This window comes from Pleurodeles waltl, chromosome 2_2 (genome assembly GCF_031143425.1).
Source record: "Pleurodeles waltl isolate 20211129_DDA chromosome 2_2, aPleWal1.hap1.20221129, whole genome shotgun sequence".
In the NCBI taxonomy this organism is placed as follows: Eukaryota; Metazoa; Chordata; class Amphibia; order Caudata; family Salamandridae; genus Pleurodeles; species Pleurodeles waltl.
In genome coordinates this window covers 1,153,401,460-1,153,473,548 of record NC_090439.1, presented here as the reverse complement: position 1 = coordinate 1,153,473,548, position 72,089 = coordinate 1,153,401,460, and positions in this window count along the sequence as shown.

Below are 72,089 nucleotides of genomic sequence, written 5' to 3'. Positions count from 1 at the left end.
ATTGTCAGTTAATAAATAGTTATTTCCTGTGTATTTATATAAAATCCAACTACTGAAATTAATTGGAAATGTTTACATCTCCGTCGTTTGAATTATAGCAACCTGAAATATAGTCTAAAACGCACATGTAGCGCGACTGAATATATCAAAGCAGACCTCTTCCTGTCAAAAAAGTTGATTTTGACTGATTCACCAGCAGGTTTAAATGCAGCACCAGTCAACCTACCCATGTAGGCCTGAACCCATATTCTGCTTATCAGCCTAGTGAATGACAATGTGTGTGCTTTCGTTCACCAGTCATTAATAACGTCCATGTCACTGGTATATCTCCTGCACCATATAATAAGACCTTACTGGTAAGTCAAATGGGCAAATTGGTTGTTAGCCAATTTTGTCATATTTAAGGGTCAAAGCACATACATTGAGACATGACCAGCAGTGCCTGCGTGCGCAGAGAAGAAGAATCAGAAATAGCAGTCAGCAGATGAACAGGTGACCACACAAAAAATGGATTTTCAAACAGTGTTGGAAAAGTGGCATAATGCTACAAATTTCTTAGTAGCACAGGATTCATACTGAGTACTTTAGAAAAAAGGAACTGCAGGAAAGGATAACTCCTTTCCTATGTTCCACTTTTAAGTAATATTTGGTACTGCCATTAGGACATCCATGCAATACCATTGTTTTGTGCAAGGTTGGATCGAATGTTAAGATACACACAGCCACCTGCTGTGCTTGCTCACATAATGCTGTTTTGTTATCCTCAAAACTTGTTCTATAATCACTGTTTTTACCAAGTACAGGAAAACAACTTCATGCCACAGTGCTGTTGGCAATTACCATTATGTTTTCCCATTAAAGAGGTCAAATCCAAAAATGTCAGCAGGCTCTTTGTGGCATAGAGAACTACATGCATATGAAAGCTGGTACACTTTCATAAAACACTTGCTCTGTTTTCCAAGAATGTACCCATGCAATTTCATGTGTGAATTCTACCCGCTCCCTTGCCTAACATCCCACGTCAAAGTTTACACATTCACCATGAAGAACATACTACAAATTTAAAAGTTTCAAAGTAGTAATTTTAAATACAGTTCAGCAGATAATTTGTGCAAATTGGTCAATTGAGGTAAAAGTTTATGAAATTTAAAGTTTAGCTTTCCTATGAAGTGTTGTGCCCACCTTAATACAGAGAGACAGAGGCTCTATTTGTAAAAAGTCTATACTGTATAGTAGTATTCCTGTGTATATACAAATAGATGTATAAATGTATGCCTATAACTACATGTACATATTTCATGCTTTCCTGCTCTCTTTATTAGTAGATTGCATTTTTGATGATTTATATGCATTGTAGACATTACAAAGATTGCCTCCAACAAAATTAAAGAGTGTCCAAAGATTGTCCAAAAACTTTGTAAAGTTCCACATTCTCTGTTGCTCTATGATCTTTGCCACATTCATTTCAAAGGAATAACAGCATTAAGCATTCTTTTATCATCAGTTCTGATTATAGACGGAGCATCTTGGAACCATCTATCTTTTTCTACAAAACCCAAAATCCATTATAGATTGGCCTGGAAATAGTTGAAAAATATAAAGTATTTTCATCTAAATACATTGCTTGGAATCTCAACATCTGGCATTCATTTTCGGTTTTCCTCTTTGGTGGTGATCTAGTTGTTCCAACTACCAGAAAAGTGTCAACAGTGCAGAAAGCAGGTAACTACTGCATCTCAGTGTAAATAAAGGGATGAATGTTTTATATTATACACCGATATAGAATCATATGGCATGTAATGTCTCTGTTTGTCCTGAAGAAGTTTACAGCTAGCCTTTTCCAGATGTCCTTTGCACAATTGTGCATCTAGTCCCCTCTATTGTTTGATTACCGATATCCTGATGGGACCGCTCAGAAGGTATCTAGAGTAAATTAGAAATAACTACTTAACAGTATTCAAATAAAATATTGTGTTTATTGTATATGTATCACCAGTTGCTACTTTGTATAGTTTTTTGATATCAAACACTACAACATTCAGACTTAGAGTATGTACTTTTTAGAAAAAAAACAAATTCTTGTTCTGCCCTTAGTGTGTTTCTTTCTCAGGCAAAGAATTAAAGTACCTGAGCAAATACTGCAAAGTCTTCCAGAGACCAGAATATCATACTGGATTGCTGTGGTAGTTTTAGGTGTGGAGGGACAGCTATTTTTGATATCTCCAAGCTAGGACACAAACATGCAGGGATTTTCTTGAATTTTGACACTCTACGTATATAAAAATCTTAATATGATGACTCCAAGAAAATACAACCTGTCTGATGTTAGGGATCCTCTTTGATTCTGTTTTTTCCTTGTATGGGATATGGTTGAATGTCAGCAAACTATCAACTTAGCCTCTAAGATGACCTTCAATATGAAAAGTAATGGTCCAGTTTTGTCTACAGTGCACGACTGCTGAACCCCACCTTAGAAGAAAGGAACTTTAAGTCAACTAACATCCTATCCATTTTTTTTTGTTTTCAAGAGGTCCTTGAAATTATCTTTATGTCATAAGTGTATCTATATTGTTTAGTGCAAATCAGTGTCTCTGTCCCTATGCCCTCCACAGTCTGCTGTCTAAGCTCTAATGATGTTGTATCATGTTCCTCGAAGACTTATTAATAACTTGTGTTGTCACCAAATGCAGGACTTTAACTAAAAGTCACTACAGTCTTGAGGTCATCAGACTTCCGTTCCTTTCGATTCATATTTTAAATGTCTTTAAAGTTGAGGATTCAGTGGGCAGTATGTGGCAGTGCAAAGTGCATGCAAATGACATTGGGTGCTTTTTTATTTGCAGTAGATTAGCTCATGCCATTAAAAGCCTATTAAGATACATTTTAAGTTTAATAACTACTTGCTTGACATCCAATTGCAACCTTTCCTATTACTTCTTGGAAATACTCAACCCAATTTGGCTATTTCAAACTTTCAAATGTGTACGCCTTCATTCTGAGGTTTTGTGCAAAGTGCTCAGCTGGTCACTTGCGGAAAAGATCACTTGCAACTTTTGAGGGATGTCCCTCCAACCATACAAGAGGTTAGACGTCTGAGAAATGCAATCTACTTCTTACTGTTGCGTGTAAAGGAAAACAAGTAGAGTCATTCAGTGGTCCTGGCAGGTCACAAATACGAGGTGCAGTCTGATTTTCTACTTGCACAGGTCTAAAAAAATTCTCATTTGCAGTCAGTCAAGAGCCACCTTGTTGAAACTAAGAGACAGTGGGTAGGTTGACTTATCAAGAGTCCATGACCAGTGGGTAATAAGTTCCAAAGGCAAACATTCGCTATTTTTCAGCACATCTTGTTTGCGCTATCCCACAGTGTACTATTCTTATTTAATTACAGCATGGCAGAATTACTCTGTCACAGGAATAGGCTCCTGAGCCATCAGTGTGTATAGGAAAATAGGTGGTTGGCTCTTTCTCAACCAAACAAAATTGGATCTGGGACCATCTCTTCACCTCACTGGATTGGAACCAGGTTGGCTATATTGGTTTCGGGATCCAAGGACACCTTTTCCTCCGGTGCCAGTGGACATGTTACTTTCAACTTGTAAGCTTCACCCTGATCCTTTACAAGTTATTGAAGATCCTGAACCTTCCCCAGCTCTCCTTTATGGAAGAACATGAGTAACATACCTTATAAGAGGCTTTCCTACCAAAAGACTCAAACCATTCTTTCTGTTCTAAGAGCAGTTTCACTTCTCATCAAGAATACAGCGCTGAGTGGAAAGGAAACAACAGGCCGGCTAATGATAATTAGCGTATTTAAGCTTCAAGCAGACAAATTGTCAGTTAATAAATGGTACTTACCTGTGTATTTATATAAAATCCAACTACTGAAATTAATTGGAAATGTTTACATCTCCGTCCTTTGAATTATAGCAACCTAAAATATAGTCTAAAACGCACATGTAGCGTGACTGAATATATCAAAGCAGACCTCTTTCTGTCAAAAAAGTTTATTTTGACAGATTCACCAGCAGGTTTAAATGCAGCACCAGTCAACCTACCCATGTAGGCCTGAACCCATATTCTGCTTATCAGCCTAGTGAATGACAATGTGTGTGCTTTCGTTCACCAGTCATTAATAACGTCCATGCCACTGTTATATCTCCTGCTCCATATAATAATACCTTACTGGTAAGTCAAAGAGGCAAATTGGTTGTTAGCCAATTTTGTCATATTTAAGGGTCAAAGCACATACATTGAGACATGACCAGCAGTGCCAGCGTGTGCAGAGAAGAAGAATCAGAAATACCAGTCAGCAGATGAACAGGTGACCACACAAAAAATGGATTTTCAAACAGTGTTGGAAAAGTGGCATACTGTTAAAAATTTCTAAGTAGCACAGGATTCATACTGAGTACTTTAGAAAAAAGGAACTGTAGGAAAGGATAACTCCTTTCCTATGTTCCACTTTTAAGTAATATTTGGCATTGCCATTTGGACATCCATGCGGTACCATTGTTTTGTGCAAGGTTGGATCCAATGTTACGATACACACAGCCACCTGCTGTGCTTGCTCACATAATGCTGTTTTGTTATCCTCAAAACTTGTTCTGTAATCACTGTTTTTACCAAGTACAGGAAAACAACTTCAGGCCACAATGCTGTGGGCAGTTACCATCATGTTCTCTCATTACAGAGGTAAAATCCAAAAATGTTAGCAGGCTCTTTGTGGCATAGAGAACTACATGCATATGAAAGCTGGTACACTTTCATAAAACACTTGCTATCTTTTCCAAGAATGTACCCATGCAATTTCACGTGTGAATTCTACCAGCTCCCTTGCCTAACATCCTCGTCAAAGTTTACACATTCACCATGTAGAACATACTACAAATTTACCAGTTTCAAAGTAGAAATTTTAAATACATTTCAGCAGATAATTTGTGCAAATTGGTCAATTGAGGTAAAAGTTTATGAAATTTCAAGTTTAGCTTTCCTATGAAGTGTTGTGTCCACCTTAATACAGAGAGACAGAGGCTCTATTTGTAATAAGTCTATATAGTAGTATGCATGTGTATATACAAATAGATATATAAATGTATGCCCATACCTACATGTGCATATTTCATGCTTTCCTGCTCTCTTTATTAGTAGATTGCATTTTTGATGATTTATATGCATTGTAGAGATTACAAAGATTGTCTCCAACAAAATTAAACAGTGTCCAAAGGTTGTCCAAAAACTTTGTAAAGTTCCACATTCTCTGTTGCTCTATGATCTTTGCCACATTCGTTTCAAACTAATAACAACATTAATCATTGTATTATCATCAGTTGTGATTATAGACGGAGCATCTTAGAACAATCTATGTTTTTCTACAAAACCCAAAATCCATTCTAGACTGGCCTGGAAATAGTTGAAAAAAATAAAATATTTTCATCTAAATACATTGCTTGGAATCTCAACATCTGGCATTAATTTTCTGTTTTCCTCTTTGCGGGTGATCTAGTTATTCCAACTACCAGAAAAGTGGCAACAGTGCAGAAAGCAGGTAACTACTGCATCTCAGTGTAAATAAAGGGATGAATGTTTTATATTATACAGCGATATAGAATCATATGGCATGTAATGTCTTTGATTGTCCTGAAGAAGTTTACAGCTAGCCTTTTCCAGATGTCCTTTGCACAATTGTGCATCTAGTCCCCTCTATTGTTTGCTTACCGATATCCTGATGGGACTGCTCAGAAGGTATCTAGAGTAAATTAGAAATAACTACTTAACAGTATTCATATAAAATATTGTGTTTATTGTATATGTATCACCAGTTGCTACTTTGTAAGTTTTTTTATATCAAACACAACAACATTCAGACTTAGGGTATGGACTTTTTAGAAAAAAAAACAAATTCTTCCTCTGCCCTTAGTGTGTTTCTTTCTCAGGCAAAGAATGAAAGTACCTGAGCAAATACTGCAAAGTCTACCAGAGACCAGAATATCAGATTGGATTGGTGCAGTAGTTTTAGGTGTGGAGGGACAGCTATTTTTGATATCGCCCTGCTAGGACAAAAACATGCAGGGATTTTCTTGAATTTTGACACACTACGTATATAAAAATCTTAATATGATGACTCCAAGAAAATACAACCTGTCTGATGTTAGGGATCCTCTTTGATTCTGTTTTTTCCTTGTATGGGATATGGTTGAATGCCAGCAAACTATCAACTTAGCCTCTAAGATGACCTTCAATATGAAAAGCAATGGTCCAGTTTTGTCTACAGTGCACGACTGCTGAACCCCACCTTGGAAGAAAGGAACTTTAGGTCAACTAACATCCTATCCATTTTTTTTTGTTTTCAAGAGGTCCTTGAAATTATCTTTATATCATAAGTGTATCTATATTGTTTAGTGCAAATCAGTGTCTCTGTCCCTATGCATTCCACAGTCTGCTGTCTAAGCTCTAATGATGTTGAATCATGTTCCTCGAAGGCTTATTAATGACATATGTTGTCACTGAATGCAGGACTTTAAAAGTCACTACAGTCTTGAGGTCATCGGACTTCCGTTCCTCTACATTCATATTTTAAATGTCTTTAAACTTAAGGTATCAGTGGGCAGTATGTGGCAGTGCAAACTGCATGCAAATGACATCGGTTGCTTTTTTATTTGCAGTAGATTAGCTCATGCCATTATAAGCCTATTAAGTTACATTTTAAGTTTAATAACTACTTGCTTGACATCCAATTGCAACCTTTCCTATTACTTCTTGGAAATACTCAACCCAATTTGGCCATTTCAAACTTTCAAATGTGTACGCCGTTATTCTGAGGTTTTGTGCAAAGTGCTCAGCTGGTCACTTGAGGAGAAGATCACTTGCAACTTTTGATGTCCCTCCAGGCATACAAGAGGTCAGACATCTGAGAAATGTAATCTACTTATTAGTCTTGCGTGTAAGGGAAAACAAGTAGAGTCATTCAGTGGTCCTGGCAGGTCACAAATACGAGGTGCAGTCTGATTTTCTACTTGCACAGGTCTAAATAAATTCTCATTTGCAGTCAGTCAAGAGCCACCTCGTTGAAACTAGGAGACAGTGGGTAGGTTGACTCATCAATAGTCCCTGACCAGTGGGTAATAAGTTCCAAGGGCAAACATTCCCTATTTTTCAGCACATCTTGTTTGCGCTATCCCACAGTGTACTATTCTTAGTTAATTCCATCATGGCAGAATTACTGTGTCACAGGAATATGCTCCTGAGCCAGGAGTGTGTATAGGAAAATGGGCGGTTGGCTCTTTCTCAACCAAACAAAATTGGATCTGGGACCATCTCTTCACCTCACCGGATTGGAACCAGGTTGGCTATATTGGTTTCGGGATCCAAGGACACCTTTTCCTCCGGTGCCAGTTGACATGTTACTTTCAACTTGTAAGCTTCACCCTGATCCTTTACAAGTTATTGAAGATCCTGAGCCCTCCCCAGCTCTCCTTTCCTGAAGAGTATGAGTAACATACCTTATAACAGGTTTTTCTACCAAAATGCTCAAACCATTCTTTCTGTTCTAGAGCAGTTTCACTTCTCATCAAGAATACAGCACTGAATAGAAGGGAAACAATAGGCCGGCTAATGATAATTAGCGTATTTAAGCTTCAAGCAGACAAATTGTCAGTTAATAAATGGTACTTTCCTGTGTATTTATATAAAATCCAACTACTGCAATTAATTGGAAATGTTTACATCTCTGTCGTTTGAATTATAGCAACCTAAAATATAGTCTAAAACGCACATGTAGCGTTACTGAATATATCAAAGCAGACCTCTTTCTGTCAAAAAAGTTTATTTTGACAGATTCACCAGCAGGTTTAAATGCAGCACCAGCCAACCTACCCATGTAGGCCTGAACCCATATTCTGCTTATCAGCCTAGTGAATGACAATGTGTGTACGTTCGTTCACCAGTCATTAATAACTTCCATGTCACTGGTATATCTCCTGCACCATATAATAAGACCCTACTGTAAGTCAAGTGGGCAAATTGGTTATTAGCCAGTTTTGTCATATTTAAGGGTCAAAGCACATACATTGAGACATGACCAGCAGTGCCTGCGTGTGCAGAGAAGAAGAATCAGAAATACCAGTCAGCAGATGAACAGGTGACCACACAAAAAATGGATTTTCAAACAGTGTTGGAAAAGTGGCATAATGTTACAAATTTCTTAGTAGCACAGGATTCATACTGAGTACTTTAGAAAAAAGGAACTACAGGAAAGGATAACTCCTTTCCTATGTTCCACTTTTAAGTAGTATTTGGTATTGCCATTAGGACATCCATGCAGTACCATTGGTTTGAGCAAGGTTGGATCCAATGTTAAGATACAAACAGCCACCTGCTGTGCTTGCTCACATAATGCTGTTTTGTTATCCTCAAAAGGTGTTCTATAATCACTGTTTTGACCAAGTACAGGAAAACAACTTCAGGCCACAGTGCTGTGGGCAATTACCATCATGTTCTCTCGTTACAGACGTCAAATCCAAAAATGTCAGTAGGCACTTTGTGGCATAGAGAATTACATGGATATGAAAGCTGGTACACTTTCATAAAACACTTGCTATGTTTTCCAAAAATGTATGCATGCAATTTCACTTGTGAATCCTTCCCGCTCTCTTGCCTAACATCCCACGTCAAAGTTTACACTTTCACAATGTAGAACATACTACAAATTTAACGGTTTCAAAGTAGTAATTTTAAATAAAATATTTTAATCTAAATACATTGCTTGGAATCTCAACATCTGGTATTAATTTTCTGTTTTCCTCTTTGCGGGCGATCTAGTTGTTCCAACTACCAGTAAAGTGGCAACAGTGCAGAAAGCAGGTAACTACTGCATCTCAGTGTAAATAAAGGGATGAATGTTTTATGTTATACAGAGACATAGAATCATATGGCATGTAATGCTCTCTGATTGTCCTGAAGAATTTTACAGCTAGCTTTTACTAGATGTCCTTTGCACAATTGTGCATCTAGTCCCATCTATTGTTTGCTTACCGATATCCTGATGGGACCGCTCAGAAGGTATCTAGAGTAAATTAGAAATAACTACTTAACAGTATTCATATAAAATATTGTGTTTATTGTATATGTATCACCAGTTGCTACTTTGTAAGTTTTTTTATATCAAACACTACAACATTCAGACTTAGAGTATGTACTTTTTAGAAAAAAAACTAATTCTGGCTCTGCCCTTAGTGTGTTTCTTTCTCAGGCAAAGAATTAAAGTACCTGAGCAAATACTGCAAAGTCTGCCAGAGACCAGAATATCATACTGGATTGCTGTGGTCGTTTTAGGTGTGGAGGGACAGCTATTTTTGATATCTCCCTGCTAGGACCCAAACATGCAGGGATGTTCTTGAATTTTGACACTCTACGTATATAAAAATCTTAATATGATGACTCCAAGAAAATACAACTTGTCTGATGTTAGGGATCCTCTTTGATTCTGTTTTTTCCTTGTATGGGATATGGTTGAATGCCAGCAAATTATCAACTTAGCCTCTAAGATGACCTTCAATATGAAAAGCAATGGTCCAGTTTTGTCTACAGTGCACGACTGCTGAACCCCACCTTGGAAGAAAGGAACTTTAGGTCAACTAACATCCTATCCATTTTTTTTGTTTTCAAGAGGTCCTTGAAATTATCTTTATTTCATATGTGTATCTATATTGTTTAGTGCAAATCAGTGTCTCTGTACCTATGCACTCCACAGTCTGCTGTCTAAGCTCTAATGATGTTGCATCATGTTCCTCGAAGGCTTATTAATGACATATGTTGTCACCGAATGCAGGACTTTAACTAGAAGTCACTACAGCCTTGAGGTCATCGGACTTCCGTTCCTTTCCATTCATATTTTAAATGTCTTTAAACTTAAGGTATCAGTGGGCAGTATGTGGCAGTGCAAACTGCATGCAAATGACATCGGGTGCTTTTTTATTTGCAGTAGATTAGCTCATGCCATTATAAGCCTATTAAGATACATTTTAAGTTTAATAACTACTTGTTTGACATCCAATTGCAACCTTTCCTATTACTTCTTGGAAATACTCAACCCAATTCGGCCATTTCAAACTTTCAAATGTGCACGCCGTTATTCTGAGGTTTTCTGCAAAGTGCTCAGCTGGTCACTTGAGGAAAAGATCACTTCCAACTTTTGATGTCCCGCCAGGCATACAAGAGGTCAGACATCTGAGAAATGCAATCTACTTCTTGGTCTTGCGTGTAAGGGAAAACAAGTAGAGTCATTCAGTGGTCCTGGCAGGTCACAAATACGAGGTGCAGTCTGATTTTCTACTTGCACAGGTCTAAATAAATTCTCATTTGCAGTCAGTCAAGAGCCACCTTGTTGAAACTAAGAGACAGTGGGTAGGTTGACTCATCAATAGTCCCTGACCAGTGGGTAATAATTTCCAAGGGCAAACATTCCCTATTTTTCAGCACATCTTGTTTGCGCTATCCCACAGTGTACTATTCTTAGTTAATTCCAGCATGGCAGAATTACTGTGTCACAGGAATATGCTCCTGAGCCAGGAGTGTGTATAGGAAAATGGGTGGTTGGCTCTTTCTCAACCAAACAAAATTGGATCTGGGACCATCTCTTCACCTCACCGGATTGGAATCAGGTTGGCTATATTGGTTTCGGGATCCAAGGACACCTTTTCCTTCGGTGCCAGTTGACATGTTACTTTCAACTTGTAACCTTCACCCTGATCCTTTACAAGTTATTGAAAATCCTGTGCCCTCCCCAGCTCTCCTTTCTTTAAAAACATGAGTAACATACCTTATAACAGGTTTTTCTACGAAAATGCTCAAACCATTTTTCTGTTCTAAGAGCAGTTTTACTTCTCATCAAGAATACAGCGCTGAATGGAAAGGAAACAACAGGCCGGCTAATGATAATTAGCGTATTTAAACTTCAAGCAGACAAATTGTCAGTTAATAAATGGTACTTTCCTGTGTATTTATATAAAATCCAACTACTGCAATTAATTGGAAATGTTTACATCTTCGTCGTTTGAATTATAGCAACCTAAAATATAGTCTAAAACGCACATGTAGCGTGACTGAATATATCAAAGCAGACCTCTTTCTGTCAAAAAAGTTTATTTTGACAGATTCACCAGCAGGTTTAAATGCAGCATCAGCCAACCTACCCATGTAGGCCTGAACCCATATTCTGCTTATCAGCCTAGTGAATGACAATGTGTGTGCGTTCGTTCACCAGTCATTAATAACTTCCATGTTACTGGTATATCTCCTGCACCATATAATAAGACCTGACTGGTAAGTCAAGTGGGCAAATTGGTTATTAGCCAGTTTTGTCATATTTAAGGGTCAAAGCACATACATTGAGACATGACCAGCAGTGCCTGCGTGTGCAGAGAAGAAGAATCAGAAATACCAGTCAGCAGATGAACAGGTGACCACACAAAAAATGGATTTTCAAACAGTGTTGGAAAAGTTTCATAATGTTACAAATTTCTTAGTAGCACAGGATTCATACTGAGTACTTTAGAAAAAAGGAACTACAGGAAAGGATAACTCCTTTCCTATATTCCACTTTTAAGTAGTATTTGGTATTGCCATTAGGACATCCATGCAGTACCATTGTTTTGTGCAAGGTTGGATCCAATGTTAACCTTTTTGGTGCGGGTGTCGGCCAGTGGCCGACGCCCACATACCCCCCCTGGTGCCAGTTACGACCAGTGGGTGACACCAGGAAGGGTATTAATAAATCCTCGAGTGCAGCACAGCTGTGATCGTGGGCCAGGAAACAGTTTCAGAAGGCCTCGTAAGAAAGGGGAGAGGTAGGTAGGGTAGGGGAAAGGTAGGTGCCCTCACCCCCCCCCCCCCCCGGTCAAATTGGATTTTTTTTTTTAAATAAAAATGAATAAAATAAAAAGACAGGGGGTCGCCTGTGGCCATTTTGGCTCCCAAAGAACCATACAACAACTAAAAAAAAAATAGAACTATATGTAGATCTATATATATAGATATATCTATGTAGATATATCTATGTACATGGATATATCTATAGATATATCTATGTAGATATATATATAGATAGATCTATATACATCAATCAAAGAGATTTATAAAGCGCGTTACTCACCCGTGAGGGTCCCAAGGCGCTTTGGGGGGGGGAGGGAAAGGGGCTGGGAGGTTCACTGTTCGAAAAGTCATGTTTTGAGGCCCTTCCTGAAAAGAAGTAGGTTTTGGGTCTTGCGAAGGTGGGTTGGGAGGGCGTTCCAGGTTTTGGGTGCAAGGTAGGAGAAGGATCTGCCCCCGGTGGTGGTGTGTTTGATGCGGGGGACAGAGGCGAGAGAGAGGTCAGCTGAGCGGAGGTTTCCTGTAGGGGTGTGGAAGGTGACTCTCGTTGATGTAGGCACGGCCTGTGTTGTGGAGTGATTTGTGTGCGAGGATGAGGATCTTGAAGGTGATCCTTTTGTCAATGGGGAGCCAGTGGAGGGATTTGAGGTGTGGAGAGATGTGTCCGGGGAGGTCGAGGATGAGTCGTGCTGCTGAGTTCTGGATGCGTGTAGTTTGCGCTTGAGTTTTAGAGTGGTGCCGGCATAGACGGCGTTTCCGTAATCAAGTCTGCTGCTGATGAGTGCATGAGTGACAGTTTTTCTTGTCTCTGTGGGGATCCATTTGAATGTTTTTTTCAGTATATGGAGTGTGTTAAAGCATGAGGAGGTGAGAGCATTGATTTGTTGGGTCATCGAGAGGGAGGAGTCTAGGATGATGACGAGGTTGCGTGCCTGGTTGGCGGGGGTGGGTGCAGGGCCTAGCGTGGTGGGCCACCATGAGGGGTACCAGGTGTTTTTGTGTGGGCCAAAGAGGATTATTTCGGTTTTGCTTGAGTTGAGTTTCAGGTGGTTGGCTGTCATATATATATCACTTTTGTCAATATGTGTGTGGTTTCCCTGGGGGGAAAAGGGTCAGACTTGTCTAGTGGCAGTTTTAGTGCCATAAAGAAGCGCAGAAGGTTTATATGCCTACTGCAAAGAGCAAATCTGTATTTTATGTAAATAGCTGAGTACATTAATAAAGTCAGCCATTACCTGCGCTATAATACCAATGAAATGTATGTGCAGGGTGGAGGGCGGCTATGGAGAGATGAAGGGCACTTTTGCTGGGTGGTAATAAGGGAATCCTAGGAGGAGGGAGTGGGAGCAACAATAATGATTGTTGGACTGGGTGCAGGAGGTGCTAAAGACTGTGACGAATGGTATGTGACAAGGTGTTTTTTGAGTGTCTTGAAAGAACGTGCTGATTGAGGGAAGAAGCGCAGGTAAGGTGGCCTCTACTGTTGCACGTATCTCACACACACCACCGATTTTGTGACTGTCTACGTAGGCTGGTGTTTTAGAGCAACAGTTTAGCCAATAGCAGAGATGGCATCTTGATGGATGACTGCTGCCTGCACTCGGGTTATAGAGGACCGCTCTGACATAGGATCAGAGACTGAGATATCAGATACTGAGACAGCATCTGAGGGATAGGACAATGGCGCAGACTCTGGGAGTGATTTTTCAGTCGAAGGAGTCCCATTCGATAACTCCTCTTCCAGTACATTATGAGGAAGGTGATGAGGACAGTCCTCCTGTCCCTTCGCAAGCTGTTTGTGCAACTGGGTAATAGTGGGTTAGCCCAACCCAGAGAGCAGGTGAATGCGGCGGCAAGCAGAGAGAGAGAGAGTGCTCTCTTGGGAGCTCCCCAATTTAGTTCAGCCACAAATTCCACCGCCCAAATCGTATTGTGGAGACATCAAAATTATCTATCGCAAAACAAACTGGTTTTGTAAGGCAGGCACCTGTGTTTTTGGTCCTGGATTCGGCGGCCATATAGAGAAACACACTAAACCCAAACATTTCTGGAAACTAGACATTCGGGGGAGTCCACAGAGGTGTGACTTGTGTGGATTCCCCAAAGTTTTCTTACCCAGAATACCCTGCAAAGCTGAAATGTTGAAAAAAAACTCTTTATTAGTAGAGTGCATTTTTGATGATTTATATGCATTGTAGACGTTACAAAGATTGTCTCCAACAAAATTAAACAGTGTCCAAAGGTTGTCCAAAAACTTTGTAAAGTTCCACATTCTATGTTGCTCTATGATCTTTGCCACATTTGTTTCAAAGTAATAACAGCATTAATCATTGTATTATCATCAGTTCTGATTATAGACGGCGCATTTTAGAACCATCTTTGTTTTTCTACAAAACCCAAAATCCATTCTAGACTGGCCAGGAAATAAGTAAAATATTTTTATCTAAATGCATTGCTTGGAATCTCTACATCTGGCATTCATTTTCTGTTTTCCTCTTTGCGGGTGATCTAGTTGTTCCAACTACCAGAAAAGTGTCAACAGTGCAGAAAGCAGGTAACTACTGCATCTCAGTGTAAATAAAGGGATGAATGTTTTATATTATACAGCGACATAGAATAATATGGCATGTAATGTCTCTGATTGTCCTGAAGAAGTTTACAGCTAGCCTTTCCCAGATGTCCTTTGCACAATTGTGCATCTAGTCCCCTGTAGTGTTTGCTTACCGATATCCTGATGGGACCGCTCAGAAGGTATCTAGAGTAAATTAGAAATAACAGTATTCATATAAAATATTGTGTTTATTGTATATGTATCAGCAGTTGCTACTTTGTAAGTCTTTTGATATCAAACACTACAACATTCAGACTTAGAGTATGGACTTTTTAGAAAAAAAAACAAATTATTGCTCTGTCCTTAGTGTGTTTCTTTCTCAGGCAAAGAATTAAAGTACCTGAGCAAATACTGCAAAGTCATCCCGAGACCAGAATATCATACTGGATTGCTGCGGTAGTTTTAGGTGTGGATGGACAGCTATTTTATATATATCCCTGCCAGGACACAAACATGCAGGGATTTTCTTGAATTTTGACACACTACGTATATAAAAATCTTAATATGATGACTCCAAGAAAATACAACCTGTCTGATGTTAGGGATCCTCTTTGATTCTGTTTTTTCCTTGTGTGGGATATGGTTGAATGCCAGCAAACTATCAAACCATCAACTTAGGGGCATATTTATGCTCCGTTTGCACCACAATCAGTGCAAACGTTGCCCCATATTTAAACTCTGACGCCTGGGCCCGCGGACGACAAAATTCCGCCGTGTGCGTCATTTCTTGGATGCGGCAACCCGCCCTGCATTAATGATTTGCAGGGTAGGCGTTCCCGTCCAAAAAACAACGTAAACTGCTGTGCGTCTTATTTATGCTTCCGGGCAAAAATGACTCTCGGCAGGGAGGCGGAGCAAAATAATGACGCACAGCCCGATGTGCGTCAAAATTTAACGCCTGGGTCAGAGCAGGCGTTTAAATGGGGCAAACACACCTGTATTTAATCAGAACACACAGAACAAACAGCAGAGCAGCAACAGGGAGAAATGGAGGTGATTCTTATCCAGCGTGCACGTAGACGCAGAGCCCAGCAGCAACAACAGCAGCTACCACAACACCAGCAGGGACCCCAAAGGCAGCGTAGAAGGCAGGAGAGGATATTCCGCCCAAGAACAACCCTGCATGGCCTCAGGGAACACGACATCATACAGAGGTACCCGTTGAACTGGCAGGCCATTCAGCAGCTGCTGCGCAACATTGAACCGCAGTTGGCCCCCACTTTAGTGACACCCCACACCATCCCAACAGAAACAAAGCTGCTTGCCGTACTTCACCTGCTGGCAAGTGGCTCATTTCAAACAACTGGTGCCCTGGTTGGCGGAATATCACAACCATCATTCTCTTCATTTCTGCCAAAAGTACTGGATGCCATCATTCGCCTGACACCCCTTCCCATCTGCTTCCCTAACACACTGCAGAAGCAGCAGGAAACAAAACAGGGGTTCTACCTCATCAGTTTCTTCCCACACGTCCTTGGTGCAATCGACTGCACACACGTACGCCTTGTGCCACCTGCTGCAACAGAACACCTCCACCGCAACAGGAAGCACACACATTCAATCAACGTGCAGGCCATAGTCGATCACCAGGGATTGATCACCAACATCGTGGCAAAATATCCTGGGAGTGTACATGACTCATTCATCTTCCGTCACTGCACCATCAACCAACACTTCCAGGATGGACGGTATGGCAATGGGCTACTTGTTGGTAAGTACAGAAACCTACTTATATACACACTGCACATCAACCCTCTAGGACACACAACACATACACCACAACAGCAACATCTAGACAGGAACACACTGAGGTCCTGACATCACTAGCCATGTTTCTTAACTCACCATTGAACCTGTCACACATCGGAATTTACTGTACAGGCTAATGTGAAGACATTAATGAGTGTGGTTGCCTATATGTCACCTTGCAAATTGTAAGTGTCCCAATGACCTTTACATTAATACTTTGCATACGTTTCAAGGTATGGGATGTACAGGGTACTTTGATATGAACGTGTTAACAACACTTACAATTTTAAATGTGCATGGAACTTTCATCTCACCCTCAGTGAAGACACACGGACACCTGTATCACAAGTCACAATGCTAGGGAGGGCACACTGTACTGCAAATCCCAAAACATACTGCTGACAAACGGTTAGCAGACAAACACTTGCTCAGCCAAGGAAACAAAACAATGCAGATGGTATAGCCTACAAGTATAGGATGTCACATTAGTACACAGAAGAGTCAGAGACAACACAAGACAACTACTGCCATTAAAGGTCTTTTCAATAGTGCCAGCTACATCTACATGATCCCATTCTGTGTTATTCTTTCAGCTTATCAGGGTTATGGCATCCAGCCATGGCTAATAACACCATTTGGGAACCCGAGTACTGCTGCAGAGCGGGCATACAACGAGGCCCATAAGAGGACACGCAGCATTGTCGAGCGGACCTTTGGGATCCTCAAGTCAAGGTTCCGCTGCCTTGACATCACTGGCAGTAGCCTACTATATTTCCCTGAGATGGTCTGTAGGATCATACTCACATGTGCAATATTGCACAACATTTGTGTAAAAAGGAACATTCCCCTCCTCGAACCAGACCCATACATGTCTGAAGACGAAGAAGAGGAGGATGCTGGCCTGCAACCAGAGGGCAAACACGGCTGCTGGAGTGCGTAGGCGCCAACACATTGTAAATAATTTCTTTGCATAATTATCACCATCACCACTTAATGCACTATTGTAAATAAACACCACATCATGGTTTGGCCTATTCATTTCTGCCCACCTTTAGCTTGAAATATCAGAAGAAGAATGTCGTCTCATTGAGCAATAATGATATAACAATCATCACACAAAACAAATACACCACACATGTAATGGCCACCATACAATGGTCAAATACACACACAATGTAAATGACAGACATCCTGTACAGTTCACCTTTGAAGGGCAATAGCTGAGGACCACACATAAGACTCACATACATGTAGTAAACATGGATCATCGCAGCAGATGGCACACAACTAAAACACCATCACTCAACTAGGGGAAAACAGGCCTCATACATCAGGCAGTTCACATGCTAATGCTTCAGGAACAGGAATGTAGTACTAGACTCTTGCCAACAGTAATTCCAAATACTTACTATCATTGCAATGACTATCTGTCACTAGAGTTACACATATGCAGAACATACACAGCACAAGTGCTACACCTATGACAAGCATCCAGCACATCACATCCCATCTACATGTCAGCCCTTTTCTAAAAACATTACACACACTTTCAGATGCTCACACCCCACCTGTCTGAAGAGGACCCTGGAATGCCGATTTGTGTACACTGAGATTCCCTCATCTACACACACACACACTCACAAGAGTCATCCAGTGTGCCACATCCTTTCCTATGCCTATCATTGTCATAGTACCATCTCACTGCATGGAACTCAGGTCATATAATACACTGGCTTGGATTTTTTGAGGCCTGGAATCACCTGTAGATTGATTCTTCTGTGAAAGGTACTGCAGGCTAATTATCAGCAAATCCCATCTGACAGGACTAGTGAGCCACTGATGGAGGCCACACCAGTGATCCCCTCCATGCACACCACCCAAATGTACATGCCCGTCCCTGCTGATGCCTCCTACTGCATACATGTTTGAATTTGAGCTATTACATCATTAAGCTTTGACACTAATGTTGCCGTAGAAAACTTTATCAGGGTTCACTTGTCACCTTCAAAACAACACAGGACATAAACAGTGTGACATCTCAACTGTCTACTGCTCCCTCTGACCAGTCCTAGTCAGAACACTTGATCATGTAATTACTGAAAGAACTTGCTCCTGATTGACCCAGCATCCTGTCAGCCTGACTGGCACCTGTCCGTGGGTCACTCTACAGATACCTGGGGTCCACCTATGGACCACACGTGCTGTCCAAAACCTCTTGTACCTCAGACACTAATTTGTCATTAGCCTCATCAATGTATACTCAAATACATAGTATTGCATCATCTGACTGTTATTTGCATCCGATTTGTGACAGTGCCCTTGAATAGCCAAATCTTGGCCCTTCCGTTGTCTGGCCCTCATTAATGCCTAAACTACAAAGTGTGACAGTGGACCAGGACCATAGTGTATGATGGTGTAAATGGCCTCCATCAAAACCAGCAACTTCAGATAATATCCATGAAAAGTCAACAGATATGAGGACCCTGACTGTTCAAACGCTGAGTAACATTGTTCAAATGATAAAGATGAGTCGTGTGTGTCGAATACCAGCCATTTACTTCTGCACAGAGGCTATGATGTTTCCTGATACATTACCATCCACAGAGGCCAACTGGAGTACAAATGTTGCAATGACACATGCCGGATCCAGACACCTGAGACATTCTCTCACTCAGCACACCAAGGTTGCCCAGTTGAAAGTCTCATTACACGTTTTCAGTGACAGGGTGGGACCATCCATGTGTAGGTGACCATGTCCTCTATGGCTTCTCTCAAATTTTGCTACAAACAATACCCAATAGAAACAAGATTAGCTGCCACTAACTCATGCGGAGACCTGGAAGTTACAGTAACAACATACACCCTGACAGTTGATACTGGATCAATATTGGACCACACACATGTACATGTACCATCCAATCAACAAAATATTTGCAAGCAGCCGATCACAGTAGTGTCCCAGTTGTAACCTAGCAGGAAGAATGAAACATGCCACTAAACCAGATAATGCATAAAGGGCCACATACATCAACAACCTATTTGCTATCATGACATGAGGAACGTTGAGATTTTGCAAAAAATATCAATGCAAAATGGTATGTCAGATTTCTCCAAAGAATCAATAGGGCAAATGTAAAATGGGCAAATGGGATTACAGAATGGCAAACAGTGAATCATACCCTATTTGCTTCCATGAGCCTGCTGCTGAAGGTTTAGCATTACTGAATTTGGGAAACCCTTGGATAAATTTGCAAGTCTGGAAGAGCAAACCCTATGGTGCTGGGGGCCTAAGTCCACCTCTACTGCCCCCCAAATATACATTATTTATGCACATGTGAAGCACACACATGCATAAGGCGCATGTGTGCCCTACGTGTCAAAAGTAAAACACATTTAAGATACATTAACTCGTAATTAGGACATGGTTACCCCCTAAAAAAGTGTAGGCGACAATTGCACTACCTATTTGGCCTTTATATAATTTTGATTACCGTGATAAATGTGGACACATTTTTGCTAAGGAATACATCCTGGTATCCCATTCATATTTTGAAAATAGACATCAGCAATTACCCACATATGTGTACAATTATGAGTAATATCCATTCTGACCAATCATTACCATTGCACTGTGAATACCTTCTATACATCCTATAAGGGACATATGCCATAGCTAACCCCAAATGTGTATCACTTAGCACCGTTTGGTCATGACAAAATTCATTTCTCAATTTGACAAATGAAAGACATATTTGTCATAATGCGTCATATTTCCACGCATACAGCTTGTGCGTCATAATTTTTGACGCACAGGAGTGCAGATAATATAGAGTCAAAAAATTATTACAAAAATAGATATCATAATATCCTGCATAACATGGCCTAATTTTTTTCCATAATGCGTCATATTTCCATGCATACAGCTTGTGCGTCATAATTTTTGACGCACAGGAGTACAGATAATGCAGAGTTAAAAATATTTTTCATATTTAGATATCATATTTTCCAGCGGCTTAATTTTCAACTCTAGAACTGTCAAATATGCCTCAAACAAATATAATAGACCAATGAAGATTTTTTTTTTGACTCTGTATTATTTGCACTCCTATGCATCAACAAATATGACGCACAAGCTGTATGCGTGAAAAAATTACGCATAGCGGGAAAAAAAACGGCAGCCATCTTATGCAGGATGTGATGTAATATGATATCCTGTTTACAGAATCTGTACAGTGGGTGTACTTTCACTTTCACTTTGCAGTCTCAGATTATTCTAGACTGTGTGGCTGTGTGGAAAGTGTTGTCCGGTGTATTAGTGCTTTTGTGTCCAGTGTACCATCTCAATTGTGCTTTTGTCATCAATGTCTTGTTGTTGAATACTGTCTGAGTCTGTGTTGTATTATTTTGTCAAGTCCAGTGTTTTATTTATTGTCTGTGGGAGTCTGTTGTGGGTACTGTAATATAGGGGTTAGTTGGGCTCTTCTTCTTAAGTTGTCTTTCACCACTCTACCTTTCCCCATTTCCCCCTTTTCCTTTTTCTACAACTTTTTCCCCTTTGTCAGTGCTGACATGTCTGGTAGGCCATGGCTTTCCAGGATGGGTGAGGAGGAATTGGGGGGATTTATATGGCTTGTTTGCCATTTCATCCCACTCATGCTGGAGGCTGGGGGTAGGGTGATACAGGGGTATCACACAGAGGCCCGTAAAGTCCGGTGGGGGAAGGTGTGCCATCACTTGGTCCGTGTATATGGTAGCCAAAGGAATGACCATCAACTGAAGCACCGCTGGGCTGATCTGATATCCAGGGAGCAAGATCTGCTGGACCACCTGGGAATCAGGATTGGGTGGCCATGTTGGTGAGTACAGATCAATTACATGTGCACAATTTAAAGCTGTGTGGCGACATGTGATGATTGTTACCCAATCTGCCAGATAAGTAGCTGACTGTGTGTAATGCTAGGGAAACCTACTGGGTAATTGGTGCACAAGGTGAAGGAAGACAAATGCTAGCAGTCAGTTAGCTCATGTTTTCTACACATACCGGTTGCCTGTAGCAGTATGTAATGTAGTGCTGCCTTTGTGTCAGACAAGCGACACATTAATGACGCAACTAGGACTCTACAGGTCACAATATCCAGTGAAAAATGGATGTTGAAACATCATGCCTACATATGTAGACGCCATAGCTAGACTGACATTTGTAAACCCTACATGATGCTATAAATGAGTGCTGCCTTCACGTCAATTGAAGTTAGCAATGTTGTCCACACATATGTCACATGTCTGTCTGGTTGGTGTGTATGGAAAATTACCACATAGGCTGTTTGAGTTTGAGAGGTCGTGCAGGCCTCAAGTAACCAGCTTTTGGATGTCTCTCTTGGATGCACATGATGTGATGAATGCACCCCTATATTCGACTGTCCAGGCCACTGCATGTGTGTAGTAGGGTGTGTAACTGTAGCAGGAGACTCATCCAATGTAAATGTTGCTCATGAATAATTCCATGCAGTATGAGAATGTGTGAAAGGGTTTCATTACTCATGTCATATTCTCACATTGTCTTTGTAATTGCAATTGTTTGTCAGTGCACTGATTCTGAGTATATTCTTCCTTCCATGCTTTACAGGTGGACCTGCACCGTACACAGTGGAAGAGGTGGCTCATTTTGAGGACCCCGACACCTACAGTGAGTGTTGCATGTGTGCTATTATTAATGTTTGCTGGCGATGCATGATGGACTACTGTGTGTTCAACAGAATTCAAGGTTTGATGCGCTTCCCATTCATTAGTATTGTTCCATTAGTGGGATTTCAGTTATCACTTCATTTTGAGTTGACCTATGCTTATCCATTTCTCAGATTTTGGGACTGTAGGCCATTTTAGTAGGGCCCGCTATGGCGAATGGGGTGAGTCATGTGGAATACACTGGTTAATATAAGAGTTGCTCTGGGACTTGTTTCGGACTGAGTCTGCATGTCAGACTGACATTCTCCCAGATAGCTTCTGCAAATGGCTTGTCTGAAATCTGCTGCTTTCCTAGTTAACGATGGACTGAGTACACTGTAGGTTGTATCTTCCGGGGGCATGTACTTCCGCAAGTTGTACTAGAAGTGTGTGGGACTAGAGTGCAATGGCCTAGGTGTACATTCTACTCATGATCATGGGTGTTCTTGCTCCTCTGTGTCTGTAGAAAAATATGCCTCACTGGTAGTATGTGATGTTGGCCTAAGTCAGTACATTTTTACATGTGTGGACCTTGGATAGGACAAGGTTTAGCTGACTCCGATTTGTTGATAACCCTTCACTGGTGGTGTGTGTGTGGAGGCAAAAACTTGTTGAGCTTTCTATACACTCCTGGGTGTGCATTGATTATGGGATTGTTGGATGTTCTTCCCACCCCCCCTCAAAGTCAGCCATGTGTTTGGGAATAGGGTACCTAGGACTGTAGCAACCAGTATGTTACACATACTTGTGACCATTTGAAACTTTGTTTTGAACCTGGTGTACACACTCGGTTATGGCACATGAGTTCTATACTAGCAAATCCAATTACAAATCGCAGATATTGAGGGTTGTGATTGTTATCACATACACTGACATATGTAGTCCAGGCAATAGGCGGAGGAGGTGCAGCCATAATGTCAGCTGCATTACTAATTATTTTGATGATAAGTTTAGGCTGATGTCACCCATCATGTAGAGACATGTGTATGCTAGGTGTGAGATGCCCTTTGTATGCATGCTTCCCATGTACTTCCTCTGAGACTTTCAATGATCTATGTGGTGATATGAGCTGTTACAACTACAGTAAAAGTAATTTCGAATTGACCCATTGTGCTATTCCACCCAATGCATTTCCTATGGTAAATAGTTGCCCTTTCTCTTCACAGCTGCAAACATGAGTGCCACACAGAAGAATGAATTTGAGAGGCGGGCCATGAGATACCGGCATATCCTGCAGGTACAGTCGGGGTTCCGACGGATGGCCCGAAAATACCAGGCGGATCGGGCCTCCGGAGCATGGTGGGCCTCACCACAGGGTGGCTCAACGTTGCCCAGTACAGCCACCACCACCACAACCACCAGTTCTCCCCAAGTGGCCACAGCAACGGCAGGGACAGTTGTCCCTGCCTCTGCAGCACGACCTGGACCCAGCAATATCAGAGCTGCAGGACAGTCCAGTAGGCTACAAACAACTCCCACACAGAGCACCTCTGCCAGCACACAGACAGCAGCATCACCTCCAATTGACCCTGTGGCACTCCAGGCTTTAGACCGCAAAATGGACAAGTTCATTCGGAAGGTGGACAAGCTGAGCCAGGATGTGGCGTACATAAAGAAGCGGGCAGGTCCATCAGGCGGACCCTACGGAGGGCCAACCTCTAGGACTTATATGGTCTATTTTAATTTATCCCTCCCCTCTCTCCTCTTTCCTTTTTATCATGATAGGTGGGTTTTGGGGATTAGTGTTAGGTTAGTATAGGTTGTTAGCTTAGTTAGTGTTAGTGTAGGAGGGTGGGGGGTCCTTATTCTTTCTATTTTTCATTTTTGAGTGTGTGGGTGGGGGTCAATGTTAGGATTCCTGTCTGTTTAGAAAAAAAAAATAACAAAAAAATTAAAAAAAATCATTAAAAAATACAAACAAATATATGATTGTTTAGGATAGTATAGTATGTGTGTAGGTTAGTATGTGTTGCCCTGCATGTGTCCTGTCTCATAATGGTGGGTGGGGGGTTGATGTTTAGATCGATTTGTTATTTGTGTAGAGTAAGTTTAGCTTAGGTTAGTTAGGGACAGTTGTGGGTTAGGAGTAGTCAGGTTAGATTAGTGTAGGTATGACTTTTCCTTTAGTTGCCTCTGGTGTGAATACTTATGAATAAATATATAGTTAACCCTTTGCATTATGTGTTAACTGCTACTTGATCATGGCCTTGCCATCAGTGTAGGTGATTGCTGTTCTATGACATTTGTGTCCTATGCTACACACCGAAGAAAAAAGAGGTTTAAAATGGCAGCTACACCTGTGCTAACTTGGTAAGTATCCACCATTTGATAGAACCACCATTTGGAGTTTACATGGATCAGAAAGGATTTGTGTTGATGAGTATGTTTTCTACATCACAAAGTATGCTTCCAGACTTGGTATTGTGGGTAATTTATTAGGTCGGACTGCAGTGTGATGTTCAGGGACATCTTTGTAGATGAGGTGTTGTTAACACTCTTGTCTTCTTGTCTTCATTACTGACATAGATCATGTGTGCAACAATTTAGCATGACTTCCCTCTTGGAAGTATACTCAGAAAGGGTGATTGATGCTGTGTTTAGTTGTGTTTGCTTATATTAGACTGCATAATTTAATGTTTTAGTATTGCATGGTGCCCACATTTATCAGCCACCATTAGTTGACTTTGATTGCTATTGATGGAGCATTATTCTGTCCAACACAGCATGATTGTGTGTGGTTTCTCCCTTCATCAGTTATTCTCCTCAGGATGGTCAGGCTATGATGCAATCCTGGCCACTGCACAGATGTATCATACTACATGATGTCAGGACAGTTGTATTGACAAGCTACATGGGCACTTTTGAGTTATCTACTGCACAGTTGATGTGTCAAATTACACAGAGACATATTAGGTGTGCAAGTGCTATTTATTGATAGGTGCTGTAGTGCAAAATGTACATTGTCAATGTTTGCTGAGTCTGTTCTAGTGCATTGTTACATGGTGATCCTACAGAAGTGGGTGTGGATGATGCTCCTGACATGCTGGGGTGATGTTACCAACAGTGGAGAGGGACAGGATTTGCCGATTAGTAGGAGAGAGACATTCACTGGCAATGCTGACAAATCATACAGTGGTAAGCAGAACAGTCATTGAGTATAGTTATAGTGAGACTGGCAAATTGACAAAACGTAGGACCTTGGTCAAAGTAGGCCATGGTGCAGGGACTAGTGCTTCCGGGTACTCTTCCGTGTGAATGTGATCTGTTCCATGTCTTCTTCTTCTGAGGTGTGTGTTGCCTGCTTTGTCCTTGTTGTTGTTGGTTGTGAAGGGGCAACACACACCTCAGTGTTAGAAGATGTGGAGTCAGACATCCCGGTGGCTGCTCCCTGTGAAGATCTTAAGGGCAGTACTGCAGCAAGGAGGGACTGCTGGTTTTTGAGAATAGCAGCTACATCACGATGGTAGGCAGCGAGGCCGGCCCTGAGGGAGTCATGATTGCATTCGGGCATGCAGTGGAAAGTTTGGGGTGCGAGGTGTTGTGGCAACTCCCTTACTGCAGTGGTGAATTCCTTTATAGTTTCTTGTAGTCCTTGCAGTATGGATGTTAGGGCTTGCATAGCTGCTGCCTGATCTGCAGATGACATCATGCACGAGCGCACCCCCTCAAGGCTGGCTGCCATATTTTGCATTGCCATCCGCACCTCCTTGGCCAGCTCCCGCTGTACTCCAACTACAGTTCTTTCAAAGCTGGTGCCAGTGTCGTCAGAGTCCTCAGCTGTGTAGGAGCTGGCAGGTCTTGCAATTGGGGTGGTGGGTGGTTCTTCTGTGATGGCTGCTTGTTCTGTGCTCCTCCTTGTGACTGAAGGTGGGGTCTGGAGGGTTTCAAGGACCTTTTGGATGGTCTCCTGGGGAATGTTTATGGGCTCGTCATCCATGTCATCAGGGAAATCAGGGACAGGCATATCGGCAGGAGATCCATGTTCCTCTGCAATGAAACAGGGTACAATTAGTGTGTCTGTGTTGTGACAATTTTTACGTAACATGCCAGCCTTTTGATGAATTTACTTTGTGATCTTGTTTGGTATTGGTACCTGCTGTCCTTTATTTGGGCATTGTTATAGGCCTATGGCCCACCTGTGTGTCACATGTATGATATTGAGTTATCAGACTTGTCTGCCTAATCGCCTCTAGGTGTTGCTTTGTACCAAATAGGGAATAGCCATCTTTTTGTCCTACTCGACCCTCCGTGTATATCTATTCTTATGGTGAGACCTTTCACTGGCTGTGGTTGTTCTGATTGCCTGGCAGCACACTTGCCTCTCAGGACCTGCCCCAATCCCTGATTGTTCACATTGACTTAATTGTAATTGACATGTGGCATATCCTATGCATGGCAATGTTATGATGTGATATGGATGTAGACATTGTTAATGTGTCCTGCTGATGTTGGGTAATGTGTGTTACATTGGATTGCCCTGTTTATCGTATCAATGTCCTATTTGGTCCTCTGACTGTGCAGGTGTATTTCAGTGACCAGTTGCATGTGTCCCCTCCTCAATGCTGTTGTCTGAGCAGTATGACATTTGTGATGTTGCCTTGTTAGCCAGGCACATGAAGGACCCTGACATATGCAGCATGTGTGTATCCTTAGTGCTGTGTCGCTCCTATTCCTGTTTACTTTGGCTGATGTCTGTGACAACTATGGGCATTGACATATGAGTGTACTGGGGCCTTTGTCTTGTTTCAGGAGATTGTTGCAGATGTCATCCTCACCCCCTAATTTAGCTATGTATGTTCCATGGGGAGGTTACTGCCATTGGCTACTATAGCTGCACAGAGATCAGAGGTGTTAGTGGCAACTGTTGTTGCAGTTACATTGCAGTTGTTGTTTTGGCTAGTGGATTGCTGATAGGGCCCTAGTTAATGTAGGAGATATTTTGGCTGACGAGTGTCAGGATGTTTGACGTAGTGGCCTTCCCTTCTGTCGAGGCTTTCCCTTAGCTCCATTGTTGTCATGACAGGATGCCCCCATGGGACTGTTGTTGGTGTTGTGTTATGTTGTGCCCCAACTTCTGTATGTGCAGGGCATGCCCCCCTGCCATACCCCTTTACCCATGCCACTCCATGTATATGCTGACTTACATGCAATGTGTAGTAGGTATTTCCCCCTGCTTACAGTCAACATTATTGTATTTTAAATCCCCATGCAACTTACCCTGCATGTGCGTTGTCTCCTGGTAGTCTGCGCTGTCCTGTCCTTGAATCCCTCTGACGATCTCCTCAGGGATGATGGCTGCGACCATCTCCTTCATATGGTCCAGGGCCTCCTGGTGTGCTGGACTCCCACCTCCAGTCTGCAGTGCAGCCTTCCTGTTCCTGGCCATTTTTTCCTTTGTCCTACGTTTGCAGTCATGCCAGCGTTTCTTACACTCAGTGACTGTCCTGCGTACTTCAGCCACACTGTTGATCTTGTCAACAATTTGTTGCCATATGGCCTCTCTCCTACTGATTGGCAACTTAGAGGTGATGAACAGTTGGTGCTGGTGTTCCGTCACCTCTTTAACCAGGATTTCCTGCTCCTCTGCACTGAAGCGACACTTTCTTTTTTTTCTATATATGTCCTGGTTCTTGTATGGATCATCCTGGCTGGTTCCTGGTCTGCTGTCATCTTCCTGGGGTCTGTAGTGGCATCTGGGATCCATTTTGGCTCTCAAAATGAAAGGGCAGTGTTCGCGGGTATTTTTGACGCTATTGCGTCAAAAGAAACGGCGCATATCCGGGTTGCGGTGTCGTAAATCGACCCACAGTCATTTACGTCGCGCTAACGTAGTTTTCCTTTACGACTTGACGCCGCGATGTGCGTAAAAAAAAATGACTCCCACCTGTTGATTGCACCGCCGTGCGTCAAAGTATAAATTTGACACCCGCACGGCGCATCGAAATGGCGTTAGCCGGCGGTAACATTTTTGACACAACACTGCGGCGGTGCAGCTTTGCGTCAAAAAGTATAAATATGGCCATAAGCCTCTAAAATGACCTTCAATATGAAAAGCAATATTCCAGTTTTGTCTACAGTGCACGACTGCTGAACCCCACCTTGGAAGAAAGGAACTTTAGGTCAACTAACATCCTATCCATTTTTTTCGTTTTCAAGAGGTCCTTGAAATTATCTTTCTATCATAATTGTATCTATATTGTTTAGTGAAAATCAGTGTCTCTGTCCCTATGCACTCCACAGTCTGCTGTCTAAGCTCTAATGATGTTGTATCATGTTCCTCGAAGCTTATTAATGACATATGTTGTCACCAAATGCAGGACTTTAACTAAAAGTCACTACAGTCTTGAGGTCATCGGACTTCCGTTCCTTTCCATTCATATTTTAAATGCCTTTAAACTTCAGGTATCAGTGGGCGGTATGTGGCAGTGCAAACTGCAAGCAAATGACATTGGGTGCTTTTTTATTTGCAGTAGATTAGCTCATGCCATTATAAGACTATTAAGATACATTTGAAGTTTAATAACTACTTGTTTGACATCCAATTGCAACCTTTCCTATTACTTCTTAGAAATACTCAACCCAATTTGGCCATTTCAAACTTTCAAATGTGTACGCCGTTACTCTGAGGTTTTGTGCAAAGTGCTCAGCTGGTCACTTGAGGAAAAGATCATTTGCAACTTTTGATGTCCCTCCAGGCATACAAGAGGTCAGACATCTGAGAAATGCAATCTACTTCTTAGTCTTGCGTGTAAGGGAAAACAAGTAGAGTCATTCAGTGGTCCTGGCAGGTCACAAATACGAGGTGCAGTCTGATTTTCTACTTGCACAGGTCTAAATAAATTGTCATTTGCAGTCAGTCAAGAGCCACCTTGTTGAAACTAAGAGACAGTGGGTAGGTTGACTCAACAATAGTCCCTGACCAGTGGGTAATAAGTTCCAAGGGCAAACATTCCCTATTTTTCAGCACATCTTGTTTGCGCTATCCCACAGTGTACTATTCTTAGTTAATTCCAGCATGGCAGAATTACTCTGTCACAGGAATATGCTCCTGAGCCAGGAGTGTGGATAGGAAAATGGGCGGTTGGCTATTTCTCAACCAAACAAAATTGGATCTGGGACCATCTCTTCACCTCGCCGGATTGGAACCAGGTTGGCTATATTGGTTTCGGGATCCAAGGACACCTTTTCCTCCGGTGCCAGTATACCTGTTACTTTCAACCTGTAAGCTTCACCCTGATCGTTTACAAGTTATTGAAGATCCTGAGCCCTCCCCAGCTCTCCTTTCTTTAAAAACATGAGTAACATACCTTATACAGGTTTTTCTACCAAAATGCTCAAACCATTCTTTCGGTTCTAAGAGCAGTTTCACTTCTCATCAAGCATACAGCGCTGAGTGGAAAGGAAACAACAGGCCGGCTAATGATAATTAGCGTATTTAAACTTCAAGCAGACAAATTGTCAGTTAATAAATGGTACTTTCCTGTGTATTTATATAAAATCCAACTACTGAAATTAATTGGAAATGTTTACATCTCCGTCGTTTGAATTATAGCAACCTAAAATATAGTCTAAAATGCACATTTAGTGTGACTGAATATATCAAAGCAGACCTCTTTCTGTCAAAAAAGTTTATTTTGACAGATTCACCGGCAGGATTAAATGCAGCACCAGTCAACCTACCCATGTAGGCCTGAACCCATATTCTACTTATCAACCTAGTGAATCACAATTTGTGTGCTTTCGTTCACCAGTCATTAATAACTTCCATGTCACTGGTATATCTCCTGCACCATATAATAAGACCTTACTGGTAAGTCAAATGGGCAAATTGGTTATTGGCCAATTTTGTCATATTTAAGGGTCAAAGCACATACATTGAGACATGACCAGCAGTGCCTGCGTGTGCAGAGAAGAAGAATCAGAAATACCAGTCAGCAGATGAACAGGTGACCACACAAACAATGGATTTTCAAACATTGTTGGAAAAGTGGCATAATGTTACAAATTTCTTAGTAGCACAGGATTCATACTGAGGACTTTAGAAAATAGGAACTGCAGGAAAGGATAACTCCTTTCGTATGTTCCACTTTTAAGTAGTATTTGGTATTGCGATTAGTACATCCATGCAGTACCCGTGTTTTTTGCAAGGTTGGATCTAATTTTAAGATACACACAGCCACCTGCTGTGCTTGCTCACATAATGCTGTTTTGTTATCTTCAAAACGTGTTCTATAATCACTGTTTTTACCAAGTACAGGAAAACAACTTCATGCCACAGTGCTGTGGGCAATTACCATCATGTTCTCTCATTACAGAGGTCAAATCCAAAAATGTCAGTAGGCTCTTTGTGGCATAGAGAACTACATGCATATGAAAGCTGGTACACGTTCATAAAAAACTTGCTATGTTTTCCAAGAATGTACCCATGCAATTTCACGTGTGAATTCTACCCGTTCCCATGCCTTACATCCCACGTCAAAGTTTACACTTTCACCATGTAGAACATACTACAAAGTTACCAGTTTCAAAGCAGTAATTTTAAATACAGTTCAGCAGATAATTTGTGCAAATTGGTCAATTGAGGTAAAAGTTTATGAAATTTCAAGTTTACCTTTCCTATGAAGTGTTGTGCCCACCTCAATACAGAGAGACAGAAGCTCTATTTGTAATACGTCTAAATAGTAGTATGCATGTGTATATACAAATAGATATATAAATGTATGCCCATAACTACATGTGCTTATTTCATGCTTTCCCGCTCTCTTTATTAGTAGAGTGCATTTTTGATGATTTTTATGCATTGTAAACATTACAAAGATTGTCTCCAACAAAATTAAACAGTGTCCAAAGGTTGTCCAAAAACTTTGTAAAGTTCCACATTCTCTGTTGCTCTATGATCTTTACCACATTCGTTTCAAAGTAATAACAGCATTAATCATTGTATTGTCATCAGTTCTGATTATAGACAGAGCATTTTAGAACCATCTATGTTTTTCTACAAAACCCAAAATCCATTCTAGACGGGCCTAGAAATAGTTGAAAAAAAAAAATATTTTAATCTAAATACATTGCTTGGAATCTCAAAATCTGGCATTAATTTTCTGTTTTCCTCTTTGCGGGTGATCTAGTTGTTCCAACTACCAGAAAAGTGGCAACATTGCAGAAAGCAGGTAACTACTGCATCTCAGTGTAAATAAAGGGATGAATGTTTTATGTTATGCAGCGACATAGAATGATATGGCATGTGATGTCTCTGATTGTCCTGAAGAATTTTACAGCTAGCCTTTTCCAGATGTCCTATGTACAATTGTGCATCTAGTCCCATCTATTGTTTGCTTACCGATATCCTGATGGGACCGCTCAGAAGGTATCTAGAGTAAATTAGAAATAACTACTTAACAGTATTCATATAAAATATTGTGTTTATTGTATATGTATCACCAGTTGCTACTTTGTAAGTTTTTTTATATCAAACACTACAACATTCAGACCTAGAGTATGTACTTTTTAGAAAAAAAAAAAATTCTTGCTCTGCCCTTAGTGTGTTTCTTTCTCAGGCAAAGAATTAAAGTACTTGAGCAAATACTGCAAAGTCTCCCAGAGACCCGAATATCATACTGGATTGCTGCAGAAATTTTAGGTGTGGAGGGATAGCTATTTTTGATATCTCCCTGCTAGGACACAAACATGCAGGGATTTTCTTGAATTTTGACACTCTACGTATATAAAAATCTTAATATGAACACTCCAAGAAAATACAACCTGTCTGATGTTAGGGATCCTCTTTGATTCTGTTTTTTCCTTGTATGGGATTTGGTTGAATGCCAGCAAACTATCATCTTAACCTCTAAGATGACCTTCAATATGAAAAGCAATGTTCCAGTTTTGTCTACAGTGCACGACTGCTGAACCCGACCTTGGAAGAAGGGAACTTTATGTCAACTAACATCCTATATATATATTTTTTTCAAGAGGTCCTTGAAATTATCCTTATTATATTATAAGTCTATCTATATTGTTTAGTGCAAATCAGCGTGCTGTCCCTATGCACTCCACAGTCTGCTGTCTAAGCTCTAATGATGTTGTATCATGTTCCTCGAAGGCTTATTAATAACATGTGTTGTCACCAAATGTAGGATTTGAACTAAAAGTCACTACAATCTTGAGGTCATCGGACTTCCTTTCCTTTCCATTCATATTTTAAATGTCTTTAAACTTGAGGTATCAGTGGGCAGTATGTGGCAGTACAAAGTACATGCAAATAACATTGGGTGCTTTTTTATTTGCAGTAGATTAGCTCATGCCATTAAAAGCCTATTAAGATACATTTTAAGTTTAATAACTACTTGTTTGACATCCAATTGCAACCTTTCCTATTACTTTTTGGAAATACTCAACCCAATTTGGCCATTTTAAACTTTCAAATGTGTACGCCTTTATTCTGAGGTTTTGTGCAAAGTGCTCAGCTGGTCACTTGAGGAAAAGATCACTTGCAACTTTTAATGTCCCTCCAGCCATACAAGAGGTCAGACATCTGAGAAATGCAATCTACTTCTTAGTATTGCGTGTAGGGGAAAACAAGTAGAGTCATTCAGTGGTCCTGGCAGGTCACAAATATGAGGTGCAGTCTGATTTTCTATTTGCACAGGTCTAAATAAATTCTCATTTGCAGTCAGTCAAGAGCCACCTTGTTGAAACTAAGAGACAGTGGGTAGGTTGACTCATCAATATTCCCCGACTAGTGGGTAATAAGTTCCAAGGGCAAACATTTCCTATTTTTCAGCACATCTTGTTTGCGCTATCCCACAGTGTACTATTCTTAGTTAATTCCAGCATGGCAGAATTACTCTGTCACAGGAAAGGGTTCCTGAGCCAGGAGTGTGTATAGGAAAATTGGTGGTTGGCTCTTTCTCAACCAAACAAAATTAGATCTGGGACCATCTCTTCACCTCACTGGATTGGAACCAGGTTGGCTATATTGGTTTCAGGATCCAAGGACACCTTTTCCTCCGGTGCCAGGGGACATGCTACTTTCAACTTGTAAGCTTCACCCTGATCCTTTACAAGTTATTGAAGATCCTGTGCCCTCCCCAGCTCTCCTTTCTGGAAGAGCATGAGTAACATACCTTATAACAGGGTTTCCTACCAAAAGGCTCAAGCCATTTTTTCTGTTCTAAGAGCAGTTTCACTTCTCATCAAGAATATAGCGCTGAGTGGAAATGAAACAACAGGCCGGCTGATGATAATTAGCGTATTTAAGCTTCAAGCAGACAAATTGTCAGTTAATAAATGGTACTTACCTGTGTATTTATATAAAATCCAACTACTGAAATTAATTGGAAATGTTTACATCTCCGTCATTTGAATTATAGCAACCTAAAATATAGTCTAAAACGCACATGTAGCGTGACTGAATACATCAAAGCAGACCTCTTTCTGTCAAAAAAGTTTATTTTGACAGATTCACCAGCAGGTTTAAATGCAGCACCAGTCAACCTACCCATGTAGGCCTGAACCCATATTCTGCTTATCAGTCTAGTGAATGACAATGTGTGTGCTTTCGTTCACCACTCATTAATAACTTCCATGTCACTGGTATATCTCCTGCACCATATAATAAGACCTTACTGGTAAGTCAAATGGGCAAATTGGTTATTAGCCAGTTTTGTCATATTTAAGGGTCAAAGCACAAAGATTGAGACATGACCAGCAGTGCCTGCATGTGCAGAGTAGAAGAATCAGAAATACCAATCAGCAGATGAACAGGTGACCACACAAAAAATGGATTTTCAAACATTGTTGGAAAAGTGGCATGATGTTACAAATTTCTTAGTAACACAGGATTCATACTGAGTACTTTAGAAAAAAAGAACTGCAGGAAAGGATAACTCTTTTCCTATGTTCCACTTTTCAGTAGTATTTGGCATTGCCATTAGGACATCCATGCAGTACAATTGTTTTCTGCAAGGTTGGATCCCATGTTAAGATACACACAGCCACCTGCTGTGCTTGCTCACATATTGCTGTTTTGTTATCCTCAAAACTTGTTCTATAATCACTGTTTTGACCAAGTACAGGAAAACAACTTCAGGCCACAGTGCTGTGGGCAATCACCATCATGTTCTCTAATTACAGAGGTCAACTCCAAAAATGTCAGTAGGCCCTTTGTGGCATAGAGAACTACATGCATATGAAAGCTGGTACACTTTCTTAAAAAACTTGCTATGTTTTCCAAGAATGTACCCATGCAATTTCACGTGTGAATTCTACCCGTTCCTATGCCTAACATCCCACGTAAAAGTTTACACTTTCACCATGTAGAACATGCTACAAATTTACCAGTTTCAAATTAGTAATTTTAAATACAGTTCAGCAGATAATTTGTGCAAATTGGTCAATTGAGGTAAAAGTTTATGAAATTTCAAGTTAAGCTTTCCTATGAAGTGTTGTGCCCACCTTAATACAGAGAAACAGAAGCTCTAGTTGTAATACGTCTATATAGAAGTATGCATGTGTATATGCAAATACATATATAAATGTACGCCCTTAACTACATGTACATATTTAATGCTTTCCCGCTCTCTTTATTAGTAGAGTGCATTTTTTATGATTTTTATGCATTGTAAACATTTCAAAGATTGTCTCCAACAAAATTAAACCGTGTCCAAAGGTTGTCCAAAAACTCTGTAAAGTTCCGCATTCTCTGTTGCTCAATGATCTTTACCACATTCGTTTCAAAGTAATAACAGCATTAATCATTGTATTGTCATCAGTTCTGATTATAGATGGAGCATTTTAGAACCATCTATGTTTTTCTACAAAACCCAAAATCCATTCTAGACGGGCCTAGAAATAGTTGAAAAAAATAAATATTTTAATCTAAATACATTGCTTGGAATCTCAAAATCTGGCATTAATTTTCTGTTTTCCTCTTTGCGGGTGATCTAGTTGTTCCAACTACCAGAAAAGTGGCAACAGTGCAGAAAGCAGGAAACTACTGCATCTCAGTGTAAATAAAGGGATGAATGTTTTATGTTATACAGCGACATAAAATCATATGGCACGTGATGTCTCTGATTGTCCTGAAGAATTTTACAGCTAGCCTTTTCCAGATGTCCTTTGCAAAATTGTGCATCTAGTCCCCTCTATTGTTTGCTTACCGATATCCTGATGGGACCGCTCAGAAGGTATTTAGAGTAAATTAGAAATAACTACTTAACAGTATTCATATAAAATATTGTGTTTATTGTATATGTATCACGAGTTGCTACTTTGTAAGTTTTTTGATATCAATCACTACAACATTCAGACCTAGAGTATGGACTTTTAGAAAAAAAACAAATTCTTGCTCTGCCCTTAGTGTGTTTCTTTGTCAGGCAAAGAATTAAAGTACCTGAGCAAATACTGCAAAGTCTGCCAGAGACTAGAATATAATACTGGATTGCTGCAGTAGTTTTAGGTGTGGAGGGACAGCTATTTTTGATATCTTCCTGCTAGGACACAAACATGCAGGGATTGTCTTGAATTTTGACACTCTACGTATCTAAAAATCTTAATATGATGACTCCAAGAAAATACAACCTGTCTGATGTTAGAGATCCTCTTTGATTCAGTTTTTTCCTTGTATGGGATATGGTTGAATGCCAGCAAACTATCAACTTAGCCTCTAAGATGACCTTCAATATGAAAAGCAATGTTCCAGTTTTGTCTACAGTGCACAACTGCTGAACATCACCTTGGAAGAAAGGAACTTTAGGTCCACTAACATCCTATCCATTTTTTTTTTTTCAAGAGGTCCTTAAAATGATCTTTATATCATAAGTGTATCTATATTGTTTAGTGCAAATCAGTGTCTCTGTCCCTGTGCACTGCACAGTTTGCTGTCTAAGCTCTAATGATGTTGTATCATGTTCCTCGAAGGCTTATTAATAACATGTGTTGTCACCAAATGTAGGACTTGAACTAAAAGTCACTACAATCGTGAGGTCCTCGGACTTCCTTTCCTTTCCATTCATATTTTAAATGTCTTTAAACTTGAGGTATCAGTGGGCAGTATGTGGCAGTGCAAACTGCATGCAAATGACATTGGGTGCTTTTTTATTTGCAGTAGATTAGCTCATGCCATTAAAAGCCTATTAAGATACATTTTAAGTTAAATAACTACTTGTTTGACATCCAATTGCAACCTTTCCTATTACTTCTTGGAAGCACTCAACCCAATTTGGCCATTTCAAACTTTCAAATGTGTACGCCTTTATTCTGAGGTTTTGTGCAAAATGCTCAGCTGGTCACTTGAGGAAAAGATCACTTGCAACTTTTGATGTCCCTCCAGCCATACAAGAGGTCAGACATCTGAGAAATGCAATCTACTTCTTAGTCTTGCATGTAGGGGAAAACAAGTAGAGTCATTCGGTGCTCCTGGCAGGTCACAAATATGAGGTGCAGTCTGATTTTCTATTTGCACAGGTCTTAATAAATTCTCATTTGCAGTTAGTCAAGAGCCACCTTGTTGAAACTAAGAGACAGTGGGTAGGTTACTCATCAATAGTCCCTGACCAGTAGGTAATAAGTTCCAAGGGCAAACATTCCCTATTTTTCAGCACATCTTGTTTGCGCTATCCCACAGTGTACTATTCTTAGTTAATTCCAGCATGGCAGAATTACTGTGTCACAGGAATAGGCTCCTGAGCCAGGAGTGTGTATAGAAAAATGGGCGGTTGGCTCTTTATCAACCAAACAAAATTGGATCTGGGACCATCTCTTCACCTCACTGGATTGGAACCAGGTTGGCTACATTGGTTTCGGGATCCAAGTACACCTTTTCCTCCGGTGCCAGTATACATGTTACTTTCAACCTGTAAGCTTCACCCTGATCCTTTACAAGTTATTGAAGATCCTGAACCCTCCCCAGCTCTCCTTTCTGGAAGAGCATGAGTAACATACCTTATAACAGGTTTTCCTACCAAAAGGCTCAAGCCATTCTTTCTGCTCTGAGAGCAGTTTCATTTCTCATCAAGAATACAGCGCTGAGTCGAAAGGAAACAACAGGCCGGCTAATGATAATTATCGTATTTAAGCTTCAAGCAGACAAATTGTCAGTTAATAAATGGTACTTTCCTGTGTATTCATATAAAATCCAACTACTGCAAATTAATTGGAAATGTTTACATCTCCGTCGCTTGAATTATAGCAACCTAAAATATAGTCTAAAATGCACATGTAGCGTGACTGAAAAGATCAAAGCAGACCTCTTTCTGTCAAAAAAGTTTATTTTGACAGATTCACCAGCAGGTTTAAATGCAGCACCAGTCAACCTACCCATGTAGGCATGAACCCATATTCTGCTTATCAGCCTAGTGAATGATAATGTGTGTGCTTTCGTTCACCACTCATTAATAACTTCCATGTCACTGGTATATCTCCTGCACCATATAATGAGACCTTAGTGGTAAGTCCAATGGACAAATTGGTTATTAGCCGGTTTTGTCATATTTAAGGTCTTAAAGCACATACATTGAGACATGACCAGCAGTGCCTGCGTGTGCAGAGAAGAAGAATCAGAAATACCAGTCAGCAGATGAACAGGTGACCACACAAATAATTGATTTTCGGTGTTGGAAAAGTGGCATAATGTTACAAATTTCTTAGGAGCACAGGATTCATACTGAGTACTTTAGATAAATGGAACTGCAGGAAAGGATAACTCCTTTCCTATGCTCCACTTTTAAGTAGTATTTGGTATTGCCATTAGGACATCCATGCAGTACCATTGTTTTGTGCAAGGTTGGATCCAATGTTAAGATACACACAGCCACCTGCTGTGACTGCTCACATAATGCTGTTTTGTTATCCTCAAAACTTGTTCTATAATCACTGTTTTTACCAAGTACAGTAAAACAACTTCAGTCCACAGTGCTGTGGGCAGTTACCATCATGTTCTGTAATTGCAGAGGTCAAATCCAAAAATGTCAGTAGGCTCTTTGTGGCATAGAGAACTACATGCATGTGAAAGCTTGTACAATTTTATAAAACACTTGCTATGTTTTCCAAGAATGTACCCATGCAATTTCACGTGTGAATTCTACCCGCTCCCTTGCCTAACATCCCACGTCAAAGTTTACACTTTAACCATGTAGAACATACTACAAATTTACCAATTTCAAAGTAGTAATTTTAAATACAGTTCAGCAGATAATTTGTGCAAATTGTTCAATTGAGGTAAAAGTTTATGAAATTTCAAGTTTAGCTTTCCTATGAAGTGTTGTGCCCACCTTAATACAGAGAGACAGAGGCTATATTTGTAATAAGTCTATATAGTAGTATGCATGTGTATATACAAATAGATATATAAATGTATGCCCATAACTCCATGTACATATTTCATGCTTTCCCGCTCTCTTAATTAGTAGATTGCATTTTTGATGATTGATATGCATTGTAAAGATTACAAAGTTTGTCTCCAACAAAATTAAACAGTGTCTAAAAGTTGTCCAAAAACTTTGTAAAGTCCCACGTTCTCTGTTGCTCTATAATCTTTGCCACATTCGTTTCAAAGTAATAACAGAATTAATCATTGTGTTATCATCAGTTCTGATTATAGACGGAGCATTTTAGAACCATCTATGTTTTTCTACAAAACCCAAAATCCATTCTAGACGGGCCTGGAAATAGTGGAAAAAATAAAGTATTTTCATCTAAATATATTGCTTGGAATTTCAACATCTGGCATAAATTTTCTGTTTTCCTCTTTGCGGGCGATCTAGTTGTTCCAACTACCAGAAAAGTGGCATCAGTGCAGAAAGCAGGTAACTACTGCATCTCAGTGTAAATAAAGTGATGAATGTTTTATGTTATACAGCGACATAGAATCATATGGCATGTAATGTCTCTGATTGTCGTGAAGAATTTTACAGCTAGCCTTTTCCAGATGTCCTTTGCACAATTGTGCATCTAGTCCCCTCTATTGTTTGCTTACCGATATCCTGATGGGACCGCTCAGAAGGTATCTAGAGTAAATTAGAAATAACTACTTAACAGTATTCATATAAAATATTGTGTTTATTGTATATGTATCACCAGTTGTACTTTGTAAGTTTTTTGATATCAAACACTACAACATTCAGACGTAGAGTATGTACTTTTTAGAAAAAAAACAAATTCTTGCTCTGCCCTTAATGTGTTTCTTTCTCAAGCAAAGAATTAAAGTACCTGAGCAAATACTGCAAAGTCTGCCAGAGACCAGAATATCATACTGGATTGCTGCAGTAGTTACGTGTGGAGGGACAGTTATTTTTGATATCTCCCTGCAAGGACACAAACATTCAGGGATTTTCTTGAATTTTGACACTCTACGTATATAAAAATCTTAATATGATGACTCCAAGAAAATACAACCTGTCTGATGTTAGGGATCCTCTTTGATTCTGTGTTTTCCTTGTATGGGATATGGTTGAATGCCAGCAAACTATCAACTTATCCTCTGAAATGACCTTCAATATGAAAAGCAATGGTCCAGTTTGGTCTACAGTGCACGACTGCTGAACCCCACCATAGAAGGAAGGAACTTTAGGTCAACTAACATCCTATCCATTTTTTTTGTTTTCAAGAGGTCCTTGAAATTATCTTTATATCATAAGTGTATGTATATTGTTTAGTGCAAATCAGTGTCTCTGTCCACATGCACTCCACAGTCTGATGTCTAAGCTCTAATGATGTTGTATCATGTTCCTCGAAGGCTTCTTAATGACATGTGTTGTCACCAAATGCAGGACTTTAACTAAAAGTCACTACAGTCTTGAGGTCATCGGACTTCCATTCCTTTCCATTCATATTTTAAATGTCTTTAAACTTGAGGTATCAGTGGGCAGTATGTGGCAGTGCAAACTGCATGCAAATGACATCGGGTGCTTTTTTATTTGCAGAAGATTAGCTCATGCCATTAAAAGCCTATTAAGATACATTTTAAGTTTAATAAATACTTGTTTGACATCCAATTGCAACCTTTCCTATTGGAAATACTCAACCCAATTTGGCCATTTCAAACTTTCAAATGTGTACTCCGTTATTCTGAGGTTTTGTGCAAAGTGCTCAGCTGGTCACTTGAGGAAAAGATCACTTGCAACTTTTGATGTCCCTCCAGACATAGAAGAGGTCAGACATCTGAGAAATGCAATCTACTTCTTAGTGTTGCGTGTAAGGGAAAACAAGCAGAGTCATTCAGTGGTCCTCGCGGGTCACAAATAAGAGGTGTAGTCTGATTTTCTACTTGCACAGGTCTAAATAAATTCTCATTTGCAGTCAGTCAAGAGCCACCTTGTTGAAACTAAGAGACAGTGGGTAGATTGACTCATCAATAGTCCCTGACCAGTGGGTAATAAGTTCCAAGGGCAAACATTCCCTATTTTTCAGCACATCTTGTTTGCGCTATCCCACAGTGTACTATTCTTAGTTAATTCCAGCATGGCAGAATTACTGTTTCACAGGAATAGGCTCCTGATCCAGGAGTGTGCATAGGAAAATGGGCGGTTGGCTCTTTCTCAACCAAACAAAATTGGATCTGGGACCATCTCTTCACTTCACTGGATTGGAACCAGGTTGGCTATATTGGTTTTGGGATCCTAGGACAACTTTTCCTCCGGTGCCAGTGGACATGTTACTTTCAACTTGTAAGCTTCATCGTGATCCTTTAAAAGTTATTGAAGATCCTGATCCCTCCCCAGCTCTCCTTTCTGGAAGAGCATAAGTAACATACATTATAACAGGTTTTTCTACCAAAATGCTCAAACCTTTCTTTCTGTTCTAAGAGAAGTTTCAATTCTCATCAAGAATACAGCGCTGAATGGAAAGGAAACAACAGGCCGGCTAATGATAATTAGCATATTTAAGCTTCAAGCACACAAATTGTCAGTTAATAAATGGTACTTTCCTGTGTATTTATATAAAATCCAACTACTGCAATTAATTGGAAATGTTTACATCTCCGTCGTTTGAATTATAGCAACCTAAAATATAGTCTAAAACGCACATGTAGCATGACTGAATATATCAAAGCAGCCCTCTTTCTGTCAAAAAAGTTTATTTTGACAGATTGACCAGCAGGTTTAAATGCAGCACCAGTCAACCTACCCATGTAGGCCTGAACCCATATTCTGCTTATCAGCCTAGTTAATGACAATGTGTGTGCTTTCGTTCACCAGTCATTAATAACTTTCATATCACTGGTATATCTCCTGCACCATATAATAAGACCTTACTGGTAAGTCAAATGGGCAAATTGGTTATTAACCAGTTTTGTCATATTTAAGGTCTTAAAGCACATACATTGAGACATGACCAGCAGTGCCTGCGTGTGCAGAGAAGAATAATCAGAAATACCAGTCAGCAAATGAACAGGTGACCACACAAAAAATGGTTTTTCAAACAGTGTTGGAAAAGTGGCATAATGTTAAAAATTTCTTAGAAGCACAGGATTCATACTGAGTACTTTAGAAAAAAGGAACTGCAGGAAAGGATAACTCCTTTCCTATGTTCCACTTTTAAGTAGTATGTGTGTTGGAAAATGGGTTATTGGTAGGGCAGGTAGGTACCTACACCTAACAACAAGCCACAAACCTCCACAAAAGTACAGTTAGGTCTCAGTAAATTAATCCCAGCTCTTCCCTTGGTAGCTTGGCATCGAGCGTCAAGGCTTAACTTAGGAGACAAAGTGTAAAGCATTCAAATATCACAAAACAGTAATTCAATAAAACACAGGAAACAGTTTAAAAATCCAAAACCAATTTATAAATATAGCTTATATTTTTATCTTTAAAATGACACAAAAACGATTAAAATCGGTTCAGGGGAACCGGAGATATGAATTTTTAAAGTATTATTATTTTCTAGCGCTTAGAAACAAAAAGCGCCAATCGGGTCATCTGGTCGCACCAGGACCGGGACAAAGTCAAACTTTCAGGCCGACCGCGATGGAGCCCTGCTCGGCTACAGGTCGCGGGAGGCCTCGGTTAAAAAGTTACCTTCTGACTTAGTCTTTATTTTGAAGTTTTTCTTCACCGGGACGAACCTGCCAGTTGGATCCGACCTCCTGGAGCCCTTGTCCGGATACGCGAAGTCGGTTTCCTCGGTGGTGATTTCTACCTTCGGACTTAGTCGTTATTTCGAGATGAAAATCCTTCGACCGGGGTAAACCTGGATCTTGATCCGACGTCCGTGGAGCCCTTCTCGGATACGATGGCTGGAAGGTCCCGGTCAACTTTTTACGTTCGGACTTAGTCTCTTTTTCGGATGTTTTTCTTGACCGGGACGAACCACGAAGTCAGGCCGGGTCGCGGTTGAGGCAAGCCGGCTAGAATTTCCGCGTCGGTTAGGTCACTTTATGGAGCTTTTTTCTAAAATTTCTCCAATCTTTTCCAAACTTCTGGGGCTTCACCCAGATGTTCTTTTAAGGTTCTTTTGGGGTCCACAGCTCACCCCAAGGGTCCAGAAGTTCTGTGATGGTCCTTGGGAAGTGCGGACTTCAACTCCCAGAGTGCACCTGGCGCAAACTCCTTTTTGGCCACTGGGCAGTGGTCAGCTGGTCACTTTTTCAGGAGTTGGTGCAGGGGACTCTGGTTAGCAATTTTTCACCTGTAGCAAACAGGGAGTCCCTCCTTGAACCAGTGGAAGCCAGGCAAAGTCCTTCTTGTGGTGAAGCCCAAGTGTGCAGCTGGTGCAGTCTTTCTGAGTGCAGGGTCCAGGTGCAGGCCAGGGGTCCAGCAGGGCAGTCCTTCTTCTCCTTGTAGTTCCTTCTTCTTGAATTCTGGAGGGGATCTGAGGCGTGGGTGCAGGTCTGCCAGTTTTATCCTTGCTCCTGGGTGAAAAGCAGGGGGGCCCTGGTTCTCCAATCAGGGACAGGGTCGTCCCCCTGTGATGACCACTTCCTGGGAAGTGTGGCAAAAATCCATCCCAGAAGGCAACAGTCTCTAAAAATCCAAAATGGATGAATCTGATTTTTGGAGGAGAGATCTGGCTGAGCCCACCCACTGGTGTGGCTAAAAATCATAAACACACCCCTCTCCTGCCCTCTCCTAATCTAATCAAGGGGGCACCTAGCTGTCTGGGGTTGCAGGATGTGGGGGTGTTGCTGGGTGCTGCAAATGTCCTTCTCTGCCTTTGAAGACCAGTTTGGCAGCCCTCCCCCTTCCTGCCTCACCATCTGCTGAGGGGAGATTCTCTCCCCCAAGCACATTCCTTTGTGTGAAGTCAGGCCACTTCACACCTCATTAAAGTAGCCTGGCAGAAGCTGCTGCAGGCTGGCCAATCAGAGCACAGCAGCAAAAACAATGCAGAGCTGAAATTGGCAACTTTTTAGGTAAAGTCTAAACTTTTTACCTGCACTAGTTATATTAAATCCAACAACTGGAAGTTGTGGGATTTATTATAACAATCAATTTGATACCAAATTCTTGGTATGTAACATTTAAGGAGACTTTAAAATTTTAAATAAAGTCTGCCCATTCTAGCCTATGAAGGCCATTTACTTCAATGAGGGAAAAACGAATTTGGCTGTTTTTACCTCACCAGGGCTTATAAATCTATTTTTATAAAGTCCCTGCTTATAGTTACATGGCACCCAGCCCTAGGGGCACATAGGGAACACCTTAGGGGTGACTTATATGTAAAAATAAGGTAGTTTAAGACTTTGGAAGTACCTTTAATTCCAAAGTCGAATTTGCATATAACTTTAATTTAAAAGCAGCCAGCAAGGCAGGCTTGCTTTTAAAATGACACTGGGCACCTCAGCAATGCACCTAGGTGTGCACCACCTATGCTGTGGTCCCTAAACCTACATGCCCTACCATATACTAGGGACTTATAGGTAGGTTAACTTAGCCAATTATAATTAGCCTAATTTGCATATCCATTTTACACAGAGCACAGGCCCTGGGACTGGTTAGCAGTACCCAGGGCACCATCAGAGTCAGGAAAACACCAGCATAAAGTGGAAAATGGGGGCAAAAAGTTAGGGGGCCTCTGCAATCAGCCCCAGTTTCTCACAATGTGGTATTGCCATTAGAACATCCATGCAGTACCATTGTTTTGTGCAAGGTTGGATCCAATGTTAACATACACACAGCCACCTGCTGTGCCCGCTCACATAATGCTGTTTTGTTATCCTCAAAACTTGTTCTATAATCACTGTTTTTACCAAGTACAGGAAAACAACTTCAGGCCACAGTGCTGTGGGCAGTTACCATCATGTTCTCTCACTGCAGAGGTCAAATCCAAAAATGTCAGTAGGCTCTTTGTGGCATAGAGAACTACATGCATATGAAAGCTGGTACACTTTCATAAAACACTTGCTATGTTTTCCAAAAATGTACCCATGCAATTTCACGTGTGAATTCTACCCGCTCCCTTGCCTAACATCCCACGTCAAAGTTTACACTTTAACCATGTAGAACATACTACAAATTTACCAGTTTCAAAGTAGTAATTTTAAATACAGTTCAGCATATAATTTGTGCAAATTGGTCAATTGAGGTAAACGTTTATGAAATTTCAAGTTTAGCTTTCCTATGAAGTGCTGTGCCCACCTTAATACAGAGAGGCAGAGGCTATATTTGTAATAAGTCTATATAGTAGTATGCATGTGTATATACAAATAGATAAATAAATGTATGCCCATAACTACATGTACATATTTCATGCTTTCCCGCTCTCTTTATTAGTAGATTGCATTTTTGATGATTGATATGCATTGTAAACATTACAAAGTTTGTCTCCAACAAAATTAAACAGTCTCTAAAAGTTGTCCAAAAACTTTGTAAAGTCCCACATTCTCTGTTGCTCTATAATCTTTGCCACATTCGTTTCAAAGTAATAACAGCATTAATCATTGTATTATCATCAGTTCTGATTATAGACGTAGCATTTTAGAACCATCTATGTTTTTCTACAAAACCCAAAATCCATTCTGGACGGGCCTGCAAATAGTGGAAAAAATAAAGTATTTTCATCTAAATATATTGCTTGGAATCTCAACATCTGGAATAAATTTTCTGTTTTCCTCTTTGCAGGCGATCTAGTTGTTCCAACTACCAGAAAAGTGGCAACAGTGCAGAAAGCAGGTAACTACTGCATCTCAGTGTAAATAAAGGGATGAATGTTTTATGTTATACAGCGACATAGAATCATATGGCATGTAATGTCTCTGATTGTCGTGAAGAATTTTACAGCTAGCCTTTTCCAGATGTCCTTTGCACAATTGTGCATCTAGTCCCCTCTATTGTTTGCTTACCGATATCCTGATGGGACCGCTCAGAAGGTATCTAGAGTAAATTAGAAATAACTACTTAACAGTTTTCATATAAAATATTGTGTTTATTGTATATGTATCACCAGTTGCTACTTTGTAAGTTTTTTGATATCAAACACTACAACATTCAGACGTAGAGTATGTACTTTTTAGAAAAAAAACAAATTCTTGCTCTGCCCTTAGTGTGTTTCTTTCTCAGGCAAAGAATTAAAGTACCTGAGCAAATACTGCAAAGCCTGCCAGAGACCAGAATATCATACTGGATTGCTGCAGTAGTTTACGTGTGGAGGGACAGTTATTTTTGATATCTCCCTGCAAGGACACAAACATTCAGGGATTTTCTTGAATTTTGACACTCTACGTATATAAAAATCTTAATATGATGACTCCAAGAAAATACAACCTGTCTGATGTTAGGAATCCTCTTTGATTCTGTGTTTTCCTTGTATGGGATATGGTTGAATGCCAGCAAACTATCAACGTAGACTCTAAAATGACCTTCAATATGAAAAGCAATGGTCCAGTTTGGTCTACAGTGCACGACTGCTGAACCCCACCATAGAAGGAAGGAACTTTAGGTCAACTAACATCCTATCCATTTTTTTTGTTTTCAAGAGGTCCTTGAAATTATCTTTATATCATAAGTGTATCTATATTGTTTAGTGCAAATCAGTGTCTCTGTCCCCATGCACTCCACAGTCTGCTGTCTAAGCTCTAATGATGTTGTATCATGTTCCTCGAAGGCTTCTTAATGACATGTGTTGTCACCAAATGCAGGACTTTAACTAAAAGTCACTACAGTCTTGAGGTCATCGGACTTCCATTCCTTTCCATTCATATTTTAAATGTCTTTAAACTTGAGGTATCAGTGGGCAGTATGTGGCAGTGCAAACTGCATGCAAATGACATCGGGTGCTTTTTTATTTGCAGAAGATTAGCTCATGCCATTAAAAGCCTATTAAGATACATTTTAAGTTTAATAAATACTTGTTTGACATCCAATTGCAACCTTTCCTATTACTTCTTGGAAATACTCAACCAAATTTGGCCATTTCAAACTTTCAAATGTGTAGTCCGTTATTCTGAGGTTTTGTGCAAAGTGCTCAGCTGGTCACTTGAGGAAAAGATCACTTGCAACTTTTGATGTCCCTCCAGACATAGAAGAGGTCAGACATCTGAGAAATGCAATCTACTTCTTAGTGTTGCGTGTAAGGGAAAACAAGCAGATTCATTCAGTGGTCCTCGCGGGTCACAAATAAGAGGTGCAGTCTGATTTTCTACTTGCACAGGTCTAAATAAATTCTCATTTGCAGTCAGTCAAGAGCCACCTTGTTGAAACTAAGAGACAGTGGGTAGATTGACTCATCAATAGTCCCTGACCAGTGGGTAATAAGTTCCAAGGGCAAACATTCCCTATTTTTCAGCACATCTTGTTTGCGCTATCCCACAGTGTACTATTCTTAGTTAATTCCAGCATGGCAGAATTTCTGTTTCACAGGAATAGGCTCCTGATCCAGGAGTGTGCATAGGAAAATGGGCGGTTGGCTCTTTCTCAACCAAACAAAATTGGATCTGGGACCATCTCTTCACTTCACTGGATTGGAACCAGGTTGGCTATATTGGTTTTGGGATCCTAGGACAACTTTTCCTCCGGTGCCAGTGGACATGTTACTTTCAACTTGTAAGCTTCATCGTGATCCTTTAAAAGTTATTGAAGATCCTGATCCCTCCCCAGCTCTCCTTTCTGGAAGAGCATAAGTAACATACATTATAACAGGTTTTTCTACCAAAATGCTCAAACCATTCTTTCTGTTCTAAGAGAAGTTTCAATTCTCATCAAGAATACAGCGCTGAATGGAAAGGAAACAACAGGCCGGCTAATGATAATTAGCATATTTAAGCTTCAAGCACACAAATTGTCAGTTAATAAATGGTACTTTCCTGTGTATTTATATAAAATCCAACTACTGCAATTAATTGGAAATGTTTACATCTCCGTCGTTTGAATTATAGCAACCTAAAATATAGTCTAAAACGCACATGTAGCATGACTGAATATATCAAAGCAGCCCTCTTTCTGTCAAAAAAGTTTATTTTGACAGATTGACCAGCAGGTTTAAATGCAGCACCAGTCAACCTACCCATGTAGGCATGAACCCATATTCTGCTTATCAGCCTAGTTAATGACAATGTGTGTGCTTTCGTTCACCAGTCATTAATACCTTTCATATCACTGGTATATCTCCTGCACCATATAATAAGACCTTACTGGTAAGTCAAATGGGCAAATTGGTTATTAACCAGTTTTGTCATATTTAAGGTCTTAAAGCACATACATTGAGACATGACCAGCAGTGCCTGCGTGTGCAGAGAAGAATAATCAGAAATACCAGTCAGCAAATGAACAGGTGACCACACAAAAAATGGTTTTTCAAACAGTGTTGGAAAAGTGGCATAATGTTAAAAATTTCTTAGAAGCACAGGATTCATACTGAGTACTTTAGAAAAAAGGAACTGCAGGAAAGGATAACTCCTTTCCTATGTTCCACTTTTAAGTAGTATGTGGTATTGCCATTAGAACATCCATGCAGTACCATTGTTTTGTGCAAGGTTGGATCCAATGTTAACATACACACAGCCACCTGCTGTGCCCGCTCACATAATGCTGTTTTGTTATCCTCAAAACTTGTTCTATAATCACTGTTTTTACCAAGTACAGGAAAACAACTTCAGGCCACAGTGCTGTGGGCAGTTACCATCATGTTCTCTCATTACAGAGGTCCAATCCAAAAATGTCAGTAGACTCTTTGTGGCATAGAGAACTACATGCATGTGAAAGCTGGTACACTTTCATAAAACACTTGCTATGTTTTCCAAGAATGTACCCATGGAATTTCACGTGTGAATTCTACCCGCTCCCTTGCCTAACATCCCACGTCAAAGTTTACACTTTAACCATGTAGAACATACTACAAATTTACCAGTTTCAAAGTAGTAATTTTAAATACAGTTCAGCATATAATTTGTGCAAATTGGTCAATTGAGGTAAACGTTTATGAAATTTCAAGTTTAGCTTTCCTATGAAGTGCTGTGCCCACCTTAATACAGAGAGGCAGAGTCTATATTTGTAATAAGTCTATATAGTAGTATGCATGTGTATATACAAATAGATAAATAAATGTATGCCCATAACTACATGTACATATTTCATGCTTTCCCGCTCTCTTTATTAGTAGATTGCATTTTTGATGATTGATATGCATTGTAAACATTACAAAGTTTGTCTCCAACAAAATTAAACAGTCTCTAAAAGTTGTCCAAAAACTTTGTAAAGTCCCACATTCTCTGTTGCTCTATAATCTTTGCCACATTCGTTTCAAAGTAATAACAGCATTAATCATTGTATTATCATCAGTTCTGATTATAGACGGAGCATTTTAGAACCATCTATGTTTTTCTACAAAACCCAAAATCCATTCTAGACGGGCCTGCAAATAGTGGAAAAAATAAAGTATTTTCATCTAAATATATTGCTTGGAATCTCAACATCTGGAATAAATTTTCTGTTTTCCTCTTTGCGGGCGATCTAGTTGTTCCAACTACCAGAAAAGTGGCAACAGTGCAGAAAGCAGGTAACTACTGCATCTCAGTGTAAATAAAGGGATGAATGTTTTATGTTATACAGCGACATAGAATCATATGGCATGTAATGTCTCTGATTGTCATGAAGAATTTTACAGCTAGCCTTTTCCAGATGTCCTTTGCACAATTGTGCATCTAGTCCCCTCTATTGTTTGCTTACCGATATCCTGATGGGACCGCTCAGAAGGTATCTAGAGTAAATTAGAAATAACTACTTAACAGTTTTCATATAAAATATTGTGTTTATTGTATATGTATCACCAGTTGCTACTTTGTAAGTTTTTTGATATCAAACACTACAACATTCAGACGTAGAGTATGTACTTTTTAGAAAAAAAACAAATTCTTGCTCTGCCCTTAGTGTGTTTCTTTCTCAGGCAAAGAATTAAAGTACCTGAGCAAATACTGCAAAGCCTGCCAGAGACCAGAATATCATACTGGATTGCTGCAGTAGTTTACGTGTGGAGGGACAGTTATTTTTGATATCTCCCTGCAAGGACACAAACATTCAGGGATTTTCTTGAATTTTGACACTCTACGTATATAAAAATCTTAATATGATGACTCCAAGAAAATACAACCTGTCTGATGTTAGGGATCCTCTTTGATTCTGTGTTTTCCTTGTATGGGATATGGTTGAATGCCAGCAAACTATCAACTTAGCCTCTAAAATGACCTTCAATATGAAAAGCAATGGTCCAGTTTGGTCTACAGTGCACGACTGCTGAACCCCACCATAGAAGGAAGGAACTTTAGGTCAACTAACATCCTATCCATTTTTTTTGTTTTCAAGAGGTCCTTGAAATTATCTTTATATCATAAGTGTATCTATATTGTTTAGTGCAAATCAGTGTCTCTGTCCCCATGCACTCCACAGTCTGCTGTCTAAGCTCTAATGATGTTGTATCATGTTCCTCGAAGGCTTCTTAATGACATGTGTTGTCACCAAATGCATGACTTTAACTAAAAGTCACTACAGTCTTGAGGTCATCGGACTTCCATTCCTTTCCATTCATATTTTAAATGTCTTTAAACTTGAGGTATCAGTGGGCAGTATGTGGCAGTGCAAACTGCATGCTAATGACATCGGGTGCTTTTTTATTTGCAGAAGATTAGCTCATGCCATTAAAAGCCTATTAAGATACATTTTAAGTTTAATAACTACTTGTTTGACATCCAATTGCAACCTTTCCTATTACTTCTTGGAAATACTCAACTCAATTTGGCCATTTCAAACTTTCAAATGTGTACTCCGTTATTCTGAGGTTTTGTGTAAAGTGCTCAGCTGGTCACTTGAGGAAAAGATCACTTGCAACTTTTGATGTCCCTCCAGCCATAGAAGAGGTCAGACATCTGAGAAATGCAATCTACTTCTTAGTGTTGCGTGTAAGGGAAAACAAGCAGAGTCATTCAATGGTCCTCGCAGGTCACAAATACGAGGTGCAGTCTGATTTTCTACTTGCACAGGTCTAAATAAATTCTCATTTGCAGTCAGTCAAGAGCCACCTTGTTGAAACTTAGAGACAGTGGGTAGGATGACTCATCAATAGTCCCTGACCAGTGGGTAATAAGTTCCAAGGGCAAACATTCCCTATTTTTCAGCACATCTTGTTTGCGCTATCCCACAGTGTACTATTCTTAGTTAATTCCAGCATGGCAGAATTACTGTGTCACAGGAATAGGCTCCAGATCCAGGAGTGTGCATAGGAAAATGGGCGGTTGGCTCTTTCTCAACCAAACAAAATTGGATCTGGGACCATCTCTTCACCTCACTAGATTGGAACCAGGTTGGCTATATTGGTTTTGGGATCCAAGGACAACTTTTCCTCCGGTGCCAGTGGACATGTTACTTTCAACTTGTAAGCTTTATCGTGATCCTTTACAAGTTATTGAAGATCCTGATCTCTCCCCAGCTCTCCTTTCTGGAAGAGCATAAGTAACATACATTATAACAGGTTTTTCTACCAAAATGTTCAAACCATTCTTTCTGTTCTAAGAGAAGTTTCAATTCTCATCAAGAATACAGCGCTGAATGGAAAGGAAACAACAGGCCGGCTAATGATAATTAGTGTATTTAAGCTTCAAGCAGACAAATTGTCAGTTAATAAATGGTACTTTCCTGTGTATTTATATAAAATCCAACTACTGCAATTAATTGGAAATGTTTACATCTCAGCCGTTTGAATTATAGCAACCTAAAATATAGTCTAAAACGCACATGTAGCGTGACTGAATATATCAAAGCAGACCTCTTTCTGTCAAAAAAGTTTATTTTGACAGATTGACCAGCAGGTTTAAATGCAGCACCAGTCAACCTACCCATGTAGTCCTGAACCCATATTCTGCTTATCAGCCTAGTTAATGACACACTATGTATATAAAAATCTCAATATGATGACTCCAAGAAAATACAACCTGTCTGATGATAGGGATCCTCTTTGATTCTGTTTTTTCCTTGTATGGGATATGGTTGAATTCCAGCAAACTATCAACTTAACCTCTAAAATGACCTTCAATATGAAAAGCAATGGTCCAGTTTGGTCTACAGTGCAGGACTGCTGAACCCCACCTTAGAAGGAAGGAACTTTAGGCCAACTAACATCCTATCCATTTTTTTTGTTTTCAAGAGGTCCTTGAAATTATCTTTATATCATAAGTGTATCTATATTGTTTAGTGCAAATCAGTGTCTCTGTCCGTATGCACTCCACAGTCTGCTGTCTAAGCTCTAATGATGTTGTATCATGTTCCTCGAAGGCTTATTAATAACATGTGTTGTCACCAAATGCAGGACTTTAACTAAAAGTCACTACAGTCTTGAGGTCATCAGACTTCCGTTCCTTTCCATTCATATTTTAAAGGTCTTTAAACTTGAGGTGTCAGTGGGCAGTATGTGGCAGTGCAAACTGCATGCAAAGGACATTGGGTGCTTTTTTATTTGCAGATTAGCTCATGCCATTAAAAGCCTATTAAGATACATTTTAAGTTTAATAACTATTGTTTGACATCCAATTGCAACCTTTCCTATTACTTCTTGGAAATACTCAACCCAATTTGGCCATTTCAAACATTCAAATGTGTACGCCGTTATTCTGAGGTTTTGTGCAAAGTGCTCAGCTGGTCACTTGAGGAAAAGATCACTTGCAACTTTTGATGTCCCTCCAGCCATACAAGAGGTCATACATCTGAGAAATGCAATCTACTTCTTAGTCTTGCGTGTAAGGGAAAACAAGCAGAGTCATTCAGTGGTCCTGGCAGGTCACAAATACGAGGTGCAGTCTGATTTTCTACTTGCACAAGTCTAAATAAATGCTCATTTGCAGTCAGTAAAGAGCCACCTTGTTGAAACTAAGAGACAGTGGGTAGGTTGACTCATCAATAGTCCCTGACCAGTGGGTAATAAGTTCGAAGGGCAAACATTCCCTATTTTTCAGCACATCTTGTTTGCGCTATCCCACAGTGTACTATTCTTAGTTAATTCCAGCATGGCAGAATTGCTGTGTCACAGGAATAGGCTCCTGAGCGAGGAGAGTGCATAGGAAAATGGGCGTTTGGCTCTTTCTCAACCAAACAAAATTGGATCTGGGACCATCTCTCCACCTCACTGGATTGGAACCAGGTTGGCTATATTGGTTTTGGGATCCAAGGACACCTTTTCCTCCGGTGCCAGTGGACATGTTACTTTCAACTTGTAAGCTTAACCCTGATCCTTTACAAGTTATTGAAGATCCTAAACTCTCCCAGCTCTCCTTTCTGGAAGAGCATGAGTAACATACCTTATAACAGGTTTTCCTACCAAAAGGCTCAAACCATTCTTTCTATTCTAAGAGCAGTTTCACTTATCAAGAATACAGCGCTGAGTGGAAAGGAAACAACAGGCCAGCTAAAGATAATTAGCGTATTTAAGCTTCAAGCAGACAAATTGTCAGTTAATAAATGGTACTTTCCTGTGTATTTATATAAAATCCAACTACTGCAATTAATTGGAAATGTTTACATCTCAGCCGTTTGAATTATAGCAACCTAAAATATAGTCTAAAACGCACATGTAGCGTGACTGAATATATCAAAGCAGACCTCTTTCTGTCAAAAAAGTTTATTTTGACAGATTGACCAGCAGGTTTAAATGCAGCACCAGTCAACCTACCCATGTAGTCCTGAACCCATATTCTGCTTATCAGCCTAGTTAATGACAATGTGTGTGCTTTCGTTCACCAGTCATTAATAACTTCCATGTCACCACCTGCTGTGCCCGCTCACATAATGCTGTTTTGTTATCCTCAAAACTTGTTCTATAATCACTGTTTTTACCAAGTACAGGAAAGCAACTTCAGGCCACAGTGCTGTGGGCAGTTACCATCATGTTCTCTCATTACAGAGGTCCAATCCAAAAATGTCAGTAGACTCTTTGTGGCATAGAGAACTACATGCATGTGAAAGCTGGTACACTTTCATAAAACACTTGCTATGTTTTCCAAGAATGTACCCATGGAATTTCACGTGTGAATTCTATCCGCTCCCTTGTCTAACATCCCATGTCAAAGTTTACACTTTAACCATGTAGAACATACAACAAATTTACCAGTTTCAAAGTAGTAATTTTAAATACAGTTCAGCAGATAATTTGTGCAAATTGGTCAATTGTGGTAAAAGTTTAAGAAATTTCAAGTTTAGCTTTCCTATTAAGTGTTGTGCCCACCTTAATACAGAGAGACAGAGGCTCTATTTGTAATAAGTCTATATAGTAGTATGCATGTGTATATACAAATACATATATAAATGTATGCCCATAACTACATGTACATATTTCACGCTTTCCCGCTCTCTTTGTTAGTAGATTGCATTTTTGATGATTTATGTGCATTGTAATCATTACAAAGATTGTCTCCAACAAAAATAAACAGTGTCTAAAAGTTGTCGAAAAACTTTGTAAAGTCCCACATTCTCTGTTGCTCTATGATCTTTGCCACATTCGTTTCAAAGTAATAACAGCATTAATCATTGTATTATCATCAGTTCTGATTATTGACGGAGCATTTTAGAACCATCTATGTTTTTCTATAAAATCCAAAATCCATTCTAGACGGACCTGGAAATAGTTGAAAAAAATAAAATATTTTCATCTAAATATATTGCTTGGAATCTCAACATCTGGCATACATTTTCTGTTTTCCTCTTTGCGGGTGATCTAGTTGTTCCAACTACCAGAAAAGTGGCAACAGTGCAGAAAGCAGGTAACTACTGCATCTCAGTGTAAATAAAGGGATGAATGTTTTATGTTATACAGCGACATAGAATCACATGGCATGTAATGTCTCTGATTGTCCTGAAGAATTTTACAGCTAGCGTTTTCCAGATGTCCTTTGTACAATTGTGCATCTAGTCCCCTCTATTGTTTGCTTACCGATATCCTGATTGGACCGCTCAGAAGGAATCTAGAGTAAATTAGAAATAACTACTTAACAGTATACATATAAGATATTGTGTTTATTGTATATGTATCACCAGTTGCTACTTTGTAAGTTTTTTGATATCAAACACTACAACATTCAGACTTGGAGTATGGACTTTTTAGAAAAAAAACAAATTCTTGCTCTGCCCTTAGTGTGTTTCTTTCTCAGGCAAAGAATTAAAGTACCTGAGCAAATACTGCAAAGTCTGCCAGAGACCAGAATATCATAGTGGATTGCTGCGGTAGTTTTAGGTGTGCAGGGGCAGCTATTTTTGATATCTCCCTGCTAGGACACAAACATGCAGGGATTTTCTTGAATTTTGACACACTATGTATATAAAAATCTCAATATGATGACTCCAAGAAAATACAACCTGTCTGATGATAGGGATCCTCTTTGATTCTGTTTTTTCCTTGTATGGGATATGGTTGAATTCCAGCAAACTATCAACTTAACCTCTAAAATGACCTTCAATATGAAAAGCAATGGTCCAGTTTGGTCTACAGTGCAGGACTGCTGAACCCCACCTTAGAAGGAAGGAACTTTAGGCCAACTAACATCCTATCCATTTTTTTTGTTTTCAAGAGGTCCTTGAAATTATCTTTATATCATAAGTGTATCTATATTGTTTAGTGCAAATCAGTGTCTCTGTCCGTATGCACTCCACAGTCTGCTGTCTAAGCTCTAATGATGTTGTATCATGTTCCTCGAAGGCTTATTAATAACATGTGTTGTCACCAAATGCAGGACTTTAACTAAAAGTCACTACAGTCTTGAGGTCATCAGACTTCCGTTCCTTTCCATTCATATTTTAAAGGTCTTTAAACTTGAGGTGTCAGTGGGCAGTATGTGGCAGTGCAAACTGCATGCAAAGGACATTGGGTGCTTTTTTATTTGCAGATTAGCTCATGCCATTAAAAGCCTATTAAGATACATTTTAAGTTTAATAACTATTGTTTGACATCCAATTGCAACCTTTCCTATTACTTCTTGGAAATACTCAACCCAATTTGGCCATTTCAAACATTCAAATGTGTACGCCGTTATTCTGAGGTTTTGTGCAAAGTGCTCAGCTGGTCACTTGAGGAAAAGATCACTTGCAACTTTTGATGTCCCTCCAGCCATACAAGAGGTCATACATCTGAGAAATGCAATCTACTTCTTAGTCTTGCGTGTAAGGGAAAACAAGCAGAGTCATTCAGTGGTCCTGGCAGGTCACAAATACGAGGTGCAGTCTGATTTTCTACTTGCACAAGTCTAAATAAATGCTCATTTGCAGTCAGTAAAGAGCCACCTTGTTGAAACTAAGAGACAGTGGGTAGGTTGACTCATCAATAGTCCCTGACCAGTGGGTAATAAGTTCGAAGGGCAAACATTCCCTATTTTTCAGCACATCTTGTTTGCGCTATCCCACAGTGTACTATTCTTAGTTAATTCCAGCATGGCAGAATTACTGTGTCACAGGAATAGGCTCCTGAGCGAGGAGAGTGCATAGGAAAATGGGCGTTTGGCTCTTTCTCAACCAAACAAAATTGGATCTGGGACCATCTCTCCACCTCACTGGATTGGAACCAGGTTGGCTATATTGGTTTTGGGATCCAAGGACACCTTTTCCTCCGGTGCCAGTGGACATGTTACTTTCAACTTGTAAGCTTAACCCTGATCCTTTACAAGTTATTGAAGATCCTAAACTCTCCCAGCTCTCCTTTCTGGAAGAGCATGAGTAACATACCTTATAACAGGTTTTCCTACCAAAAGGCTCAAACCATTCTTTCTGTTCTAAGAGCAGTTTCACTTATCAAGAATACAGCGCTGAGTGGAAAGGAAACAACAGGCCAGCTAAAGATAATTAGCGTATTTAAGCTTCAAGCAGACAAATTGTCAGTTATCAAATGGTACTTATCTGTGTATTTATATAAAGTCCAACTACCGCAATTAATTGGAAATGTTTATATCTCCGTCGTTTGAATTATAGCAACCTAAAATATAGTCTAAAACGCACATGTAGCGTGACTGAATATATCAAAGCAGACCTCTTTCTGTCAAAAAAGTTTATTCCGACAGATTCACCAGCAGGTTTAAATGCAGCACCAGTCAACGTACCCATGTAGGCCTGAACCCATATTCTGCTTATCAGCCTAGTGAATGACAAAGTGTGTGCTTTCGTTCACCAGTCATTAATAACTTCCATGTCACTGGTATATCTCCTGCACCATATAATAAGACCTTACTGGTAAGTCAAATGGGCAAATTGGTTATTAGCCAATTTTGTCATATTTAAGGGTCAAAGCACATACATTGAGACATGACCAGCAGTGCCTGCGTGTGCAGAGAAGAAGGATCAGAAATACCAGTCAGCAGATGAACAGGTGACCACACAAAAAAATGATTTTCAAACAGTGTTAGAAAAGTGGCATAATATTATAAATTTATTCGTAGCACAGGATTCATACTGAGTACTTTAGAAAAAAAGAAACTGCAGGAAAGGATAACTCCTTTCCTATGTTCCACTTTTCAGTAGTATTTGGTATTGCCATTAGGACATTCACGTAGTACCATTGTTTTGTGCAAGGTTGGATCCAATGTTAAGATACACACAATGCCACCTGCTGTGCTTGCTCACATAATGCTGTTCTGTTATCCTCAAAAATTGTTCTATAATCACTGTTTTTACCAAGTACAGGAAAACAACTTCAGGCCACAGTGCTGTGGGCAATTACCATCATGTTCTCTCATTACACAGGTCAAATCCAAAAATGTCAGTAGGCTCTGTGTGGCATAGAGAACTACATGCATCTGAAAGCTGGTACACTTTCATAAAACACTTGCTATGTTTTCCAAGAATGTACCCATGCAATTTCACGTGTGAATTCTACCCGCTCCCTTACCTAACATCCCACGTCAAAGTTTACAATTTCACCATGTAGAACATACTACAAATTTACCAGTTTCAAAGTAGTAATTTTAAATACAGTTCAGCAGATAATTTGTGCAAATTGGTCAATTGTGGTAAAAGTTTAAGAAATTTCAAGTTTAGCTTTCCTATGAAGTGTTGTGCCCACCTTAATACAGAGAGACAGAGGCTCTATTTGTAATAAGTCTATATAGTAGTATGCATGTGTATATACAAATACATACCTAAATGTATGCCCATAACTACATGTACATATTTCATGTTTTCCCGCTCTCTTTGTTAGTAGATTGCATTTTTGATGATTTATATGCATTGTAAACATTACAAAGATTGTCTCCAACAAAATTAAACAGTATCCAAAGGTTGTTCAAAAACTTTGTAAAGTTCCACATTCTCTGTTGGTCTATGATCTTTGCCACATTCGTTTCAAAGTAATAACAGCATTACTCATTGTATTACCATCAGTTCTGATTATAGACGGAGCATTTTAGAACCATCTATGTTTTTCTACAAAACCCCAATTCCATTCTAGACGGGCCTGGAAATAGTTAAAAAAAATAAAATATTTTCATCTAAATACATTGCTTGGAATCTCAACATCTGGCATTAATTTTCTGTTTTCCTCTTTGCGGGCGATCTAGTTGTTCCAACTACCAGAAAAGTGGCAACAGTGCAGAAAGCAGGTAACTACTGCATCTCAGTGTAAATATTTTATGTTATACAGCGACATAGTATCATATGGCATGTAATGTCTCTGATTGTCCTGAAGAATTTTACAGCTAGCCTTTTCCAGATGTCTTTTGCACAATTGTGTATCTAGTCCCCTCTATTGTCTGCTTACCGATATCCTGATGGGACCGCTCAGAAGGTATCTAGAGTAAATTAGAAATAACTACTTAACAGTATTTATATAAAATATTGTGTTTATCGTATATGTATCACCAGTTGCTACTTTGTAAGTTTTTTTATATCAAACCCTACAACATTCAGACTTAGAGTATGTACTTTTTAGAAACAAAACAGATTCTTGCTTTGCCCTTAGTGTGTTTCTTTCTCAGGCAAAGAATTAAAGTACCTGAGCAAATACTGCAAAGTCTGCCAGAGACCAGAATATCATACTGGATTGCTGCGGTAGTTTTAGGTGTGGAGGGACATCTATTTTTTATATCTCCCTGCTAGGACACAAACATGCAGGGATTTTCTTGAATTTTGACACTCTACGTATATAAAAATCTTAATATGATGACTCCAAGAAAATACAACCTGTCTGATGCTAGGGAACCTCTTTGATTCTGTTTTTTCCTTGTATGGGATATGGTTGAATGACAGCAAACTATCAACTTAGCCTCTAAAATGACCTTCAATATGAAAAGCAATGGTCCAGTTTTGTCTACAGTGCACAACTGCTGAACCCCACCTTGGAAGAAAGGAACTTTAGGTCAACTAACATCCTATCCATTTTTTTTGTTTTTAAAAGGTCCTTGAAATTATCTTTATATCATAAGTGTATCTATATTGTTTAGTGCAAATCAGTGTCTCTGTCATTATGCACTCCACAGTCTGCTGTCTAAGCTCTAATGATGTTGTATCATGTTCCTCGAAGGCTTATTAATAACATGTGTTGTCACCAAATGCAGGACTTTGACTAAAAGTCAATACAGTATTGAGGTCATCGGACTTCCGTTCCTTTCCATTCATATTTTAAATGTATTTAAACTTGAGGTGTCAGTGGGCAGTATGTGGCAGTGCAAACTGCATGCAAATGACATCGGGTTCTTTTTTATTTGCAGTAGATTAGCTCATGCCATTAAAAGCCTATTAAGATACATTTTAAGTTTAATAACTACTTGTTTGACATCCAATTGCAACCTTTCCTATTACTTCTTCGAAATACTCAACCCAATTTGGCCATTTCAAACTTTCAAATGTGTACGCCGTTATTCTGAGGTTTTATGCAAAGTGCTCAGCTGGTCACTTGAGGAAAAGATCACTTGCAACTTTTGATGTCCCTCCAGCCATACAAGAGGTCAGACGTCTGAGAAATGCAATCTACTTCTTAGTTTTGCGTGTAAGGGAAAACAAGTAGAGTCATTCAGTGGTCCTGGCAGTCTGATTTTCTACTTGCAGAGGTCTAAATAAATTCTCATTTGCAGTCAGTCAAGAGCCACCTTGTTAAAACTAAGAGACAGTGGGTAGGTTGACTCATCAATAGTCCCTGACCAGTGTGTTATAAGTTCCAAGGGCAAACATTCCTTTTTGTTCAGCACATCTTGTTTGCGGTATCCCACATTGTACTATTCTTAGTTAATTCCAGCATGGCAGAATTACTCTGTCACAGAAATGGGCTCCTGAGGCAGGAGTGTGTATAGGAAAATGGGCGGTTGGCTCTTTCTCAACCAAACAAAATTGGATCTGAGACCATCAATCCACCTCACTGGATTGGAACCAGGTTGGCTATATTGTTTTTTGGGATCCAAGGACACCTTTTACTTCGGTACCGGTAGACATGTGTGAGAAAACAGGGCTGATTGCAGAGGCCCCCTAACTTTTTGCCCCCATTTTCCACTTTTTGCTGGTGTTTTCCTGACGCTGATGGTGCCCTGGGTACTGCTAACCAGTCCCAGGGCCTGTGCTCTGTGTAAAATCAATATGTAAATTAGGCTAATTATAATTGGCTAAGTTAACCTACCTATAAGTCCCTAGTATATGGTAGGGCATGTAGGTTTAGGGACCACAGCATAGGTAGTGCACCCATAAGTGCACTGCTGAGGTGCCCAGTGTCATTTTAAAGGCAGGCCTGCCTTGCTGGCTGCTTTTAAATTAAAGTTATATGCAAATTCAACTTTGGAATTAAAAGTAGTTCCAAAGTCTTAAACTACCTTATTTTTACATATAAGTCACCCCTAAGGTGTGCCCTATGTGCCCCTAGGGCTGGGTGCCATGTAACTATAAGCAGGGACGTTATAAAAATAGTTTTATAAGCCCTGGTGAGGTAAAAACAGCCAAATTCGTTTTTCCCTCATTGTAGTAAATGGCCTGCATAGGCTAGAATGGGGAGACTTTATTTTAAATTTTAAAGTCTCCTTAAATGTTGCATACCAATAATTTGGTATCAAATTAATTGTTGTAATAAATCCCACAACTTCCAGTTGTTGGATTTAATATAACTTGTTCAGGTAAAAAGTTTTAGACTTTACCTAAAAAGTTGCCAATTTCAGCCCTGCATTGTTTTTGCTGCTGTGCTCTGATTGGCCAGCCTGCAGCAGCTTAGCCAAGCTGCCTTGATGAGGTGTGAAGTGGCCTGGCTTCACACAAAGGAATGTGCCTGTGGGAGAGAATCTCCCCTCAGCAGATGCTGAGGCAGGAAGGGGGAGGGCTGCCAAACTGGTCTTCAAAGGCAGAGAAGGACATTTGGAGCAACCAGCAACACCCCCACATCCTGCAACCCCAGACAACTAGGTGCCCACTTGATTAGATTAGGAGAGGGCAGGAGAGGGGTGTGTTTATGATTTTTAGCCACACCAGTGGGTGGGCTCAGCCAGATGTAACCTCCAAAAATTAGATTCAGCCATGTTGGATTTTTAGAGAATGTTTCCTTCTGGGCTGGATTTTTGCCACACTTCCCAGGAAGTGGTCATCACAGGGGGACGACCCTGTACCTGATTGGAGAACCAGGACCCCCCTGCTTATCACCCAGGAGCAAGGATAAAACTGGCAGACCTGCACCCACACCTCCGATCCCCATCAGATTTCAACAAGAAAAGAACTAAAGGAGAAGAAGGACTGCCCTGCTGGACCCCTGGCCTGCACCTGGAACCTGCACTCAGAAGGACTGCACCAGCTGCACACTTGGGCTTCAACACAAGAAGGACTTTGCCTGGCTTCAACTGGTTCAAGGAGGTACTCCCTGTTTGCTACAGGTGAAAAATTGCTAACCAGAGTCCCCTGCACCAACTCCTGAAGAAAGCGACCAGCTGACCACTGCCCATTTTCCAAAAAGGAGTTTGCGCCAGGTGCATTCTGGGAGTTGTAGTCCGCACCCCCCAAGGACCATCTCAGAAGTTCTGGACCCTTGGGGTGAGCTGTGGACCCCAAAAGAACCTTAAAAGAACATCTGGGTGAAACCCCAGAAGTTTGGAGAAGATTTGAGAATTTTTGTAAAAAAGCTCCATAGAGGGACCGAACCGCCGCGGAAATTCTAGCTGGCTTGCCTCAACCGCGACCCGGCCTGACTTTGTGGTTCTTCCCGGTAAAGAAAAATCTCCGAAAAAGAGACTAAGGCACTCATTCTGATTCTGGCGGGCGGCGGAGGCGGGTAGGGCGTGAGAAGGTAAAAATCTCCACCGAGGAATCCAGCATCGCGTATCCGGAGAAGGGCTCCAGGAGGTCGGATAGGACTGGCAGGTTCGTCCCGCTGAAGAAAATCTTCAAAATAAAGACTAAGTCAGAAGGTCACTTTTTAACCGAGGCCTCCCGCGACCTGTAGCCGAGCAGGGCTCCATCGCGGTCGGCCTGAAACTTTGACTTTGCCCCGGTAGAGGTGCAACCAGATGACCCGATTGGCGCTTTTTGTTTCTAAGCGCTAGAAAAATAGTAATTCTTTAAAAATTCATATCTCCGGTTCCCCTTATCCGATTTTATTCGTTTGTGTGTTATTTTAAAGATACAAATATAAACTATTTTTATAAATTGGTGTTTGATTTTTAAACTGTTTCCTGTGTTTTATTTAATTACTGTTTTGTGATGTTTGAATGCTTTACACACTGTCTCCTAAGTTAAGCCTTGACGCTCGTTGCCAAGCTACCCAGGGTTGAGCTGGGATTAATTTACTGAGACCTAACTGGACCTACGTTGAGGTTAGTGGCTTGTTGCTAGGTGTAGGTACCTACCTGCCCTTATCAATAACCCATTTTCCAACAACATGTTACTTTCAAATTGTAAGCTTCACCCTGATCCTTTACAAGTTATTGAAGATCCTGAGCCCTCCCCAGCTCTCCTTTCTGGAAGAGCATGAGTAACATACCTTATAACAGGTTATTCTACCAAAGTGCTCAAACCATTCATTCAGTTCCAAGAGCAGTTTCACTTCTCATCAAGAATACAGCGCAGAGTGGAAAGGAAACAGCAGGCCGGCTAATGATAATTAGCGTATTTAAACTTCAAGCAGACAAATTGTCAGTTAATAAATGGTACATTCCTGTGTATTTATATAAAATCCAACTACTGCAATTAATTGGAAATGTTTACATCTCCGTCGTTTGAGTTATAGCAACCTAAAATATAGTCTAAAACGCACATGTAGCGTGACTGAATATATCAAAGCAGACCTCTTTCTGTCAAAAAAGTTTATTTTGACAGATTCACCAGCAGGTTTAAATGCAGCACCAGTCAACCTACCCATGTAGGGCTGAACCCATATTGTGCTTATTAGCCTAGTGAATGACAATGTGTGTGCTTTCGTTCACCAGTCATTAATAACTTCCATGTCACTGGTATATCTCCTGCACCATATAATAAGACCTTACTGGTAAGTCAAATGGGCAAATTGCTTATTAGCCAGTTTTGTCATATTTAAGGGTCAAAGCACATACATTGAGAAATGACCAGCAGTGCCTGCGTGTGCAGAGAAGAAGAATCAGAAATACCAGGCAGCAGATGAACAGGTGACCACACAAAAAATGGATTTTCAAACAGTGTTGGAAAAGTGGCATAATGTTACAAATTTCTTAGTAGCACAGGATTCATACTGAGTACTTTAGAAAAAGGGAACTGCAGGAAAGGATAACTCCTTTCCTATGTTCCACTTTTAAGTAGTATTTGGTATTGCCATTAGGACATCCATGCAGTACCATTGTTTTGTGCAAGGTTGGATCCAATGTTAAGATACACAAAGCCACCTGCTGTGCTTGCTCACATAATGCTGTTTTGTAATCCTCAAAACTTGTTCTATAATCACTGTTTTTACCAAGTACAGGAAAACAACTTCAGGCCACAGTGCTGTGGCCAATTACCATCATGTTCTCTCAATACAGAGGTCAAATCCAAAAATGTCAGTACACTCTTTGTGGCATAGAGAATTACATGGATATGAAAGCTGGTACACTTTCATAAAACACTTGCTATGTTTTCCAAGAATGTACCCATGCAATTTCACGTGTGAATTCTACCCGTTCCCTTGCCTAACATGCCACGTCAAAGTTTACACGTTCACCATGTAGAACATACTACAAATTTACCAGTTTCAAAGTAGTAATTTTAAATACAGTTCAGCAGATAATTTGTGCAAATTGGTCAATTGAGGTAAAAGTTTATGAAATGTCAAGTTTAGCTTTCCTATGAAGTGTTGTGGCCACCTTAATACAGAGAGACAGATGCTCTATTTGTAATAAGTCTATATAGTAGTATGCATGTGTATATACAAATAGATATATAAATGTATGCCCATTACTACATGTAAATATTTCATGCTTTCCCGCTCTCTTTATTAGTAGATTGCATTATTTATGATTTATATGCATTGTAAACATTACAAAGATTGTCTCCAACAAAATTAAACAGTGTCCAAAGGTTGTCCAAAAACTTTGTAAAGTTCCACATTCTCTGTTGCTCTATGATCTTTGCCACATTAGTTTCAAAGTAATAACAGCATTAATAATTTTATTATCATCAGTTCTGATTATAGACGGAGCATTTTAGAACCATCTATGTCTTTCTGCAAAACCCCAAATCCATTCTAGACGGGCCTGGAAATAGTTAAAAAAAATATATATATTTTCATCTAAATACATTGCTTGGAATCTCAACATCTGGCATTAATTTTCTGTTTTCCTCTTTGCGGGCGATCTAGTTGTTCCAACTACCAGAAAAGTGGCAACAGTGCAGAAAGCAGGTAACTACTGCATCTCAGTGTAAATAAAGGGATGAATGTTTTATGTTATACAGCGACGTGGAATCATATGGCATGTAATGTCTCTGATTGTCGTGAAGAATTTTACAGCTAGCCTTTTCCAAATGTCCTTTGCACAATTGTGCATCTAGTCCCCTCTATTGTTTGCTTACCGATATCCTGATGGGACTGCTCAGAAGGTATCTAGAGTAAATTAGAAATAACTACTTAACAGTATTCATATAAAATATTGTGTTTATTGTATATGTATCACCAGTTGCTACTTTGTAAGTTTTTTTTATATCAAACACTACAACATTCAGACTTAGAGTATGTACTTTTTAGGAAAAAAACTAATTCTTGCTCTACCCTTAGTGTGTTTCTTTCTCCGGCAAAGAATTAAAGTACCTGAGCAAAAACTGCAAAGTCTGCCAGAGACCAGAATATCATACTGGATTGCTGCAGTAGTTTTAGGTGTGGAGGGACAGCTATTTTTGATATCTCCCTGCTAGGACACAAACATGCAGGGATATTCTTGAATTTTGACACTCTACGTATATAAAAATCTTAATATGATGACCCCAAGAAAATACAACCTGTCTGATGTTAGGGATCCTCTTTGATTCTGTTTTTTCCTTGTATGGGATATGGTTGAATGCTAGCAAATTATCAACTTAGCCTCTAAGATGACCTTCAATATGAAAAGCAATGGTCCAGTTTTGTCTACAGTGCACGACTGCTGAACCCCACCTTTGAAGAAAGGAACTTTAGGTCAACTAACATCCTATCCATTTTTTTTGCTTTCAAGAGGTCCTTGAAATTATCTTTCTATCATAAGTGTATCTATATTGTGTTGGAAAATGGGTTATTGGTAAGGGCAGGTAGGTACCTACACCTAGCAACAAGCCACTAACCTCCACCTAGGTACAGTTAGGTCTCAGTAAATTAGTCCCAGCTCAACCCTTGGTAGCTTGGCAACGAGCGTCAAGGCTTAACTTAGGAGACAGTGTGTAAAGCATTCAAATATCACAAAACAGTAATCAAATAAAACACAGGAAACAGTTTAAAAATCCAAAACCAATTTATAAAAATAGTTTATATTTTTTTCTTTAAAATGACACAAAAACGATTAAAATCGGTTCAGGGGAACCGGAGATATGAATTTTTAAAGAATTATTATTTTTCTAGCGCTTAGAAACAAAAAGCGCCAATCGGGTCATCTGGTTGCACCAGGACCGGGGCAAAGTCAAAGTTTCAGGCTGACCGCGATGGAGCCCTGCTCGGCTACAAGTCGCGGGAGGCCTCGGTTAAAAAGTTACCTTCTGACTTAGTCTTTATTTTGAAGTTTTTCTTCACCGGGACGAACCTGTCAGTTGAATCCGACCTCCTGGAGCCCTTGTCCGGATACGCGATGTGGGATTCCTCGGTGGTGATTTTTACCTTCGGACTTAGTCGTTTTTTCGAGATGAAAATCCTTCGACCGGGGTAAACCTGGATCTTGATCCGACGTCCGTGGAGCCCTTCTCGGAAACGATGGCTGGGAGGTCCCGGTCAACTTTTTACCTTCGGACTTAGTCTCTTTTTCGGATGTTTTTCTTTACCGGGACGAACCACGAAGTCAGGCCGGGTCGCGGTTGAGGCAAGCCGGCTAGAATTTCCGCGGCAGTCGGTCCCTCTCTGGAGCTTTTTTACAAAATTTGTCAAATCTTCTCCAGACTTCTGAGGCTTCACCCAGATGTTCTTTTAAGGTTCTTTTGGGGTCCACAGCTCACCCCAAGGGTCCAGAAGTTCTGTGATGGTCCTTGGGGGGTACGGACTTCAACTCCCAGAATGCACCTGGCGCAAACTCCTTTTGGGCCACTGGACAGTGGTCAGCTGGTCACTTTTTCAGGAGTTGGTGCAGGGGACTCTGGATAGCAATTTTTCACCTGTAGCAAACAGGGAGTCCCTCCTTGAACCAGTTGAAGCCAGGCAAAGCCCTTCTTGTGGTGAAGCCCAAGTGTGCAGCTGGTGCAGTCCTTCTGAGTGCAGGTTCCAGGTGCAGGCCAGGGGTCCAGCAGGGCAGTCCTTCTTCTCCTTTAGTTCCTTCTTCTTGAAATTTGGTGGGGATCTGAGGTGTGGGGGCAGGTCTGCCAGTTTTATCCTTGCTCCTGGGTGAAAAGCAGGGGGGCCCTGGTTCTCCAATCAGGGACAGGGTCGTCCCCCTGTGATGACCACTTCCTGGGAAGTGTGGCAAAAATCCATCCCAGAAGGCAACAGTCTCTAAAAATCCAACATGGATGAATCTGATTTTTGGAGGTTACATCTGGCTGAGCCCACCCACTGGTGTGGCTAAAAATCATAAACACACCCCTCTCCTGCCCTCTCCTAATCTAATCAAGGGGGCACCTAATTGTCTGGGGTTGCAGGATGTGGGGGTGTTGCTGGGTGCTCCAGATGTCCTTCTCTGCCTTTGAAGACCAGTTTGGCAGCCCTCCCCGTTCCTGCCTCACCATCTGCTGAGGGGAGATTCTCTCCCCCAAGCACATTCCTTTGTGTGAAGCCAGGCCACTTCACACCTCATCAATGCAGCCTGGCAGAAGCTGCTGCAGGCTGGCCAATCAGAGCACAGCAGCAAAAACAATGCAGAGCTGAAATTGGCAACTTTTTAGGTAAAGTCTAAACTTTTTACCTGGACAAGTTATATTAAATTCAACAACTGGAAGTTGTGGGATTTATTACAACAATCAATTTGATACCAAATTCTTGGTATGTAACATTTAAGGAGACTTTAACATTTAAAATAAAGTCTGCCCATTCTAGCCTATGAAGGCCATTTACTTCAATGAGGGAAAAACGAATTTGGCTGTTTTTACCTCACCAGGGCTTATAAATCTATTTTTATAAAGTCCCTGCTTATAGTTACATGGCACCCAGCCCTAGGGGCACATAGGGCACACCTTAGGGGTGACTTATATGTAAAAATAAGGTAGTTTAAGACTTTGGAAGTACCTTTAATTCCAAAGTCGAATTTGCATATAACTTTAATTTACAAGCAGCCAGCAAGGCAGGCTTGCTTTTAAAATGACACTGGGCACCTCAGCAGTGCACCTAGGTGTGCACCACCTATGCTGTTGTCCCTAAACCTACATGCCCTACCATATACTAGGGACTTATAGGTAGGTTAACTTAGCCAATTATAATTAGCCTAATTTGCATATCCATTTTACACAGAGCACAGGCCCTGGGACTGGTTAGCAGTACCCAGGGCACAGCCAAGAGTCAGTAACCACCAGTACCTATCCAAAAAGAGTGGGGGTGATCAGGCAAAAAAAAGAGGACTTTCCTACATATTGTTTAGTGCAAATCAGTGTTTCTGCCCCTATGCACTCCAAAGTCTGCTGTCTAAGCTCTAATGATGTTGTATCATGTTCCTCGAAAGCTTATTAATAACATGTGTTGTCACCAAATGTAGGACTTGAACTAAAAGTCACTAAAAGTCATCGGACTTCCGTTGCTTTCCATTCATATTTTAAATGTCTTTAAACTTAAGGTATGAGTGGGCAGTATGTGGCAGTGCAAACTGCAGGCAAATGACATTGGGTGCTTTTTTATTTGCAGTAGATTAGCTCATGCCATTAAAAGCCTATTAAGATACATTTTAAGTTTAATAACTACTTGTTTGACATCCAATTGCAACCTTTCCTATTACTTCTTGGAAATACTCAACCCAATTTGGCCATTTCAAACTTTCAAATGTGTACGCCGTTATTCTGAGGTTTTGTGCAAAGGGCTCAGCTGGTCACTTGAGGAAAAGTTCACTTGCAACTTTTGATGTCCCTCCAGCCACACAAGAGGTCAGACATCTGAGAAATGCAATCTACTTCTTAGTCTTGCGTGTAAGAGAAAACAAGTAGAGTCATTCAGTGGTCCTGGCAGGTCACAAATACGAGGTCCAGTCTGATTTTCTACTTGCACAGGTCTAAATAAATTCTCATTTGCAGTCAGTCAAGAGCCACCTTGTTGAAACTAAGAGACAGTGGGTAGGTTGACTCATCAATAGTACCTGACCAGTGGGTAATAAGTTCCAAGGGCAAACATTCCCTATTTTTCAGCACATCTTGTTTGCGCTATCCCACAGTGTACTATTCTTAATTAATTCCAGCATGGCAGAATTACTCTGTCACAGGAATAGGCTCCTGAGCCAGGAGTGTGTATAGGAAAATGGGCGGTTGGCTCTTCCTCAACCAAACAAAATTGGATCTGGGACCATCTCTTCACCTCACTGGATTGGAACCAGGTTGTCTATATTGGTTTTGGGATCCAAGGACACCTTTTCCTCTGGTGCCAGTGGACATGTTACTTTCAACTTGTAACCTTCACCCTGATCCTTTACAAGTTATTGAAGATCCTGAGCCCTCCCCAGCTCTCCTTTCTGGAAGAGCATGAGTAACATACCTTATAACAGGTTTTCCTACCAAAAGGCTCAAACCATTCTTTCTGTTCTAAGATCAGTTTCACTTCTCATCAAGAATACAGCGCTGAGTGGAAAGGAAACAACAGGCCGGCTAATGATAATTAGCACATTTAAACTTTAAGCACACAAATTGTCAGTTAATAAATGGTACTTTCCTGTGTATTTATATAAAATCCAACTACTGCAATTAATTGGAAATGTTTACATCTCCGTCGTTTGAATTATAGCAACCTAAAATATAGTCTAAAACGCACATGTAGCTTGACCAAATACATCAAAGCAGACCTCTTTCTGTCAAAAAAGTTTATTTTGACAGATTCACCAGCAGGTTTAAATGCAGCACCAGTCAACCTACCCATGTAGGCCTGAACCCATATTCTGCTTATCAGCCTAGTGAATGACAATGTGTGTGCTTTCGTTCACCAGTCATTAATAACGTCCCTGTCACTGGTATATCTCCTGCACCATATAATAAGACCTTACTGCTAAGTCAGATGGGCAAATTGGTTATTAGCCAATTTTGTCATATTTAAGGGTCAAAGCACATACATTGAGACATGACCAGCAGTGCCTGCGTGTGCAGAGAAGAAAAATCAGAAATACCAGTCAGCAGATGAACAGGTGACCACACAAAAAATTGATTTTCAAACAGTGTTGGAAAAGTGGTATATGTTACAAATTTCTTAGTAGCACAGGATTCATACTGAGTACTTTAGAAAAAAGGAACTGCAGGAAAGGAGAACTCCTTTCCTATTTTCCACTTTTAAGTAGTATTTGGTATTGCAATTAGGACATCCATGTAGTACCATTGTTTTGTGCAAGGTTGGATCCAATGTTAAGATACACACAGCCACCTGCTGTGCTTGCTCACATAATGCTGTTTTGTTATCCTCAAAACCTGTTCTATAATCACTGTTTTTACCAAGTACAGGAAAACAACTTCAGGCCCCAGTACTGTGGGCAACTACCATCATGTTCTCTCATTACAGAGGTCAAATCCAAAAATGTCAGCAGGATCTTTGTGGAATAGAGAACTACATGCATGTGAAAGCTGGTACACTTTCATAAAAAACTTGCTATGTTTTCCAAGAATGTACCCTTGCAATTTCCCGTGTGAATTCTACGCGCTCCCTTGCCTAACATCCCACGTTAAAAATTACACTTTCACCATGTAGAACATAGTACAAATATACCAGTTTCAAAGTAGTAATTTTAAATACATTTCAGCAGATAATTTGTGCAAATTGGTCAATTGAGGTAAAAGTTTATGAAATTTCAAGTTTAGCTTTCCTATGAAGTGTTGTGCCCACCTTAATACAGAGAGACAGAGGCTCTATTTGTAATAAGTCTATATAGTAGTATGCATGTGTATATACAAATAGATATATAAATGTATGCCCATAACTACATGTACTTATTTCATGCTTTCCCGCTCTCTTTATTAGTAGATTGCATTTTTGATGATTTATATGCATTGTAGACATTACAAAGATTGTCTCCAACAAAATTAAACAGTGTCCAAAAGTTGTCCAAAAACTTTGTAAAGTTCCACATTCTCTGTTGCTCTATGATCTTTGCCACATTAGTTTCAAAGTAATAACAGCATTAATCATTGTAATATCATCAGTTCTGATTATAGACGGAGCATCTTAGAACCATCTATGTTTTTCTACAAAACCCAAAATCCATTCTAGACTGGCCTGGAAATAGTTTAAAAAAATTAAATATTTTCATCTAAATACATTGGTTGGTGTTGGAAAATGGGTTATTGGTAAGGGCAGGTAGGTACCTACACTTAGCAATAGGCCACTAACCTCCACTAAGGTCCAGTTAGGTCTCAGTAAATTAACCCCAGCTCAACCCTTGGTAGCTTGGCAACGAGCGTCAAGGCTTAACTTAGGAGACAGAGTGTAAAGCATTCAAATATCACAAAACAGTAATTAAATAAAACACAGGAAACAGTTTAAAAATCCAAAACCAATTTATAAAAATTGAATATATTTTTATCTTTGAAATGACACCAAAACGAATAAAATCGGATAAGGGGAACCGGAGATATGAATTTTTAAAGATTTTTTTTTTTTTTAGCGCCTAGAAACAAAAAGCGCCAATCGGGTCATCTGGTTGCACCTCGACCGGGGCAAATTCAAAGTTTAAGGCCGACCGCGATGGAGCCCTGCTCGGCTACAGGCTGCGGGAGGCCTCGGTTAAAAGTTTACCTTCATACTTAGTCTTTTTTTCGAAGATTTTCTTCAGCGGGACGAACCTGCCAGTCCAATCCGACCTCCTGGAGCCCTTCTCCGGATACGCGATGCTGGAATCCTCGGTGGAGATTTTTACTTTCGGACTTAGTCATTTTTTCGAGGTGAAAATCCTTCGACCGGGGTAAACCTGGATCTTGATCCGACGTCCATGGAGCCCTCCTCGGATACGCTGGCTGGGAGGTCCCAGTCAACTTTTTACCTTCGGACTTAGTCTCTTTTTCAGAGATTTTTCTTTACCGGGACGAACCAGCAAATCAGGCCGGGTCGCGGTTGAGGCAAGCCGGCTAGAGTAGCCGCGGCGGGTCGGTCCCTCTATGGAGCTTTTTTACAAAAATTCTCCAAACTTCTCCAAACTTCTGGGGCTTCTCCCAGATGTCCTTTTAAGGTTCTTTTGGGGTCCACAGCTCACCCCAAGAGTCCAGAAGTTCTGAGATGGTCCTTGGGGGGTGCGGACTACAACTCCCAGAATGCACCTGGCGCAAACTCCTTTTTGGCCACTGGACAGTGGTCAGCTGGTCGCTTTCTTCAGGAGTTGGTGCAGGGGACTCTGGTTAGCAATTTTTCACCTGTAGCAAACAGGGAGTCCCTCCTTGAACCAGTTGAAGCCAGGCAAAGTCCTTCTTGTGGTGAAGCCCAAGTGTGCAGCTGGTGCAGTCCTTCTGAGTGCAGGTTCCAGGTGCAGGCCAGGGGTCCAGCAGGGCAGTCCTTCTTCTTCTGTTGTTCTTCCCTGTTGGATGTGGTAGTGAACTGAGGTGTGGGTGCAGGTCTGCCAGTTTTATCCTTGCTCCTGGGTGAAAAGCAGGGGGGTCCTGGTTCTCCAATCAGGTGCAGGGTCATTCCCCCTGTGATGACCACTTCCTGGGAAGTGTGGCAAAAATCAATCCCAGGAGGCAACATTCTCTAAAAAGCCATCATGGCTGAATCTGATTTTTGGAGGTTACATCTGACTGAGCCCACCCACTGGTGTGGCTAAAAATCATGAACACTACCCTCTCCTGCCCTCTCCTAATCTAATCAGGGGGCACCTAGTTGTCTGGGGTTGCAGGATGTGGGGTGTTGCTGGTTGCTCCAAATGTCCTTCTCTGCCTTTGAAGACCAGTTTGGCAGCACTCCCCCTTCCTGCCTCACCATCTGCTGAGGGGAGATTCCTTCCCACAGGCACATTCCTTTGTATGAAGCCAGGCCACTTCACACCTCATCAAGGCAGCTTGGCCAAGCTGCTCAGGCT